The 72089-nt window shown below is 33.5% G+C and overlaps 1 protein-coding gene across 1 annotated transcript; it reads left to right on the forward strand.

The window, feature by feature from the left end:
• Nucleotides 1-18591: 18591 nt before the first annotated feature.
• Nucleotides 18592-31542, forward strand: LOC145089461 (uncharacterized). The gene is made up of 11 exons (XM_079027898.1): nucleotides 18592-19210; nucleotides 19294-19518; nucleotides 29099-29654; nucleotides 29708-29872; nucleotides 29919-30068; nucleotides 30280-30346; nucleotides 30428-30611; nucleotides 30714-31097; nucleotides 31142-31197; nucleotides 31325-31402; nucleotides 31504-31542. Exons 1-11 carry the CDS (start codon nucleotides 18592-18594, stop codon nucleotides 31540-31542), a joined length of 2523 nt encoding a protein of 840 aa, XP_078884024.1.
• Nucleotides 31543-72089: the final 40547 nt, after the last annotated feature.

The raw sequence follows: 72089 nt of genomic DNA on the forward strand, positions 1-72089 counted from the left end.
TTGACGTGGGATTTTCACCCAAACTCATATTTTGACATATGAAACACTATATATTCATAATTTAAACATATTTTAAGGGAAATCTTTTCCTAAGAATAAAATCTAGTGGGTAAGATATTGAGGTGGAGTGTTGACTTTACCTTTAAGTCATGACACAAGCAACCTACCACACCCACTCCAGGGCCATACTCAGTCACTATTCCTCCATACTTAGTCAACTAGTTGTCCTTTCACCCTTTTTCACCAGCCATAACCAGATCAAAGAACTTCAAATCTTTATATCTCTTCCCACATTATTCACTCTTTCTCAAGAAGAATCAAACCCATTTCTCTCTCTCTCTCTCATTTTCCCTCTCTAAAACTCAAAATTGAAGGCTATCCTTGAGCTTTTCCTCCAATTTTGGTAAGTAACTTCATACTACATTTGATTATCTTTCATCCTTTCACTCAAATCATGGATTCCTTACACAAATATCATCATATTTGTTACTAGATCTTAGAGTCCTCAAGTATCTCCCAAGTGTTCTTGACTTGGAAATTCCTTTTCTTCATCATCCATCTACTGAAATCATTCAAGGTGAGTTCATACCCCCCCCCCCCCCAATTTTCATGTTTTCTTCAAGTTTTAGGGGGGGGGGGGGGGGAATACAAGTAAAAAGACCAACAACATAACTAAACTCAAACATCAGCTTTCAACAGAAAAGTTAATGTTCATTCACAAACTGTTTTGGACATTTTAAACTTTTTTGTTTTCAAAACAATATTAGGTGCAAATAGTTCAGGTTCATACCTTTAAAATGACTACATGCACATGTCCATACGATTTTTCTAAAATTTATGGTGATTTTTACAAAACTGCCTATCACTGTAGCTACGAATTCGAACCTATCCGTGGATATGAACATTTTCACACTAGTTAGGGGCTCTTAAAAATCATAATAAAATTTGTGAACAAACTAGACACATTTTCTAAACTCTCAGATTTTGCAGTTCTGGTTTTCGACTTCGTATGATTTTTCTGTGATTTTTCTAACTCAGTGCAAAAATGGTAAAAACGAATTTACATATTACAACTTTAATAACACTTTGTAACATGTTGAGCAAAGTATAAATCTTTGATGGCTTCATATTTTGCATGTGTTTTCTGTTGGGATGTGATTATATTACAGAAAAATGTTCACTAAATTGTAAGAACACATCATTATTACAATTAATGCATGATGAGGCATAGTAAACATAGTTATGTTTTGCTACATATTCTACTTACATAGAAAAAGGAATACTAAACATTACAAACATTTTGATAAACTATAATAGGTATAGTTTATGTTACATATACATTATGAAAGAGTACATTTCTACAAAAAGGGGTTTTAGTCTCACACTACGTAAATCTGTTAATGAATAAATTTGTTAGACATTCGCTTCACGTTACTTCCAAAGTAACGCAACAAAGGTCCTGTTGTAGAGAGAACGTGATAGTTGTGTATAGATCTATAATGGGTCTGAAAAACCCATACCTTAGCTGCATGCAACAGCTAGACCGGCAGGTCTGGGGTGACAAATGTCGTTAACATTCCAATGTCTGAAGAACGTCGTATACAAGGCCGACTAAGTCATAGTATTGTTATAATAACTCACATGGAGTATTAACAAACATAAGATTTATGGGATTTCCATTTAAACTAAGAAGTTTATATTGATTTAAACTTGCATGATTTACAATTTATATGGAAGATACTAGTACATTATTAGTCTTGGCATTTAAGACCACAGTACCTTTTAAAAGGAAAATATTAGATTTTTCTGGAACAAACTTTACTTTTACAAGGAAGGATTTCATCATTTCATTCAAAAGCTCATGAACTCACCAACTTAAATGTTGACACTTTTTCAAAACTACTTGTATTCTCATGAATACGGGAAAACAAGTAATCGGCTGCTTTTGAGGATGGAACGCTAAGGCGTCAAACATTGTATTTTTGTCGACATAATGTAATTGATTTAGAAACATGTAAACTTATACTACGATGTGACTTTTCAATTATATTTATGTTGGTTGGTTGTACTTTGAGAACTATTATACTCGTTGTTGTGATACTATACATGAAGTCCTCTACCCCCGGACTTTTCCGCCATCCTTGGTTTGGGGGTGTGACATATTTTGAGCTATAGGTGAGCCGTGGTCTCTATCTATTGAATAAGTGACCTGTAGAGCTGGTATTTTGAGTAGTTTATTGTTTAGCTTATCATCAGGTTGTGAGGTGAGTTTTCCTCACTGTACTTACGAGTCGAAGACACCAAGGTCGGCCCATTGGATTGATATACAGGTTTACTGTATGTGTTATGTTGTAGTGATCTGTTATATCTGTGTACTGGTATATAGGATGTAGTATGCGGTAGTGGTATGTGAATATGCATGTTTGTTTGATAACCAGTTATATGCTTATCTGTTGCTAGATATATGTTATGTCGAAAAAATATGGTTGGGTTGAGGTGGTACTGCTTTGTGCGGAAGCCAACAAACCTTGAAGCAAGCCAGGCATAAGCTATAAGTCCCCAGGGAAAGCCATACTTATGTTGTAGGCTCGAGAGCAAGCCATACATAAGTTGTGGGCCCCGTAGGCAAGCTAGACTTATGTTGTGGGCTCATGAGCAAGCCATATATGAGTTGTAGGCCCGATATGCAAGCCAGACTCATATTGTCGGTTCAGGGGTAATCCAGTCTTTTAGCTGTGGACAGTACATGGTGTTTTTTGTTATGTTTATGTGGTGGTACTTTTAAGGAACTTACTAACCGTTGGCTTAAAATTTGTAGTTATGGTTTAGTTACTTCAGAGGACCGTGGCAAGTGGAGGCGTCACCGTACACATCCTGATTTGGTATTGTTGATCTTGGGAGACTCTGGTTTTTAATAACATTTTGGAAATAATGATTTTGTAAACACTTTTATTACTAAATTGGTTGTTTTAAAAGTTTAAATTGGTTGTGATTTTTGTGATTTTACATAACCTCTCTCTCTCTCTCTCTCTCTATATATATATATATATATATATATATATATATGAGAGAGAGAGAGAGAGAAACAATTTTATAGTCAAATGAGAATTCAAAAATTCTTAAAATTGAATACTTTTTACAACTTTTTTTTTCTAGCCTTATATGCAAAAAAAATCCCTTAATTTTTTGCAGCACTGCAATATGTTATGATTTATTGTCAAAAATGTCTTTTGAAAAAGTATGCATATTTAATATGCATATATGCACATCAAATGAGCATATAATGCAAAATTTTGAAGACTTTATTAAAAAATAAACGAATAAGGTTAGTTTTAATGGATTAATCGGTTTTTTCTTAAAGAGTAAAACAAAAAATAATTTCTCATGTTTCATTAATCTTTTAATTCTCAAACTGATTCTAACTATTTTTATTTATTTATTGTTTTTATAGTTTAGGTTAAAGAACTTGTTGGTAACACGTTAATTACATCAATTTATTTGGTTTTACGGGTTTACTTTTCTAATTTTATTATATTAAAAACATAATTTTTATATTTTTAATTTATTATCTATTAATTTTAAAGTCTAAATTTCTTTCAATTCAATTAAAAAACTCAAAACTAATATCTTTATAAAAAAACGCAAAAACATACACACACAATGTGATTGGGACCATAAAAACAAAAATCCTTAATATATAACTAACAAATAGTGTGATGGTGTGATTGTGTAATTTGATTTGGACTTGAATGAAAAGAATGAATGTTTATAGTGATGTGTATATTTTGAATGAAATATCATGCACCATATAATTACTATAAAACTATGTAAAAAGAATTTAAAATAATTTATGTTTGATTATTTGTAGAATGTGCAATAATTTAGGGTTATTTTATTTTTCATTATTTTTATAGTTATTTGATGAATCTTTTTTGACTTTTTAGGTATTGATTCTTTTATTATTATTATTATTATTATTATTATTATTATTATTATTTTGCAAAAAACCTAAACCATTTCAAAACACTCAATTCTTTAAGAATCATATATCCTTATAATAAAAATAAAAAATTTTAAATTTAAATTCCTGAATTATTCTTAATTACTAATACATTCTCATGAGATTTAACTCTGTAAAAATAAAAATTAAAATTTTACATTTTATAAGAATACATATAAACTACATGCAAAAATATAATATTTTTATGAGAATTAACATAAATTATAAGCGCCGTAGTAATATGCTTATTAGCATGATATAAATGAAAGAAAAAATAACATATTTTACAAGTGAAAATTAAACAATATCGTATGAATGAACATAAATTATGCATGGAAAACTAACATTTTCAAGAGAATATACATAAATTACAAAATTTGTTTCTCTTAATAGAATATATTATATATAGGTTTAGGTTCTATGGAATGCAAAAACCTTAAAAATACATAAAAAAATACTTAGAGATCACAAAAAAAAAAATTGAATTTCTTTTATAAAAAATCACAACTTTTTTTTTTTTAAATTCGTTGAAAAAAAATCACAATTTTTTTTTTATAAAAAAAATCCAAATTTTTTTTTTCTGCGAATTTATGTAGACAGCTTCAATTTTTTATAAAAAAATTCAAAAAAAGATTTGTGATCTCTAAGTATTTTTTTATGCATTTTTATGAATTTTATGGTTTTTTGTTTTTCGAATAACCCTTCCCTATATATATATATATATATATATATATATATATATATATATATATACACACACACACACACACACACAGAGGTTTAGGTGTTTAAAGTAATTATCGTGTTATTGTATGCTTAAATGTGAACCAATCATTTTAAAAACCTGGATATGGCTAAAATTGTAATCTTAACGTTTAATTAATTTTGGTAATTAATTATTCAATTGATAAACCCTTTAATTTAGGCAAAATCGTTTACATTTACCCCTTTAAATCTCTAGACAGAAACAAAGGAACAAGCCATGTCGACGGGATGGAGCTTCTGTGATAGTTGGGAAATCGCGAGGACGTGTAGAGGGAAGAAGCATCGGGATAACACCGATCCTGGGGGTGATCATGGCGGAAGAGGTCGATGTCTGCGACGGACATCACCGACGAGCAATGATGAAGTTCAAATTATTGGAGGAACCGCCGAAGTTCTTGGTCTTCAACGTTAGAATCGCGCCTCCACCAGTGACACTAATTGGCCGTCATCGTCTCTGCCGCCGGCTGTCTCTCCTCCATGTGACGATTCAGTTTTCCCCTTGAAAACGATCTAGGCTTGTTTAGGAAAAGATTCATCTGCAGTTGAAAAGATCCGATTATTGGGTCCGCTCATCGATCCGCTTTTTTTGGAGATAAAGATGATAACACCATGTTCAGCTAGTGACGAACATACGATGCCTTGATTAATGTTGATGTTGAGCAGGAATTGGTGCGTTTTCTATTTCTTATAATTACTTAAATCATCAGTGGATTATTGTCTAAGATGTGGTTGAATTTTTGTTGAAGTTTGTGTGATTTTGGTCAGTAAAGATGAAATGAATAGGAAATATTTTGTTGCCATCGTTATGAGATTTGATTGTAGCTCTTAGGATGCACACCAACTAGTCGATAAAATGCTTGAACCAACCTTTTCAATTTTTATTCAAGACCGTTATTCAGGGTATGCTTAATTTTCCTTTTGGGTATGAACTATGAACTATGAACTACGAACTACGAATTACGAAGCATGCATTTTAAAATTAAAATCCAATTTTATCTTTCTTTGGTATAAAATATATATTTTTTTGAACGAATGGGGGAAATGCCCTCTTTTTTTTTGTTGGTTTGTTGGGTACATAAGGGCAAGAACAAGATTGTTCTTGTATTTCTTGACTGGAATTCATGTAGAATGAAGGAAACATGGAGTTCATTAAGAGGAAACGTAGAAGAGAGGGGTGAGTGGAATCATGAACTCTAATTTTATTGGCATTTGTTCACGAATTGTATGAAATCACGAATCCAATTCTGTTGGAATTGAATCATGAATTATAATTCTGTTGGAATGGAATCATGAATCCATTTTTCTTTAATGGGTTTTGCGTGACTTTATTTTGGTTTTGCTTCTTTATGCATGAATTTTATCTTATATTGTTGGTTTATAATGATCAAGTGTTGAATACCATTATTTTTGTAGGTACAAAATGAGAGATATCAAAGCAAAACATGATACATATGAAACTTACAACATTCTACTGGAATGGAATCTTGAATTCTGATTCTGTGAGAATAGAATTTTGAAGATGAACATTGTATGGGATGAAGATGAACAATGACCACCAATCTTCCAAAAAGAATGGATAATTTTACCAGAATAATATACAATATAATGATATATATATATATATATATATATATATATATATATATATATATATATATATATATATATATGTATATGTAATAGTATATTCTGGTAGAATAATTGATATATTGTATTTTTTGTGTTATTAATAAGTGTAACATTCGCATAGAATAGTATATAAATTTTTTTTTTCTTTTCTAAAAATGTAATGAATTTTTTTTAACTTGTATCCAAAATTTTGTTATTCTTCAAGAAGTTCATTGAATCAAAATATATATTATGTCAGAATATGTAATTATTGTATGGTTCAATCATATTTGTTATTTTTCAATATATTGACAAACGTATTCCGTCAGAATTTTCAAATTAGGAGAATTATCATCCATACAATCAGATTTTTAAAATTAATAGAATCTATTTTCCTTAAAATATGTAATTTTCTTTTTTTAAATTTATGTTAATTGACTAAAATACTCTTAGAATGAAATTAGTTGATATTTTTTAATTATATTTAATTTAATAATATGTATTATTCACTTTCCAAAATTAAGTAAAATGATTGGTCCACGATATGACGGCGGCTATTAGTTTCATTTCGATGAATACGTATAACGATTAATTTTTTTTTTGGTAAATAGTTTCTTTATGGCAATTAGTTTCATTTAGAGATATGCAATATTGTAAAAAACGCACAAAATATATCGAGAAATATCATTCATCATTAAGATACATCTAGTTGGGTAGTCACGTAATATGATTGGATGAGAATGTGTAAGGGGTGTAATAGTTTAATTTCGATGATTAATTTTTTCCGAAGATAGTTTATTTCCGAAGTTTTATTACGAAGAACACAAATCCATTAGTAAAGAGTTTCATTTTCAAAACTTAAAAAGACAGTAATATTTTAAAAAATTAGATAGTTTATTTTAACGCATATAATGATAAATAATATTAATATTAAAATATAGGGAAGTCCCTGATAAAGTCTTAATATTTTGGGCCAGTCATCACTTAATCCAAACTTTTAATTCTTTAATTAAAAAGCTCTGATTATTTTATATTTTTAACTCAATTAATGAAATAGTCCTTATTTTTTTTTCAACAGACAGATTATCGTATATGTCACACCACCGAACCAGACGACGGAAACATCCGGGGGCTTGGCGTGATTTCATTATTGTAGTATCATCACATAGTATATAATTGAAACATAACATCATCATCATCATCATCATCCTCACATATGTGATATAACAACATTCATTGTCTACATTGAGTATTATATTTGAATTAATATTACATGCCAAAATAGTCAGATTATAATGAAACAAAATATAATAAAATATCTATTAGTTTGGTCCGCTCAACCTGCTTCAACGGCTTCCTGAGAATACAAGTTAATTTAAAAAGGTGAAAATAAAAATGTTGGTGAGTTCATAAACATACTTGCGAAAAACATTTGTATAACTTTGTAACCACCAGAAAATCCTATATTTTCTGAAAACAGTTTAGTATGTTTGTGTCAGATCTTGTAATAATGCGTTTGTGTTATTGTTTATTAGATTATATCAAGATGATGCAGAAAACGTGAAGAGAATGTAAATAGAATGCCCCCAGACAACCCTAAGTTGTCTGTAAAAGAGAATGCTGCCATACCAACCCACGAGTTTGAGTACCAGTGCGAGTACGTATCCGAGTAATCCAAAGAAGAAAAGAAAGGATGGTCTCGCGTAAATTTCATAATGTTAATTCCTCTAAGTGAGCCGTCATGACCATACTAATTATTGACAATTTCGCCTGTCTTGGCGTTTTTGAACGCCAACAGAAAATAGAATAAGGTTATAACTATAGGCTACGATCCTACACTCAATAGGTGTCAACCGAAACGTCTCACTAGATCCTTAATCAAATTTTACGCGAAGAGAAACGTATAAAACTCACTCCGGGCCCAATGAACCATGTAAGCGAACCACCGAGGCTCACTAAACATGTAAGTCGTTTTAAGGCCAGAAAGGAATCCTTATATAACATGCGCCCAAAATATATATAAACGGAAAACAAAGGCCCATTTCACATGTAAGGTATTTTCAGGCCCAAATAGCATGAAATTAGTATCCAAGGTCCATCGTGCATGTGAATGGGTCAATGAGACCCAATAAACATATAAATAGTATTCAGGACCTATCAAACATATTATTGGGCCACTAAGGCCCAATAACATAAGAATGGTAAAAATTAGCATGTTTGTTATTATTTTGCTAGAATAGCACAAATATTTACTAAAATGGCATAAAAGAGCACCTTTTGTATTCTTATATATATATATATATATATATATATATATATATAAAAGTTAACATGTCAAGATGTTTAAAAGTATGTATAAGTCATATAAACTTGCATCTAACAAAAGTATAAACACTTTTAGTAAGTTCAAACAATTTTCTGATTTTTGGCCTTTCTGTCCCTATTTTAGAAAAATTATAGAAAAATCATCGTAAATCAAAATTTGGATCCATAAACTCTGAGAGTTTGGAAAATGAGTCTACTTTATTCATAATTTTTATTATAGTTTTTAGTGATCACAAACTAGTGTGAAAATGTTCATTTTGATAGACTGGTCCGCAATCCTTCGTGAAATGATAGGCAATTTTGTAAAAATCACCAAACAATTTAGAAAAATCGTATGAATGCATGAGAGTAGTCATTTTAAAGGTATAAACCTGGAATTTTAGCATGTAAAACAATTTTGAAAAATATTACCATCAAGGTGGTCAAAACAGTCCGTAACTAGACCAAAACTTTTCTGTTAAAAGCTGATTTTTGAGTTAAGGTTATAGATTTTTGAACACAACACTTGTGTTTGCTATTTTGAGTGTATAAATCACAAATCTGCAAGTTTACATGACAACATATACTTTTCTCATAGTTTTCATGAAGATCTAAGTGATAGACTTCAAAATTTTAACATATTTTTAGATTTATGAAGTAAACAACACAAACACCAAATAAATCATGAAAAACACACATAATCATGCATATATATATAGATCTACACACGACAACTTGTATTCTCCCCGAAAATTTAGTAAAAACCGAAAATAGGGGGTATGAACTCACTTTGGGGTTTGGATCGGTTTTGATGAAGAGATATGAGAAGATGATGTTCTTTTCGGCCTAGCTTGCTTCTTTGATGGGATCTTCGAATTCACATCAATGAAGTTGGAAGTAATCTTGGATAAAAATATCTCTTGAACACACCTACGCCACATGCTTTTTGGAATGTTTGGAGGATTTTTTTCTTTAAAGATTTAGATGGAAATGAGAGGATTTGAAGATGAGTTTGAAGTGAAAATGGATGTGGTGGTGGTGGATCTTATGGTTGAGAGTATGAAGAAGAGAGAAGAAGGAGGGAAATGTTGAAGTGATGTTGCATGGGAACATGGGATTTCTTGTTACATGGAGGATAATGTGTCTAGGGAACCTATAGTCAATAAAGAGGTGTCATTGTATAGATTAGTTAGATTTTTCTCTTTTTTTTATATAGTTGGGCCGAGAATGAGGAAGAATAAAAGAATAGTTTGGGCTTTACTTGCTTAATTTCAATATCATCAGGTTGCTTAATTTCAACAGTTTGGTCCTTACATGCTTAATCCAAGTTGATGGATTTTCGGTGTGACAACCGTCAATTTTTGGTCAAGTCAAAGTCAACAAAAGTCAACAAGTCAAACCGGTCAACCCAATTTGCCGTGAGTACTAGAGTTTACGTTAAGTAACTTCTAAACAACTCTCTATTCTAATGAGAGATCATAAATCGAAAAGTGCGTTCACCTAAATCTCCTTAACCTGAAACGATGGTACGTAGAAAGCCAAACCGATACGACAATGTTACATACTCATCGGGAGTATGCAAGATCCCTAATCAAGGCTTAACTGGGTTTAAGGACCTTGCAGTGCGTGGCCGGACACTCAAAAAGGTCACCAGTGAAACCTCTCCCACATATCTCTAAGCATGTGAAACCTCTCCCACATGTCTCTAAGTATGTGAAACCTCTCTCACATATCTCTAAGTATGTGAAACCTCTCCCACATATCTCTAAGTATGTGAAATCTCTCCAAGTATGTCAAATCTCTCCCAAATCTCTCTAAGTATGTCAAATCTCTCCCAAATCTCTCTAAGTATGTGAAATCTCTCTCACATATCTCTTTGTATGCGAAATCTCTCCAAGTATGCCAAATCTCTCCCAAATCTCTCCAAGTATGTCAAATCTCTCCCAAATCTCTCTAAGTATGTGAAATCTCTCTCACGTATCTCTTCGTATGCAAAATCTCTCCAAGTACGTCGAATCTCTCCCAAATCTCTCTAAGTATGTGAAATCTCTCTCACATATCTCTTTGTATGCGAAATCTCTCCAAGTATGCCAAATCTCTCCCAAATCTCTCCAAGTATGTCAAATCTCTCCCAAATCTCTCTAAGTATGTGAAATCTCTCTCACGTATCTCTTCGTATGCAAAATCTCTCCAAGTACGTCGAATCTCTCCCAAATCTCTCTAAGTATGTGAAATCTCTCTCACGTATCTCTTCGTATGCGAAATCTCTCCAAGTACGTCGGATCTCTCCCAAATCTCTCTGAGAACGAGGAATCTCTCTCAAATCTCTCTCGAAATCTCTCCCAACTTTCTATAATCACTCGGGACATCCCGACCCTCGAATTTGGCGAAAATAGCCCAAGAACGGAAGTCTACGCGAAAAACGGACTTAAGGAAACGAACCCTCTGAACCGAAAGTACTATTCATGAACCGAACCGAAAGCACTATTCATGAGGGTCCGAACCGAAAGTACTGTTCATGAGCTGAACCGAAAGTACTGTTCATCCGAACCGAACCATGCAAGGAGGAAAGGTCCGAACCGAACCATGCAAGGAAGAAGGGTCCGAACCGAAAGTACTGTTCATTACTGTTCACAACAGTACCTTCGGTTCTAGCCAGCCTCGGACCGAACCTCTACCTTCGCGTCGGACAGCCTCCCTTCGGACCGAACCCGCCTTCCGTTTCTCGCCTTCGCTTCGGACTGCATCGCATCGGACCGAGCTTGTTCACCTTTCGCCTCCCCGCCTCAGCCACCCGCGTCCGAACCTTCGCCCAGAGAACCGAGCCTCGGCCGAGATCCGAAGGGTCTCGCTGGGCAGCTCGGATTTCGCCTATTTTTACATATTTTTGCATTTTAAACCCATTTTTGATTATTTTAACATGGGATTTTCACCCAAAACTTTATTTTTAATTATAAGACCCCTAAATTAATGATTTAATCACATTTTAAGGGTAAAATCTTATTTAAAAAGGAGTTGGTAAAGTACAAAAAGAAGAAGTGTTGACCTTACCTTAGTTATGACGCAAGCAACCCCCTCACCCACTCCATGACAACCCACACTCCTCTCCACCATACCTTGTACCTTTTACTCTCTTTCACAAGTAACCCCCACAATCTAAGGGCTAATCATACACCCTCTCTCCTCATTCTCTTCAATCACTCTCAAAATTCACCAAGAATGAACTCCAACTCTTTCTCTCCAACTTCTCTCTCTAACTCACGATTTCAAGGCTAATCATCAAGTGCTCTTCCACTCTTGGTAAGTGTAATCCACCCTCCTTGTGATTCTCACACTTCATTCTACTCAAATCAATGATAGCTCATACAAACTCCATAACTATCATGCTAGATTCTCGAAATCTTCAAGACATTCCAAGTGTCCTTGAGTTAAGCACCTCCATTCTTCATCAATCATCTACTGAAATCACACAAGGTGAGTTCATACCCCTACATTTTCACGTTTTCTCAAGTTTTTTTTTTTTTTGGGGGGGGGGGGGGGGGGGGGGGGGGGGGGAATACAAGTTAAAATGCTTAGAACATAACTACATTCTTCTAACAGCTTTCATCAGAAAAGTTTCACTCCATTCACGGACTGTTTTGGACATCTTAAATATTTTTGTTTTCAAAACTGTTTTAGGTGCATGTAGTTCCACTTCTTAGCTTTAAAATGACTACTTGCACATCTCCATACGATTTTTCTACAATTTATGGTGATTTTTACAAAACCGCCTATCATTTCAAACATCAATCCGGACCAGTCTGTGATTATGGACTTTTTCACCCAAGTTAGAGATCATTAAAAATTATAATAAAAATTATGAACAAACTAGACTCATTTTCCAAACTCTCAGAAGTTACAGAACCTGATTTGGACATTTTATGATTTTTCTACAATTTTTCCAATATCAGTTACAGAAAAGGTTATTAACAGAAAAACACAATAAATTTCATTTCACCTTGTAACATGTCGAGCAAGGTATACATCGTTAGTTGATTATGTGTAGTTGCAATATATGACAAATTTTGTATTCCTACATAGACATACATCAGAAAACACATGGATTTACATCTTCACAAGTATGACAAATATATATATATATATATATATATATATATATATATATATATATACGATACTATGAGGCTATATCCATTAAAATATAAATATTGATAAATTATGACAAGTAAGGCCTATGCTCATTTCCCACGAAATCAATCGATAAACTATAATAGGTATAGTTTAGGGTCATTCATATAACAAACACAATATTAAAGGTCTTACACTTACATAAGAGTTATTGCCGCTATGGACGATTAAGATAATCTATAATAAGTATAGTTAAGCCATTATACCCCCACAAACGAACTCGTTAGTTATAATTGGTATAGTTATGGTAAATACATATTACAAACAATGTAATAAACTATAATAGGTATAGTTTATGTTTCATCTACTCTAGGAACTTAATTACAAGAAAGGAATTCACCATCACTTTCGATAAGCTATTCATATGCATAGTTCAGGTTCACTAATCTCTATTATTCCCCGGTGAACTATGATATGTATAAGTTATATTCACATTAACACATCATATAGGTTATATTCACATCACTTTCGATAAGCTATTCATATGCATAGTTCAGGTTCACTAATCTCTATTATTCCCCGGTGAACTATGATATGTATAGGTTATATTCACATTAACACATCATATAGGTTATATTCACATCACTTTCGATAAGCTATTCATATGCATAGTTCAGGTTCACTAATCTCTATTATTCCCCGGTGAACTATGATATGTATAGGTTATATTCACATTAACACATTGTATAGGTTACACTCACCATCACCATCACTTTTGATAAGCTATTCATATGCATAGTTCAGGTTCCCTAATCCCTATTACTCCCCGGTGAACTATGATATGTATAGGTTATAATCGCAATAGATTTTCATATGGTTAGACTTCAACTATAATCGTTGAGTGTATATGCTTGAGTCATACAAGAATTTAGTCTGGATTGGCTTAGAATTGGTGGTGCCCGCCTCATCTCCTGTTCCTCGTTGGGTTGTGGACCTAGGGCAGACCCACTACATTCGACGTTTTATCTAACTTAAATCTTCTATAACTTATATACGCTGGACAATTATAGGGGAAATCTACAGGTCAATCTAGGATACATTAACACATCATATAGGTTATATTCACCATCATTTTTGATAAGCTATCATATGCATAGTTCAGGTTCACTAATCTCTATTACTCCCCGATGAACTATGGTATGTATAGGTTATATTCACATTAAAGGTTAGCATTGTTAGACTTCAACTATAATCATTGAGCGTATATGCTTGAGTCATACAAGAATTTAGTCTGGATTGGCTTAGAATTGGTGGTGCCCGCCTCATCTCCTGTTCCTCGTTGGGTTGTGGACCTAGGGCAGACCCACTACATTCGACGTTTTATCTGACTTAAATCTTCTATAACTTATATACGCTGGATGATTATAGAGGAAATCTACGGGTCAATCTAGGGTTCATCAACACATCATAAAGGAATATTTTGTTTACACCTAACTAAGAAAATATTGGATTTTCTGGATTCATATCCTATCGCGTTTAAAAAGGAAAACGGTTTCTACTCCAAACAAAACTCTTATGAACTCACCAACTTAATTGTTGACACTTTTCAAAACTACTTGTATTCTCAGGGAATCAGTGAAACAGGAAAACTTCAGCGCTTTGAGGATGGGACGTTAAACCGTCAACAATTTATTTTTGTCACCATATTGTAATTGATTTTGAAACATGTAAACAAATACTTTGGTGTAACTTTTTCAATTATATTTATGATGGTTGTATTTACTTTGAGCACTATTATACATATTGTTGTGATACTGAACATGAAGTCCTCCACCCCTGGACGTTTCCGCCATCCTTGGTTTGGGGGTGTGACATTCGGCCCATTGGGCGCTTATGAGGGTTTACGGCCCAATGAAGCTAAAAGAATGGTGTATGGACCATTAGGGTTTATGAAAATATCTGCGACCCATCATGGCCCATTAGAGACAAGATGAATCATTTTAGGCCCACATGTGCCAAAATAGTTTAGTTTCATGGATGTGGGTCCAATTATTGCACAAAATTTTGTACTGGCCCATTAGGCCGAATAAGAGGATCCTAGTCCATAATAAACTTGAACCGGGATTTTAGGGTTTCCAACCCGTAGTTGAATGTATGAGATGTATTGCATTTGGTTTTGAACTTCTATTAGGAGTTTGGATTCAAATGAATGATTTCATTTTGGTATATAGCGTGATATTCACTTAGAGTACAAGTTTTACAATAGCTGACGTTCACATGAAAATAGAATCTCTTAGCTAAAAGTGATAGTTGTGACAGTAAAAAATTAGATATTCAGGACTTTTATGTTCAAAAAATAAACGTTGTGATTAAGTCGTAAACTGAACCAAAATATTGTAACTTTATCGGAGATTTCCGTAAGATATATGCCTCTGAGTTATATATGTATATATAGTTTATATATGAGTTTTAATGAGAAAAAGTGATGGAGCTTTAGAGGATGTTTGTGATTGTTTTTCAAAAAGAGTCGTCTGTTAGATGGTTCCTACAGTGGCGGATGGATAAGTTTTAAAGAGAAAAAGTGATGGAGTTTAGGGGGTGTTTCAGATTGCTTTTCAAAAAGGGTCATCGGTAAGATGGTTCCGACAGTGGAGGAGGGATGTGTTTTAAAGAGAAAAAGTGAAAGAGCTTTAGGGGGTGTTTGAGATTACTTTTTAAAACAACTTGTCGACTTATTGACATTTTGAAAATCCAAGAAATCAAAAAAAGTGTTTGGCAAACTCAAAATCACTTTTCAGAATAACTTTTCTATTAGCTTCAAAAAGTTGTTTTTTGATAATCATATAAACTTGGTTTTTTGAAACTGCTTATGACTTTTTAGTCAAACTGACTTAAAAATGAGTTTTTAAACCAATCACTTTTTAATTTATTGACTTATTTAATTTTTCACCAAAAAAAACTATTTCAAAACACTTTTTAAAAAATTCATTTTATCAATGCTATAAGTCAATCAATACTTTTGTTTAAAAACAATTTTAGAGTGCAAAAAATACTCTCAAATGCACCTTAGAGAGAAAGAATGGTTCAAATATTATGGTGGGTGGAATGCGTTTGTGGTGGTAGATGGCTAGATGACCATTGGATTCTAGCAGCCAATCAATGGCTCTTAGACTTATGTCCAATCGATCCATGTGACTTTTAGTTCTAATACGTGTGACACTACATTTATGAAGCAATTGATAGCACATAAATTAATTTATACATTGTACATAGAGTTTAATGTGTTGTATTTAACACTTTATTATGTATCACTACAAGAATGTCATCCTATGCGGATGACAGCAATCCAGACGACACATGTCATAGGCAAAAGTCAACCTATACAGACAACATGTCGTCGGTACAGAGTTTTAAAACATTGACCGTTTGTCTTTGACTAGAAGGGCTATGCCGACGACAAGTCGTCGGTATAAACTCGGCGGGAAACGTTAAAATATTGGCGGTATATCCAAAATCTTTTCCGAAAACTTGTCGTCTGGAAAAAGAACTAATAAAATATTTTCAATATATTTTAATTCCTTGTAGCAGAAAATCAAGACGTCGTCGTTTTTGTCATCCTATGCCGACGACATGTCGTCGGTATAGATTGATTAAAAATTAATTTCGTTTTATTTTTTATCCGTGTTGCAGAAATTGAAAACGATGTCGTTTCGTCAGGCTATACCGACGACATGTTGTCGGGAAAAGGTGGGCCCCATCCGCGTGAAATCCCTTTTTTCGATTTTATTTTATTTTATTTTTTAATGAGGTGAAGTAAAACGACAACGTTTTTGTTGACCTATACAAGTCGTCGGTATAGGGTTTCCGTTGTAACAAAACACCCTTTCAGCTTTCTTTTTGCAGTCGGGCCAATACCATTTCTCTCTCACAGGTTCGTCGGCGATCACAAGGCCTTTCCAACAATCAGTTCATCGGCCACCAAGGTAAGAGTTTTGGTGCTTGATTGCTTCTTAATTTGTAATAGTTTGGTCCTTGATTTGTAATAATTTTTAGCCCTAAATCACAACCCCATTTCTCTATTGGCTGGCAAGAAGGTTCACCACCCCATAGAAAAGGATTTCCGGTGATTAACCACATTTTGATGTTAGTTTATTGAGTTTTTTTTACCTGCTTAAACTACCACAGTGACGATCCACGTTATGATTTTTTTTTGTTCCTTTCAATACACCATGATATGCATATGCATTCGTTTATGCACCATAATGTTGGATAAATCTTAAATGTCTAAATGTTAAATATGTGAAAACATGGTATAAGGCCACATTTTGCTTTCTAAGTGCATACAATGTTATATATTCTACTTATCTACAAGTAAAAGTGATGATAAAAGGCTATAAGATCTTGATAATCAGGTAAGAACCCAACTCCTAGAAGAGATAGTGACAAAAATCTTAAACTACATAGACATACAGTCTTGCCCTCATGAAGATCGAAGAGGCAGGTTATGATTTGTGAAAGCACTCACAAAGAGCATGCAACAATGTCAACCATATATAAATATAAAAATGAATAAGAAAAATAAAGGAAAAAGCTACAATGATATAACTGATACAACTAGACACTCTAAAAAAAACATAAGGGTAAGCTATATATGGACATTATATTTTGACTTAATACATAAAAAACAATACTTACCTACAGAAATTCAGGGAATCATCTTCGCAATTTGAGTTTATGTGCAACCTTATAGAACTAGCAAACAAACTTCATGTATACATTATGTTAAGTTAGAAACATTACCTTAAAAATATTATCTTGAGTTACTTGATGTATTTTGTTATTGTTTGTATTGTAAAGTGTTTAATATGGCTTCAAAGTGCTTAAATTTGTTAGTGACTTAATGTTGGTCATTACGACTTTAGCTTAATTCGGTTATTAATAGCAATGTACTTTTAGGAATTTTAAAATAGTTATAAAGTAAAGGTGAATTATTTTTTTTTAAAATCAGTAAAAATAAAATATTAAATTAATTGTAAAATCAAATTAAATTAGTTTTAAAGTCAAACTAATATTAATTTTAAAACAAAAATCAAATTAAATATAAAATCAAATTAAATTAATTTTAAAATCAAATTAATAATAATATTAAAATAAAATAAAATTAATTATAAAATCAAACTGATATGATTTTCTTATTAAAACACGTTGAATCGTTGAATTTTAGTTTAAGTTTCTTCTTCATAACCATTGTGAATAATCTATCCAATCCATTTGATTTTTACTTCTCGAGTATATATATTTTTATATATTTGTGAATACTCTATCCATTCTCGGGTATATATTTATTTTTATAGCTTAAATATAATCTAACTTTCGATAACTATATATATATATATATATATATATATATATATATATAAAATAATATTAAATAATTAAACTACAATGCCAATCGATAAGAGTTGGATTAGAGAGAACCGAATGTCTTGAAAATACTCGGAAGGTCTTAAAAAATTTATTAAGATTGCTGAGAAACATGTCAACTCTAAAGGCAAAGTGCGTTGCCCATGCAAAACGTGTGTGAATTCGTATCGACATGTTTTGCCAACAGTTTATGCCCACTTACATGGCATTGGGTTTCTAGAAACATATACTATGTGGATTCATCAGGATGAGAAATATGTCGGTTCTTCGGATTTAAGCTACAATTCGACTACAAGAACATACATTCCCAGTAAATATGTCCACAAGTAATGAGATGTTTGATGTAATTAATTGATGATGTTATGGCAGAACAAAATACAAATCAAGAAAATATAGGCGAGGAGGGGCGAGGTATAGACCCAGAATTTGATGATTTGTTTGAGGAGCTCAATACCAAGTTATACGCTGAATATAGCTATATATCTGCCTTAAACGTTTTGGCAAAGTTGCTGCATATTAAAGTGATTAATAGATGGAAAAATAGTTCGTTTGACCAACTTGTAGAGTTGCTAAGAGCTGCTTTGCCGAAGAGCAAATTTCCAGCTTTACACTATGAAGCTAAAAAGAGGTTGAGAAAGATATGGTTAGGATATCAATCGATCCATACTTACACAAATGATTGTGCTTTGTTTTGGAAGGAGAACGGTTCCATACAGAATTTCCTGATTTGTAAGGAGAGTAAATGGATGGACATAACTACAAAGGGGAAGAAAGTACCACAAAAAGTGTTGCAGTACTTTTCTTTGACTCCAAGACTTCGACGAATGTATAGCTCTAGATTCACAGCTAAAAATATGAGTTGGCATAATACTGGAAGCTCAATAAATGGTATGATGTATCATCCAGTTGATGGGAAGTCATGGAAAGATTTTGATCAAAGATATCTAGAGTTTGCTAAAGAACCTATAAATGTTCGTCTAGGTTTGGCTGCTTTAATAATACTTATAGTACTTGGCCGGTTATATTAACTAACTACAATACACCACCATGGATATGCATGAAAGAGTCATCTTTCATGCTAACTTTGTTGATTCCTGGCCCTAAATCACCCTCAAAGGAAATTGATGTTTTCTTGAGGCCTTTGGTGGATGAGTTGAAAATCTTGTGGGCCGAAGGAGTCCAAATGAGAGATGTATCAACCAACACTGTATTCAACATGCGTGCGATGTTGTTACGAACTATCAATGACTTTCCAGCACATGGAAGTTTGTCTGGATGGAGTGGTCAAGGTTATTTAGCAAGTCCTACTTGTAACGCATACACATCTTCCATTCATGTCACAAACAAGATGTCTTATGTTGGTCATAGACGATTCTTGCATATGAACCATAAGTGGAGGCAAATTTTATTGTTTAATGGTCAGGCCACATCCAAGACGATTCAACAATACAACTATATTAAAGCAATTTGCTTGTCTCCCTGATCGTATTCCAGGGAAACATTGTAACATCCCAAAATTCAAGACCGAAAACTTCATTTTTGAATTAATAAATTAATAAACATTTTACCAAAATATTGTCGAATAACAACCCGTTACAAAATCATAATGTTGTGTCCTAAACCATGACATCAAAAGTAATGAAAATCAGAGTACAATCCCATAAACTCAATGCGGAAACCATGTGTGTGTGTATGTCCACCGCCGGCTCCTTCCCCTTCAACGAAGAGGTACATGAAACCAAAACCAAAACTGTAAGCACAAAGCTTAGTGACTTCCCCCATCATACCACATACCATACAATATCATCAGTATCTTTCAACTGGTAACCTTCATCGGTATCTTTCAACCGGTAACCTTCATCGATATCTTTCAACCGGTAACCGGGGACTATTTCACCCCCTACCACTAGCATACAACAACAAATATAAGCATACAGTCAGGCATATCCGGGTACTGACCTAACCTACGGTCCTAAGGACCGCTGTCAGGGAAACTAATCCCTACTATACACATAGCATATCATACAGATAAAGATCATAACCAAAGCACATAACCAGACCAAGATAATTATCACAAATACAATTATCTTCTAAATACCCCTTTTTGGTGGGCTGGCATTGTGGCCTTAGACCCATCCCTACTAGAAGGTAACTCACCTCAACGTCGTGCAGTGTTTGAATTATCCTCGGCATACGAGTCGACTCCCTTCAACTCCTCGATCCCTACACGACAACCTTCAAGTCAACACAGCACGTGCAACCCTAAAAAGGGTTATTCCAAGTCCAGTCAAATTCAAATTCAAGTTGACCTGACTCGCCGAGTTGGGCCGTCAACTCGTTGAGTCCTTAACCCTTTACCCGTCCTTATCCACGACTCGACGCCTTCCTCTCTTATATGAACATCGTATGAACCTCATCCGACTCGCCGAGTTGTATGAACACTCGTCGAGTCCACCTTCATCTGATGAACAAATCCTGTCCTCGAATCGCCGAGTTGTATGAACAACTCGTCAAGTTCATCTTCAATCTTAAGGAGATTCCCTTGGACTTGCCGAGTCTGTTCTAGCACTCGTCGAGTCCCATGAACTCCAGGTCTAAATCTAAGTCCAATGCTTTGGGTAACTCTTTCTGTCCGGTTACAACCCTTCTAATACCGAATTGATTACTTTTGACCCTCAACAGATATGGGACTCAAAGCCTTGGACTCGTCGAGTCCCAAGAATGGACTCGCCGAGTCGATAACGTCCACACACTAAATCATCGATTTGTGATGTACAACACTTGTCCAAATGATAGATCGAAGCCCCTAAACTCGATCTAGCATGTAAAGTTACGAACTTTACGTGCATGCATGGGACTTTTGAACCAAAAGGCTCTAAAATGGCTCTTTTGTTTCATGGGGCCTTCCGTGGGTGCAAAAGCCACCCAAATCTACCTTGTGACTCTTCCCAAGTGCTAGATCCAAAGTCATGACCCCAACCATGTTTGCAAATCATGGTTGGTCACCTCATATGGCTTAAAAGCCCTAAATCTTCCCCAAAAAGGGATCTAACAAACAAGTAAGCAAGGTACAAGCATTATACCTTTCAAAGATTGCAAGTGATGAACCAAACTCGAATCTTTCAGCTTCCTCTTGATCCTTCTATGCTTTTCTTTCTTCCTTGTGAACAAAACCACCAAAATCACCACAAATGCCTTTAGATATACACACACTCAGCTAGAGTTCACTATGGAGGGTCTTTGGAAGCAACCGGGTCGAGTGGTGGCTGAAAGAGGTGATTAAATACGGTGAAAACCCTCAGATTAGGGTTTTGTCCAGTCAGAGCCTACTCGCCGAGTCTGGTCATCGACTCGACAAGTCCATCATTTAAGTCCCGTGTCTAATCTCACTCCTACTCGACGAGTTGGGCCTTCAACTCGCCGAGTCCCAGGCCAAAAATGCAAAATAAATAAAATAAATTACATACCAGGAACCAAGTGCTACAAATCTCCCCCACTTATTTCAGACTTCGTCCTCAAAGTCTACTGCTCGTTCCTGGAAATTTCTAGGTAATGCTCCATCATCTCATCCACCGGCTCCCAAGTCCACTCTGAGCCTTTCCGGTGCTGTCATTGAACCTTCACTAGTTCCACCTTCTTGTTCCTCCGATCTTTCGACTTACGGTCAAGGATCACCATAGGTCGCTCAATGTAATTCAGGCTGACATCAACCTGAATGTCTTCCAAGGGCACCTCTGCCGAGTCGTCCACCAGGCACTTTCGCAGCTGGGAGATGTGGAAAGTGATGTGGATCTGACTAATTTCGGCTGGCAGATCTAGCCTATACGCCACCTTGCCCACTCGGGCTATAACCATGAACGATCCAATGTACCTGGGACCCAACTTGCCTCATTTCCTGAATTGGATGACGCCCTTCCATGGTGACACCTTCAGGAGAACCATATCCTCGACCTGGAACTCCAGGTCTGATCGGCACTTATCGACATAACTTTTCTGCCGATTCTGAGCAGTTTGAAGCATGCTCCAGACCTACTGAATCCTCTCTGTTGTCTTGAGCACTACTTCGGTGCTCCCCGTTACCCTCTGGCCAACCTCGCCCCAACATATCGGGGTCCTGCACTTCCTCCCGTACAACATCTCAAAGGGAGGATGATTGATACTCGTGTGATAACTATTGTTGTATGAGAATTCAGCCAATGGAAGGTAAGTATCCCAACTACCTCCGAAGTCTAAGACACAAGCCCGCAAGATGTCCTCCAAAGTTTAGATGGTTCGCTCAATCTGACCATCGGTCTGTGGGTGGAAGGCGGTGCTAAAATGTAGACAAGTACCCAGCTCGTCATGAAACTTCTTCCAAAACCTGGAAGTGAACCAAACATCCCTGTCTGAAATCACCGACACTGGCACCCCGTGCCGCGCCACCACCTCCCTGATATAGATGTCGACCAGCTTCTCGGCCGAGATGCTCTCCTGAATCAGAATAAAATGAGCACTCTTGGTCAATCGATCGATGATGACCCAAATCGAATCCACCCCTCGCACGGTCCTGAGAAGCTTTCTAATAAAATCCATCGTAATGTCCTCCCATTTCCACAACGGGATATGCAACGACTACATCTTGTCGTGTGGCCTCTGGTGCTCGATCTTGACCTTCCTGCAGGTTAAGCACTACTCCACGTACCATGCTACATCCCGCTTCATGCAGGGCCACCAGTAGTCCAGGCGAAGTTCCTTATACATCTTCGTCGCCACGGGATGAATGGAGAATCGATATTTGTGCGCCTCTTCCATCAGAACCTGGCGCACACCCCCGTGGTACGGCACCCACACCCTACGGTGTAGTGTCAGTAATCCTCTACTGTCATAGTCGAAGGAGGAAATCTATCCCACTATCCGCTCGCTCTTCCGATGTTCCTACTTTATGGCCTCCTGCTGGGCCTCTCGAATCCGCTCCAACAACGGAGTCACCACTGTTATCCTCAGACACATATCCCTAATCGGCGCTACCTTGCGGCTAAGTGCGTCGGCCACCACATTGGCCTTCCCCGGATGGTAAAGGATCTCACAGTCATAATCCTTTACCACATCAAGCCACCGACGCTGCCTCATATTCAGAGGTAATGACGCCAAATCTTGAGGGAGAACACAACAGCCCCCAGCTCCAAATCATGTGTCGTGTAGTTCGCCTCGTGAGGCTTTATCTGTCTCGAAGCGTAAGCAATGACATGCCCTATCTGTATCAATATTATGCCCAAACCCGAGATGGACTAGTCACAGTACACGACGAAATACTCCATGGCCTCTGGCAGGGCTAAGATTGGCGCCTCGCACAATCTCTGCCTCAGTGTCTCGAATGCAGCCTGCTGCTCAGGCCCCCAATGAAAGACTACGACCTTCCTCGTTAGCCTGGTCAGGGGTACGGCTATCTTGGAAAAATCCTGGATGAATCTCCAATAGTAGCCGGCTAATCCTAGGAAACTCCGAATCTCAGATGGAGACCTCAGAACCTCCTATCTCATCACGGACTCCACTTTGGCCGGATCTACCAAAATCCCGTTCTGGTTGACAAGGTGCCCAAGAAGCTGCACCTCGTACAACCAGAACTCACACTTGGAGAACTTAGCATACAAGTTCTCCCTACTCAAAGTCTCCAGAACCTCTCGCAGATGCTCTTCGTGCTCTCCCTGCGTCTTGGAATAAACTAAGATATCATCAATAAACACTATCACCGACCGGTCTAACATTGGTCTACACATGCGGTTCATGAGGTCCATGAACACGACAGGAGCATTGGTGAGCCCGCAGGGCATCACCACAAACTCGTAATAGCCATAGCGCGTCCGGAATGCAGTCTTTTGTACATCCTCCGCTCTAACCCTGATCGGAATGTATCTTGAATGCAAATCAATCTTGGAGAACCAAGATGCTCCCTGTAGCTGGTCAAAGAGGTCGTCAATCCTCGGGAGTGGGTAACGGTTCTTCACCGTTACCTTCTTCAGATCCCGATAATCTATACACATCCGATGCGACCCGTCCTTCTTCTTCACAAACAGAATCGAGGCTCCCCAGGGAGAACTACTTGGTGTAATGAATCCCTTGTCTAACAACTCCTGCAGCTGTGTAGACAACTCTGGCATCTCAGGAGGACCCAACCGATACGGTGCCTTGGCTATCGGAGCCGCACCATGGACTAGGTCGATCCTGAACTCCACCTGCCTCTTCGGAGGTATCCCAGGCAACTACTCGGGGAATACGTCTGTAAACTCTCGTACCACGGACACATCGCCCACCGTCACCTTACCTGCCTCCCGGGTGTCCATAACATAGGCAACATAACCTGCGCAACCCTGCTGGAGGTAGCGCCTAGCCCTCGCTACCGAACATAAGGCTAGTCCTCGTTGTGGCCTTTCTCCCTGAACCACCAGCTCTCCCCCACTAGGGGTCCTAATCCGCACTGACTGTTGCGTGCAGTTGATCATTGCCCCTTTGCGGCTCAGCCAATCCATACCAATAATAACCTTTTTCCCCCGCAAAGGTATGGGAACCAATTCCACCAGGTAAAGTTCCTCGAACAACCTCAAAACACAATCCCGGTAGACCTCTAACGCTCGTACCAACCAGTCGTCCGCAATCTCAGCCTCTAGAGGGCAATCCAACATGCCCGAAGACTCCGGAAACTTCTTGCTAAACGCAACAGAGACAAATGATCGGGTGGCACCCGAATCAAACAACACCTGAACTGGGATACCGACCGTTCACGTGGAACGATCCTAAGCAAAGCACATAATATATCAAAATCATAGCGACATAACATAAAAGCATACAGATAACAAATCATACCCGTCACCACATCAGGTGCAGCGCGTGCCTCCTTAGATGTCAGTTGAAATGATCGGCTCCGAACCACTGGAGCCTCCAACTTGGCCTTCTAGCCATCCACAACCTGTGCTGTCGCTAGAGTCGATGCCACTGCCGGCGCCGCTGCTGCTGTCAATCTAGGGAAATTGGCCTTTTTATGGCCCTTCTGATTGCAATGAAAAAAAATCAGGTCTGATATCTGAATCGCAGGAGTAGGGGCAATACAATCTCTGCCAAAATGCCCAACCTTGCCACACTTATAGCAGCCTGAACCTGGCCCAGTGCGACAAGCTCTCTCATGTGACTGACCACATTTCCCATAGTGGTCCCGTCCTGACCGACCTTTTGGCCTACCATTGGATCCCTTGGGCTTCTTCCCTGAAGCCCCCATCGTCAGCCCCGCTGCTGCCTTCCTTTTCCGTATGTGCTCCAGATCAATCTTCTTCTCCCTAGCCCTGGCAATCATGGAATCCAGGGTAGGGCAAGCTGAGAAATTGACATGCTCCTGGATGTCAGCTCATAGGATGTCATGGTAGCGGGTACTTTTCTTGTCCTCATCACCCGTATATTGAGGCACCAACAATGCCCTCTCTCGGAACTTGGCGTTGATCTCCGCCACAGTCTCTGTAGTCTGCCTCATATCCAAGAATTCCCTGGCCAGCTGCTGAAGCTCCATAGCTGGCACAAACTCCGCCCTGAATTTGGTCACAAAGTTCGACAGGTCATAGCTTTAACAGCTGAGGCTCCTAGAGAGTCACCAACCGACTCCCACCAATCTCTGGCCCTGACTCTCAAACACCCTGCAGCAAAACGAACCTTCAACCCTTCCGGGCAGAAACTCATCAGCTGCGCAGACTCGATGTCTGCGATCCATCTCCTAGCAGCAATGGGGTCTTTCACCCCATGGAAATCGGGTGCACCACTTCCTCTAAAGTCCTTAAAGGATAGTGTGTGTGATCCTCACTGGCTGGTCACTATGTCACTCCTGAACGCCCTGAGGCGATCCTCCATCAGCTCAATGATCCCCTCCTTGATCGATCCGAGGATAACCGGCATCGCATCAAGGATACCTCTCATGATCTCGGACGCGATGAGCTCGCACAACCCATCATCCACATTCTCGGATCCTACACCCGAGCCCGACCCTTACCCATATTTTGAACCTCCTGCTCCATGTCGCGTGACCACAATTCTTAAATATAAACATACAAATGTCAGGGTTACATATACTTTTTAGAGGTCTCACATACTTTCCAAATTTCCCGGTTCTGTCTAAGCCATCCTTGATTCAAGTACGGATCCTCTGCTTTCAGTAGTACGAGCTCATACTACCTTCCACATCTATCCCGTACTTTTCTGAAGGATTGCTTCAACTTCACCAAGTCCCTTTTACCAATACCCTTTCCATTGACCCCTCCTAGGCTTTCCTAGGGCACTCTCTGACCTACTCTCCGCCATCAGCTGCACTAGGAGTCCCCACCACCTCCCCCTAACTAGCTTGCGGATACTGTTACATATTTGTTCCTTAGTTAGTTGAAGTTGGCCAGAACCCCCATAGCATGAAGCAAGTCGCATTCATGCATTGAGTAACCAAACCAGGCATAACCTACACAGGCCATCCTACTGCTGACTAAACAGTCCTAGCATACAGCTCATAAATAGGCATATAAGGCATCCTTCCTAGACCCTTAGCCCTAACTAGCATGCAATTTTCAGAATCATATATCAGGCACATAAGGCATCCTCCTAGATCCTTAGTCCTATTCTAGCATGCAGTTCTCTGAATCAAAACCATATAACACAACATAGCAAGTATGGGTATCTTGGGGAAAACTTACTTGAGCCCGTTCGGTCGCACGCATCACACACTTCGTCTTTATTAAAATTTATCAATTTAGATTTTAGAAAACCATTTTTCTTGTAAAAATCTTTTAGTCCCTCGGTTTGAGTCCAGACACCCCCGAGGGTGTGTCCGAATCCCTCAAACCAGGGCTCTAATACCAACTTGTAACATCCCAAAATTCATGCCCGAAAATTTCATTTTTGAATTAATAATTTAACAAACATTTTACCAAAATATTGTCGAATAACAACCCGTTACAAAATCATAATGTTGTGTCCCAAACCATGACATCAAAAGTAATGAAAATTAGAGTACAATCCCAGAAACTCAATGCGGAAACCATGTGTGTGTGTGTGATGCGCTGCTACACCGCCGACTCCTTCCCCTTCGACGAAGAGGTACCTGAAACCAAAACCAAAACTGTAAGCACAAAGCTTAGTGACTTCCCCCATCATACCACATACCATATAATATCATCGGTATCTTTCAACCGGTAACCTTCATCGGTATCTTTCAACCGGTAACCTTCATCGGTATCTTTCAACCGGTAACTGGGGACTATTTCACCCCTACCACTAGCATACAACAACAGATATAAGCATACAATCAGGCATATCTGGGTACTGACCTACCCTTCAGTCCCAAGGACCGCTGTCAGGGAAACTAATCCTTACTATACACATAACATATCATACACATAAAGCTCATGACCAAAGCACATAACCAGACCAAGATAATTATCACAAAGACAACCATATTCTAAATACCCCTTTTCGGTGGGCCGGCATTGTGGCCTTAGACCCACTCCTACTGGAAGGTAACTCATCTTAATGTCGTGCAGTTTTTGAATTATCCTCGGAGTACAAGTTGAGTCCCTTCAACTCCTCGATCCCTACACGAAAACCTTCAAGTATAAAATAAGAAATATGCAACCCTAAACAGGGTTAGTCCAAGTCCAGTCAAAGTCAACTTCAAGTTGACCTGACTCTCCGAGTTGGGCCATCAACTCGTCGAGTCGTTAACCCTTTACTCGTCCTTATCCACGACTCGACTCGTCGAGTTTGGCAACGACTCGACGAGTTCCTCTCTTACATGAACATCGTATGAACCTTATCCGACTCACCGGGTTGTATGAACACTCGTCGAGTCCACCTTCATCTGATGAACAAGTCCTGTCCTCGACTCGTCGAGTTGTATGAACAACTCGTCGAGTTCATCTTCAATCTTAAGGAGATTACCTTGGACTCGCCGAGTATGTTCTAGCACTCGCCGTGTCCCATGAACTCCATGTCTAAAACTATGTGCAATGCGTTGGGTCACTCTTTTTGTCCGTCTACAACCCTTATAATACCCAATTGAGTACTTTTGACCCTCAACAGATATGGGACTCAAAGCCTTGGACTCGTCGAGTCCCAAGAACGGACTCGCCGAGTCGATAACGTCCACACACTAAATCATCGATTTGTGATGTACAACACTTGTCCAAATGATAGATCGAAGCCCCTAAACTCGATCTAGCACGTAAAGTTACGAACTTTACATGCATGCATGGGACTTTTGAAGCAAAAGGCTCTAAAATGGCTCTTTTGTTTCATGGGGCCTTCCGTGGGTGCAAAAGCCACCCAAATCTACCTTGTGACTCTTCCCAAGTGCTAGATCTGAAGTCATGACCCGAACCATGTTTGCAAATCATGGTTGGTCACCTCAAATGGCTTAAAAGCCGTAAATCTTCCCCAAAAAGGGATCTAACAAACAAGTAAGCAAGGTACAAGCATTATACCTTTCAAAGATTGCAAATGATGAACCAAACTCGAATCTTTCAGCTTCCTCTTGATCCTTCTATGCTTTTCCTTCTTCCTTGTGAACAAAACCACCAAAATCACCACAAATGCCTTTAGATATACACACACTCAGCTAGAGTTCGCTATGGAGGGTCTTTGGAAGCAACCGGGGCGAGTGGTGGCTGAAAGAGGTGATTAAATAGGGTGAAAACCCTCAGATTAGGGTTTTGTCCAGTCAGAGCCTACTCGCCGAGTCTGGTCATCGACTCGACAAGTCCATCATTTAAGTCCCGTGTCTAATCTCACTCCTACTCGACGAGTTGGGCCTTCAACTCGCCGAGTCCCAGGCCAAAAATGCAAAATACAATAAAATAAATTACATACCAGGAACCGAGTGCTACAAACATTCTGAGCACGGGGGTGCAACAAGAAAGCGCAATGATGAAACAAGAAAAAAAGAGTTGAATGGGATGAAACTTAGTATCTTTTTTGAGCTTGAGTATTGGTCTTCCCGCGAGCTAAAACAGAATATAGATTTGATGTATGTGGAGAAAAATGTGGAAGAGAATTTTGTAAATACTGCATTGATGAATGAGAAAACCAAAGACAAAAAAGTAGCAAGAGAAGACTTGAAAAATATGGGCATTTGGCCAGATCAATGGCCAAAAGAGAAAGTCAACAAAAGGAAGAAAGTCAACAATAAGAAGGAAGACAACAAGAAGAAAATAATACTACCAGATGTTGATTACTCCTTTAAACCAATTGATCGACAACGATTCTGTCAATTCATTAAAGGAGTGAGGCTACCTAATGGTTTTGGATCAGAATTAAATAAGAAGATGAATGATACTGCATCAAATTTGGTTGGGCTAAAGTCTCACGATCATCACATCCTCATGCAACGATTGCTGCCTATAGGGGTTCAAGCATTTCTCCCAAAAATGTTTCAACAACAATCATTGACTTGTGTATATTCTACAAAAAAAATTGTGCAAGGTCATTAGATGTTAATGACATGAGAAATGCCAGAAAAGATGTGGTGAAGATTTTATGCAATCTTGAGTTGATATATCCTCCAACATTTTTTGACATCATGATTCATCTAATTCTTCATTTACCCGAAGAATCCATTCTTAGAGGGACTGTACACATGAGATGGATGTATCCTTTTGAAAGATACATGAACAAAACTTAAAAATTATGTTAGAAACAAAGCCAAACCAGAAGGCTCAATATCAGAAGGTTATGTTGCAGACGAAGCTTTGACATTCTACTCTATGTATCTTGAGGGTATGCAAACCAAATTCAACCGGGTTGATAGAAATGAGGATCCTGGCCTCCAAAAAGGAAGCTTAATGTATTCTCATCACAATGTCGATCGATGTCCGCTAAGAAGCTCGCCGAACTTTGTAAAGATGCCAAAAAATCATTGAATTGGTTTGTACTAAACAACTGTGATGCGGATGAGTTGAAAGGCTACATGTCGAAAGTTTTGTGATCTATTAACAACTTTTTCGATAGTTTTATCATATCTTCAAATTCTTCTAATTGTTTTGTCTCACATCTAGCAAATTCAAATCAGAATCGCTTGAAAGTGATTTGAAAACAGAATTTCCTCCATGGTTCAAAAGAAAGGTAAATACATTATATTCTAATTTATAATATAAAACTAATTTATATTATTACTTAAATGTTCTATATTATATTTCCTTATAGATTTATCGCCTCGAAAGAGAATCACCTTCGGACTATACTAACGAATTAAAGGCGTTGGCACATGGTCCGTTAGATGCAACTTCTTACACCGCCTGCATAGTAAATGGTGTTCGATTTGTTGTGCTTAGCCGTGATCTCCAACGTACTACTCAAAATACTGGCATTCTTACATTAGGAGTAGACGGTACACCATTCTATGGTCAACTGGAGGACATCATAGAGTTGCACTATTTACATGGTTATTGAGTTGTACTCTTTCGTGGTAAATGGTTCAATGTGTCATTAGGTAATGGACGTTTAAATAGTAAAAAGAATACGGTTGTTATCGATACCAGTCATGAATGGTATGTCGGTAAAACATGGTATGACGATCAACAATACATCTTAGCCACTCAAGCTAAACAAGTGTTTTATCTCCAAGATCCTACTCGAAAAAATAACTGGAGAGTTATGGAAGATGTTCATCATCGAAATCTTTGGGATCATCCTAGTATCAGTGTTAATGAGATAGATGTAGTGAATAACACTCCGTCAAATGATTTTCCCTTAGCTGTCAATTTAGGTGATGATGATGATGATGATACATACTTCGTTGACGATGATGATATGAACTTTTTAGATAATGATGATGATGGTGAATCAAGTGTTGCTCCTACTATAAACAATGACAGTTCTTTAATGATTACGATGATGGTGGTGATACGTACTCTTCAGATAATGATGACGATTTCATAAATGATGACGAATTTATTAATGATGATGTTGTACATGTATATTGTTCTAGTGATGATTCTGATTGATGGTATGTTACGGTTGTTATACATTTTGATTGCTTAAAATTGTTTATTAGTTTTTTTAAAAGTATTTTTAGTATATTTTCTAATATTTGGTAAACAGATGGCTACACATGTTGCGAGGGGGCATGGAGGAGACGGCAGGGAACGACCTCCACATAAGCGTGCATGCAAGATACTGGTGGGTTGTCAATTTTGTAAGTTACATGAAATTCATAAATATATTGGATATATTTTTAAAGTTTTAAGTTTCTAAATTTTTAGTTCTATGTGTCAATGTAGCAAACCCGGCGCGTCGACGTGGAAAAGGAAGATGCTTAAATATGCAAAAATAGTTGAAGCACATCGGTCAACCTTTACCTGTTGATATTGATATCAGAGGGGGGACCTATAGATTCATAAATACAAATGGCAAAATGTTGACAAGGTTTATCTCAAACTTTGTGGTAGATCATGTACCACTCCATTACAGGACTTGGAGACGTGTTCGTTTCCATTACTATGAAGCTATGTATCCTGAGATTGAAGTATAAAATACTTTTTATATGTGAAAATTTTATACTTTTTAAATATTTTTTTTACTAATTAAATTTGTTTTTTTATTGCAAACATATTTTAATCTTGATATGTATCGGGGTACAGATTTGTGGGAAGTCGTTCGAGCGACTGTCAAAGAGCTTATAAAGAGCACAAACATGAAGTGAAAAATTATTTTGATAGTGTTGGTGGGTATAATGATGTTGAAGGTGCAAGACAATGTCCACCGGATGATATGGACAACGAAGCTTGAGATAATATGATTGATCTTCTTTTTTTGGATGAGGGTTATAGGAAGCAGTGCAAAGAAAATAAAGAAAGCAGGTCCAAACTTCAAGTTACGAGTTCTCATGGAAGTAGAACATATGCACACAGATGACGTGAGGAGGTAATTAAATTTATTTGTATTTTATAAAATTTTTATTAACACTTATATAAATATATTAATTGTTTTTGGCTTATTATAGATAGAAAAAGGAGAAGACCCGCAACATATCGATGGTTGGAGACAGATGCAATTTAAAGAAAGTCGGGGTTGGTGTACGCCACAAGCAGAAGTAGTTTGGGTAAGTAATAAACAAAGTTAATAAGTTGTTTGATAAATATGTTATTATTATTATTATTATAGTTAGTTTAAGGTATATTATTATTATTATTTTAGTGTATAAATTTAGTTATTTTTTAATTAATGTATTTTTATTGTTTTCTTTATTTTAGGAAAACATTCAACGAGAAAAGATGTTAATGCAGTTAGAGCTTCGGGAGAACGAAAAGTTAAATGAAGAACAATGTCTCGCTCGTGCCCTCGATGAGAGACGTGGGCATATTCATGGAATTGGAAGGAAACCAAGCATCAACAATAATTTATTTCCAAATGAACATACCAATTGTTCCCAAGCTTCCACATCCCAGTCTTCAGATAATCCCCAAGTTGCTGTATTATCCCAACAAATTCAAATCATGCAACAACAAATGCTACAAATGAACCAAATGTTTAATAACACGTTCGTGTCTTTCATTCCAAACTTCCAACCACAACCAATGTCACAATTCCAGTTTAATCCCAATATGTTTCCACAAAATAACTCCAACACATCCAATGAACGCGAGGAGGATGATGATGATGTTGTTGATGATGGTGGTGATGATGATGATGTGGAGGAGGAGGAGAACTAGAACAATAGTGACAACAATGTTTGTTAAAAACTTGCTTTATTTGTTATGTAGTAGAATATGAATGATATGTTAGGTTTATTAAATGTTTTTGGATTTTAATGGTATGTTATGTTATGTTATATTTATATTATTTGAATGGTATGTTAGGTTTATTAAGTGTTTTTGGCTTAACATGATATGTTATGTTATGTTATATTTATATTATTGTACAAATATGTTTTTTGGATTTGTTTTACGAAACATATTTGGTATATAAAAAAAACTGTGAAAAAAAAAAGATGTTATATCGACGACATGTCGTCGGTACAGGTTTTCAACTATAAAAACGGTTTTCCTCTTTCCAGATGACATGTCATCGGTATTGCTCATACTTTTCCCGATGACAAGTCGTCAGTATACGGTCTCACTTTTCCCGACGACAAGTCGTCGATATAGGGTTTGAATAATTTTTTTTCTTATTTCCTCGAAAATCAATCCAACGATCCTTTGCCAACGACTTGTTGTCTGGAGTTGTTATTCTATACCGACGACTCATGTCCCAACGACATTTTCGACTTTTACCGACAGATCTATGCCGACGACTTTTTATAGACGATATGTCGTCGGTACAAGCTTTGTATATATATGAGAGAGAGTTTTATAATCAAATGAGAATTCAAAAATTCTTGAAATTGAATACTTTTTACAACTTTTTTTTTCTAGCCATATAAGCAAAAAGACCACTTAATTTTTTAAAACACTGCAATATGTTATGATTTGTCGAATATGTCAAAAACGTCTTTTGAAAAAGTATGCATATATGTATATTTTATAATATGCTTATATGCACATCAAATGAGCATATATGCAAAATTTTGAAGACTTTATTAAAAAAATAAACGAATAAGGTTAGTTTTAATGGATTAATTGGTTTTTTTTAAAGAGTTAAACAAAAAATAATTTCTCATATTTTCATTAATCTAAAGCATGGAAACTTTCTGAATAAAAAATGATTCAAAAACTTTTTGAAACAAGGTGAAAATCAGATCGCAGATTGTAATTCCTGCTCTGATACTGGTGGTTGTCGAGGCCAACAAAATTAATAACCCTAAATATTACACACTAAAATAGTGTATAGTGGTAAAGGGATCGTATCCACGGAGATTGGTCCAATTTTATAACTCTATGAGACATCTCTTTGTAAAAATACTTGTAAAATGAGAATAAATTAAAATGGGGGGGGGGGGGGGGGGGTTTGGTCTTTTGAAATACTTGAAATAAGCTATAATTAAACTAAGATTTAAATAAACAATTTCAACAAAAATAGGAGTTTGATGTAAAATCAATAAGAGAAGTATGGTTGACTTAAAGTTTCCTCACTTTGACTTTTGATGAACATATCATTAGAATCTAATGGTGCAATACTTTGATTTAAATCTTTAATTTGGCTATAGCAATCCAAGGAGCTTGAGATTACCTAGACTTTTCTTAATTGTTGAAATGGCTAAAGAAGCTCATAACAATTTCTTTAGTTAAAGTCACAACTTCCATTAAGCATGTAATTAGTGAAAGTCAACCAGCATTAAGAACCAAAAAGTCACCAAATCCAAGAGGGGTCAAATGCTTTCACCACCATGTTGGAGGAAATGTTTTTATGATTGTGTGAAGCAAAAAAACAACACAAAAATCATTTGTTAAAACACAAAACATTCCCATAAAGATTCAAGAACATGTTCATGGATTCTTCAACATCCAACAAAAGTTCAAAGGATTCAACAAAAGGTCAACCAATATTAGTTTAGCCAAGCATGGCTAAACTCAAAGAAACAAAGTTAGAGGAGATTGTACCAAACATTAAACAAGAATCAAGAGGTAAAAAGATGATGTTCTTCAAGTGTTCTTGGCCTTCAAAAGTCTTCAAAACTCCAGAGAGAATCTCCAAAAATCGGATGTCCAAGAGTTTGCAAAAGATGGGCACCAACCTTCCTCAAATAGCTCAAAAGAAGAATTTCCGGAATTGCCCCTGCAGGAGGTTGCGCGACCCGCGTGCTGTTGCGTAGGTGGTCCCTAGATGTAGCATCTTTGAGGTTTTGGGCCTCCATAGCTTATCCCACTTGGCCCAGTTCGAGTCCAATCAGCTCCTAGCTCATTTTTCTTCAAGTTTTCTTCAATTTAAGCCCAATTTGGCTTCTCCAAATGATTCATAGCTCGTAAACTCGCCCGATTAATAATCTATGCACGCTTGAATATACTCCCGCATCTTGCAAATTTAAAGTTTATTTCTCTCCAAGCCTTCAAATAATCATCAAGCTCGCTCCATGCATCATCTCCATTACCCATCAAGCCTAACATCCTTTTTGTCTACCAATTCCCATCTCTTTCCATACGTCCCGAACACTCCCACTCCGCTAGACCCGAAAACCTGCAATTATGCTCACAAGATTCGAAAGTACCTGAAATAGTCATAAAATAACAAAAAGGAAAATATGCATGGAAATTATCTAAATTCTGAATGAAATATACTAAAATAAACTATAAAAAGAAGTAAATAAAACAAACTATCAGATACCAATTGACGAATTAATGAATCGAGTAAGTAACAAATCAGAGTAACTAAGAATATGAGATTGAACAACGGATGTAAATAAGATCTTGTTTCAGCTCAATTATGCTCTCAAAGATTACTAAGTACAAAAAAGGTTCTGTTAAGAAGACTCTTCTCACTCTAGTAAACATCCCTATTTATAGGAAACAAAGAAAGCGTACAAAAAATACTAAGGCATAGACACTAAGTTTCGAACTAAAGTGCCTTAGTAAATACATTACAAAATATGCGAAGGGTACATTATACTTTGACTAATTACAACATATATGACCCTTACATATTTGTATAACTTTGTAACCACCATAAAATCCAACATTTTCTGAAAACAGTTTAGTATGTTTGTGTCAGATCTTGTAATAATGCGTGTGTGTTACTGTTTATTAGATTATATCAAGATGATGCAGAAAACGTAAAGAGAATGTAAATAGAATGCCCCCTCACAACCCTATGTTGTCTTTAAAAGAGAATGCTGCCATACCAACTCCCGAGGTTGAGTACTAGTGTGTGTACATATCCGAGTAATCCAAAGAAGAAAAGAACGGATGGTCTCCCATAAATTTCATAATGTTATTTCCTCTAAGTGAGCCGTCATAACCATACTAATTATTCACAATTTCTCCTGTCTTGGCGTTTATGAACGCCGACGGAAAATATAATAAGGTTATAACTACAGGTTACGATCGTACACTCAATAGGTGTCAACCGACACGTCTCACTAGATCCCTAATCGAATTTTACACGAAGAGAAACATATAAAACTCACTCCAATCCAAAGAACCATGTAAGCGAACCACTGAGGCTCACTAAACACGTAAGTCATTTTCAAGCCCGAAAGGATTGAGGTTATATAACAAGGGCCCAAAATATATGTAAACAGACAACAAATGCCCATTTCACATGTAAGGTATTACAGGTCCAAATAGCACGAAATTAGTATCCAAGGTCCGTCGTGCATGTTAATCGGTCAATGAGACCCAATAAACATATAAATAGTATTCAGGACCTATCAAGCATATTATTGGGCCACTAAGGCCCAATAACATAAGAATCGTAAAAATTAGTCTGTTTGTTATTATTTTGCTAGAATAGCTCAAATAATTACTAAAATGGCATAAAAGAGCACTTTTTGTAATCTTATATATATATATATATATATATATATATATATATATATATATATATATATATATATATATAAACTTGCATCTAACAAAATTATAAACACTTTTAGTAAGTTAAAACGATTTTTTTATTTTTGGCCTTTCTGTCCCTATTTTAGAAAAATTATAGAAAAATCATCGTAAGTCAAAATTTGGATCCGTAAAATCTGAGAGTTTGGAAAATGAGTCTACTTTCTTCATAATTTGTATTAGAACTTTTAGTGATCTCAAACCAGTGTGAAAATGTTCATTTTCACAGACTGGTCCTCAATCCTTCTTGAAGTGATAGGCAGTTTTGTTAAAATCGCCAAAAAATGTAGAAAAATCGTATGAATGCATGGGAGTAGTCATTTTAAAGGTATAAACCTAAAATTTTAGCATGTAAAACAGTTTTGAAAAATATTAGCATTAAGGTGGTCAAAATAGTCCGTAACTAAACTAAAACGTTTATGTTAAAAGCTGATTTTTGAGTTAAGGTTATAGATTTTTGAACACAACACTTGTTTTTGCTATTTTGAATGTATAAATCACAGATCTGCAAGTTTACATGACAACATATACTTTTCTCATAGTTTTTATGAAGATCTAAGTGATAAACTTCATATTTTTAACATATTTTTAGATTTATGAAGTAAACAACACATAAACACCAAATAAATCATGAAAAACACACATAATCATGCATATATACATAGATCTACACAAGACAACTTGTATTCTCCCCGAAAATTTAGTAAAAACCGAAAATAGGGGGTATGAACTCACTTTGGGGTTTGGATCGGTTTTAATGAAGAGATATGAGAAGATGATGTTCTTTTCGGCCTAGCTTGCTTCTTTGATGGGATCTTCGAATTCACATCAATGAAGTTGGAAGTAATCTTGGATAAAAATATCTCTTGAACACACCTACGCCACATGATTTTTGGAATGTTTGGAGGATTTTTATCTTTAAAGATTTAGATGGAAATGAGAGGATTTGAAGATGAGTTAGAAGTGAAAATGGATGTGGTGGTGGTGGGTCTTATGGCCGAGAGTATGAAGATGAGAGAAGAAGGAGGGAAATGTTGAAGTGATGTTGCATGGGAACATGAGATTTCTTGTTACATGGAGGGTAATGTGTCTAAGGAACATATAGTCCATAATAAGGTGTCATTGTATAGACGAGTTAGATTTTTCTCTCTTTTTTTATATAGTTGGGCCAAGAATGAGGAAGAAGAAAAGAATAGTTTGGGCCTTACTTTCTTAATTTCAATATCATCAGGTTGCTTAATTTCAATAGTTTGGGCCTTACATACTTAATCCAAGTTGATGGATTTTCGGCGCATTGAGCCCTTATGAGGGTTCATGGCCCAATATTGATAAGGAAAATGGTTTATGGCCCAATGAAGCCCAAAAGAATGGTATACGACCCATTAGGGTTTATGAAAACATCTACGGCCCATAATGGCCCATTAGAGATAAGATGAATCATTCTAGGCCCACATGACCCAAAACACTTTAGTTTCAAGGATGTGGGTCTAATTGGAGCCCAAATAAGCTTCCTTGGCCCAAAATAGCCAAATTGAAAGTTTACTGACCCATTAGGCCCAATAAGAGGATCCTAGTCCATAATAAACTTAAACCGGGATTTTAGGGTTTCCAACCCATAGTTGAATGTATGAGATGTGTTGTATTAGGTTTTGAACTACAATCAGGAGTTCAGTTTCAAATGAATAATTCATTTTGGAATATAACATGATATTCACTTAGAGTACAAGTTTTCCAATAGCTGGCGTTCACATGAAAATAGAATCTCCTAGCTAAAAGTGCTAGTCGTGAGAGTATAAAATTAGATATTCATGACTTTTATGTTCAAAAAATTAATGTTGTGATTAAGCCGTAAACTGAACCAAAATATTGTAACTTTATCGGAGATTTCCGTAAGATATATACCTCTGAGTTATATATGTATTTATAGTTTATATATGAGTTTTATTGACAAAAAGTGATGGAGCTTTAGGGGGTGTTTGTGATTGTTTTTCAAAAAGAGTCGTCTTTTAGATGGTTCCGACAGTGGTGGATGGATAAGTTTTAAAGAGAAACAGTGATGGAGCTTTAGGGGGTGTTTCAGATTGCTTTTCAAAAAGAGTCATCGGTAATATGGTTCCAACAGTGGAGGATGGATGAGTTTTGAAGAGAAAAAGTGAAAGAGCTTTAGGGGGTGTTTGAGATTACTTTCTAAAACAACTTATTGACTTATTGACATTTTGAAAATCCAATAAATCAAAAAAAGTGTTTGACAAACTCAAAATCACTTTTCAGAATAACTTTTCTATTAGCTTCAAAAAGTTGTTTTTCGAAAATCATATAAACTTGGCTTTTTGAACTGCTTATGACTTTTTAGTCAAACTGACTTAAAAATGAGTTTTTTAAACCAATCATTTTTGAATTTATTAACTTATTGACTTTTTCAACAAAAACTATTTCAAAGCACTTTTTAAAAAAACTCATTTTACCACCGCTATAAGTCAATGCTGTAACTTTTATTTGTTACATGAGTGTTCGGCAAAAGTAGCTGGAAGCTTTTCAAATATATAAAATTACATTAAAGGACAACTGATTAAAAATAAATAAATCTATAAATATATTTTTAAGGGTAATTATGGAAATTAATTTCAAAAGCTCAGTAGCGTTTTGTTAAACGCTACATGAAGTAGCTTTTAGATTTTGAAGCGTTTTGTTTAAACTAAAAGCTAAACGCTCGTATTGCTAAACGAAGCATTTTGTTTAAACTAGAGCGTTTTGTCAAAAGCTAAAAGCTAGAAGCTCCCAAACGTTTCTAAAAGCTCCGTACCAAACACGCCCTACATTTATGAAGCAATTGATAGCACACAAATTAATTTATACATTATACATACAGTTTAATGTGTTGTATTTAACATTTTATTATATATATATATATATATATATATATATATATATATATAACTTCAAATTAATAATATATTTGTGGTTTTAAACTTTATTGTTAAAGATTTTTATTTCAAAGTTTGGCTATAAAATGTTCAATAGTGTTTTTACTAATAATCAGTAAACTATATTCTCCATAAATACTCCGTACATATAATAAACTAGGTGTGAGACCCTTGTATTACATGAGTTTATTTACAAAAAAATATGAAATTTTAACAATTTGAGAAGTTTGAATTTATACGAAAAATAAGAAAAAATTTAAATTATTGAAATTAACGAGACTTTAATACATTGAATACATTGCATATATAAATCATTTCTAATAAATACCTTACATATATATTACTTTACATATTAAATGTGGAATTTTAATTTAATAAAATGAAAATTACAATAAAATGACAAGTGTAAAATAAAAAAATTCAAAAATTCTAAAAAATACCATGTGTTCAAATGAAGAAAAAATGACATATGACAAAAAAAACCTTCATTTATTAAGGAGGATAAGAGAATGTTAAGGATACATGCTATACAAATTGAATTTGTCAATTCTAAAGACCACATTAATCGAAAAATTAGAAATATGTGAACCCGTATTGTATTTAAACAAATTGACTAATTTTTCAAAGGGAAAACTACAATAAAGTCCCTACAATTGGCATCATAATCGATTTAGTCTCTATATTTATTTTTTATTCAATTAAGTCCCAAATACTGGTAATCGTATTCAATTTAACCCTTTGACCCGGTCAACAGGTCATCCAACTTTCAAAAATTACATTTTTGACCCAGATTTCAAAATTTATTACAAATTTGCTCCAAAATTTACACTTTTGGCCTAGATTTTAAATTTTGTTACAAATTTGGTCCAAACTTTACCCTTTTTTCCAAAATTTTAGAATTTTATTATGAATTCATCCTAACTTTAGTTTTTTTTTACAACGTTTTTTCTCAAAAAATTGTTGCTAATATGTTTTTTCTTTATAAAAACATATTTATCCAAAAAAATGTATTTTCACATAAATATCTTATATTTTCTACATAAAAACTTTTTTGTATATTAAGTATCTAGTTATAAAAATATATAATAATTAAGTATATAAATATATACAAATCCGTTTTTATAAAAAAAATGTATACAAACACCTATCACCTTTATATATATATATATATATATATATATATATATATATATATATATATATATATATATATAGGGAAGAGTTATATGGAAAACGAAAAAAACATAAAAACCATAAAAATGCATAAAAAAATACCTAGACATCACAAAACTTTTTTTTGACTTTACACATCAAAAAATCGCAGCTTTTTTTGAAAATTTCGTTGAAAAAAAAAAATAAAAAATCATTTTTTTTTCTAAGAAAAAAAAACTTTTTTCAACAACATTTCAGCGATTTTGTGTTAAAAGGTGCGATTTTTTAAAAAAAAATTCAAATTTTTTTTTTGTGATCTCTAAGTATTTTTTTATGCATTTTTATGATTTTTAGGGTTTTTTGTTTTCCATAGAACCTAATTATATATATAAACACGTATTCTAAAAAAATACGTGTTTGTATATATTTTATAAAATCGTGTTTGTATATATTTCATAAAATGTATACAAACACGTATTATATCAAAAATTATTCAAACAAATTTTATAAAAAAATGTAAACAAAGAAGATTTTATAAAAAAAAATATAGATAAAATAGGTGTTTGTATACATTTTTTTTGTAAAATACATTTTTGTATACATTTTTTTATAACAAACGTATTTGTATATATTTATATACTTAATAAATATTTATTTTTATAACTAGATATTTCATATAAAAAAGTTTTTAAAAAAAGTTTTTATATAGAAAATATAAGATTTTTAAGTGAAAATACGTTTTTTTGTATAAGTATGATTTTATAAAGAAAAAACATATTAGAAACAATTCTTTGAGAAAAAAAGTTGTAAAAAAAACTAATGTTAGGATGAATTCATAATAAAATTCTCAAATTTGGGCAAAAAGGATAAAGTTTGGACCAAATTTGTAAGAAAATTTAAAATCTAGGCCAAAAGTATAAATTTTTGACCAAATTTGTAATAAATTTTGAAATCTGGGCCAAAAATGTAATTTTTGAAAGTTGGATGACCTGTTGACCGGGTCAAAAGGTTAAATTGAATACGATTGCCGGTATTTGGGACTTATTTTAATAAAAAAAATATATAGGGACTAAATCAATTAAAAGGTCAATATATAGGGACTTTATTGCAGTTTATCCTTTTCCAAATATTGAATATCTATATTGAATGTTAAGAGTGTTAAATGTTGATATGACACAGTAAAAATAAATTACACGAAACAAAATTGAATTTTAAATTTTTATTCATATCTAGTGTAAAAAACACGATGTGGTCGTTTTGTTCATGACGTTGGCCATGTGGTGTTCTTATCATGGTAAATAAAAATTTTGCAAATGGTTTTATTTCTGAATTCTCTATCTTGATGCCCTTAATTTCTCCGCCGCTACCTGTTGACTCTTGGCGGTTGTTGGGTAAGGAGTCCGGAAGTTTTTCGGTTAAATCACTAAGGTGTTTAAGTGTCATTCCTGACTAAGTGGTGCTGAAATGTAACTCGCGGGTCCCATTAAATTATACATTTTTTCTTGGAAACTTCGTGTTGGTCGGTCATCTCCAAATCTGTTCCGTAAGGGCATCAGAGTTATAAGCAATTATGTTTCGAGAATTTTCTATGGCACTGGCTCTATTTGTTGTTCCCTCAAGACTATTAAGCTATTGGCAATTCTAGTTTCTTGCTGACTTTTGGTTTATAAGACCTTCGGTCGTTTAAAAAAAAAAAAAAAAAAAACTAAAATAGATGTGTAATCTTCCATGTAACAGCAGATAAAAAACTATAAATATATGATCATTGTCAATACATTTATGAGCTCTATAAGTAAATACCGTTACTTTGTTTTTAAGTGATAATATGTCAAACGAATGGAGGACAATATTATATTGATCAGTTAGTTATTGTCCTTATGCAATTTATTTTTTAAGACAAACAAATATTATTAATATATAAGAAGACAAATGATATTAACTAGATAAATTTATGGACATTGAGGAATATGCAATTAAGAAGTATAGATCATTAATGACCAAGCTGGGCTGCATCGAGTTGCAATGACCAACCAAATGCTTCTTTAGAGCACAGCTTTAAAGGAGAAAATCAAACGATAGAAAAATACTAATGATGTGTTGTGGAAAATAAGTGAATCTTAAAGGAGAAAATCAAACTATAGAAAAATACTAACGATGTGTTGTGGAAAATAAGTGAATCTTCAGAACTTCGTGTTCTTGTTTAGCATTTCGAATTCCAAGGCATGTAACAATATCCTATAAGTAAAAAAAAAAAAAAAAAAAAAAACAATACTGTAAATGAATAAATGAAATCTCAACCCAATGTGAAACATTGATATTAAGTTTGTTATATTTATAAACCAAGCTTCAATACATAGATTTATTAGAAACACAAATAGTCAACACACTTCAAGGCCATGATTTCTTTTTCTCCCAACCATACGGAAATGGTTTATTAGAGGCAGAGACATAAAATCCATCAGGCCTAACTAACCAGTAACAATCATCATCGCCAAAAATCTTTTGACGACACTTGAAAATAAGTTCTCTATCAATCAAAGCTAAAGATTGATGTTTTGAACCCCAATAGAAGTCACCAGTAAAATGTGTTCCGATAATTTTTTGACAGAAGGTCCAACTATAAACATCATTAAAATGAATTATATGATTTCCAAGATCATGATCTGTTGATTTAATATGAACCACTATATCACTCTCGACATTGTTTGTAATATAGAGAGTCCATCCTGTTAATAAGCCACACCTGGAGGGAAAAATAGAGTTAGCCGATGTAGAAGAGGAAACAATAACATTAAAAGCTAAAATGAGGAGATGGAAAATTATGAAATAATTTCCTCTGGTAAAACTCATCATTTGATATTCTGTGATTTTAAAATGGGTTTCGGAGTCATTTTATATTAGGATCTTCCATAAAGGTTATGAGTTAATGAATGCAAATAACGTATTAAATCATTTTATATTAGGATCTTCCATAAAGGTTATGAGTTAATGAATGCAAATAACGTATTAAATTCAAGTTAATGCATATCAATTCTATGTTTTAGACGAGACGTTATGGGCACTTCTGTGCTCGTTGTGCGGACGTGGCAAGCCTTAACGGCGTCGTGATGGGGGGAACACCGCCCCCCTTATCGTTTTTTCCCCCTAAGCGCAAAGCTCGTTGGCGTCACAACCGGAAGGAACGACACAATTTTCAAACGTTTCATTGACTAACCATTTGACAACGATTCTTTTATAAAAAAAATAACTATTAAAAAAATTCTTTTACCCTATAAATACCTAACATTTTATAAAATTTTCACACAATTTCTCTTCTTCTCTCTACATACTTTCAATTATCTTCAAAAAAAATACGGACCATTTCGACTCGTTCGATGATTCAGATGACGACATTTTCTTCAAGATAATGTATCATTATTACACTACCGACCTGCTACAACCAGACCCAGCCCCGCTACTAACAAGACGTGCGATGTTAAACAAAAATCGCGAGGAATGACACGAACATCTATATCGCGATTACTTTGCGAATAATTGTGTATACGGGTCAAAGGACTTCAAAACAAGATTTCGTTTGAGTAGAAGTGTGTTCCTACGGATCGCCAACGCCTTGGGAAGCCAGTATTGCTTCTTTACTATACTTTTATACAAAATAAATAAAAATCTAGTACATGTTTCTTTAATTTTACAACATATGTAATATATTTTTAAACTGTAGTTAATTTATGTTTAGGTATGAATTTTTTCAATTGAGATATGATGCTAGAGGTAGACGACGGTTTACAACGTTGCAAAAATGTGTTGCAGCCATTCGTTTGATGGCTATGCGGGAGTCACCCGACACCATGGACGATTATATGAGAATGTCCGAAAGAACCACAAGGAAGAGTTTGTATACATTGTTAAGGGGTGTTGTTGAAACATTTGGAGACATGTATTTGCGGAAACCTTCGTTACATGATTTACAAGAATTGTATGTGACGCATGAAGAACGCCATGGGTTTCTCGAAATGATCGGAAGCATTGATTGCACACACTGGAAATGGAAAAATTGTCTAGTAGCATGGAAAGGGCAATACGCAAGTGGTCATCACGGATCACCTTCGTTGGTTTTAGAGGTTGTTGCTTCTCAATATTTATGATATTTGGCATGCATTTTTGGGGTTGCGGGTTCCAACAACGAAGTCAACGTTCTTGATCAGTCGCCAATATTCGATGATCTTCTGAATGGAAAGCCCCGGATGCTCCTTTCACGGTGAACGGAAACGAATACAAATATGGGTATTACCTTACAGATGGAATATATCATCAGTATTCCACATTCGTGAAGGCATTCCGCCACCTGGTTGAAGAACGAGACAAATTTTTTAAGAGAAGACAAGAAGGAATATGTAAGGATGTGGAACATGCTCTTGGAGTGCTGAAGGTGAAGTGGTATATAGTTAAACATGCAGTACGACCATTAGATTTAGAAACTCTACGATATATCTTGTATGCATGTATCATAATGCATAACATGGTAGTAGAAGATAAACGATGAAATATTGCACACTATATCCCAAAGGAGCCCAGACACGTTCAATTTCAATCGGGAACAACAAAGTTTTTGCAACAAGTCGTTGACATTCAAGACGCAAATAAACACAAACAACTTTGAGGGGGCTTGGCGGATTATATCTTCTATGGTAACAATAACGATAACGAATAACGTTTAGTTTTTAAAAAAAAATATTTTTTTTAACGAATAGCGTTGTATTTTTTTTTGAATTTGGATGTTGTGTGTAATTTAATTTCTATGTTATTTTTAATTTTTAAAAATTATTTTTATTATGTGTTATTTATAATTTTTATACGTGTTTTATTTATTATGTTACATTTAAAAAATATTTGTTTAAATTAAAAAAAATTTGAAAAAAAATTATAAAGTGGAAAAAAGTTGGTGTTATAATAAGATGCAACATGGTAACCATTTCCCCACTTGGTATTATAACATCATTGCTGATGTGGCACCAAAATGATGTTATGACTAATTGCCCACACCTTATACTCTTAATGTAGACTTGCGTATGCTAAAATAAAATTTGGCAAAAATATAGAGAAAAATAAATAAATACATTTCACAACAAATTAGAGTATTATATTTATAAGACTTTTGACTTAATTTAATTTCTAAGTTACTGGAAAATTAGCACCAACATGGATGAGAGGAGAGAGGAGAGACCTAAAGTTGTGAAAGGAGGGTAGGGTTTACTCCCAAGTAGTTCTTTGATGAGACGGAGGTTTAAAAATGACCTAAAATACGGAACAATGCCTCTAAATATGGTGAACCCCCTAGTTATATGGGCTTGGGCTGCAACGCCACCGCGTCCTGCTGACTTTCTCATATGTCGTGGTGACAGATTTCACATAATCCATCCCAGCTTCAAACAAACATATTTTTTTTCGTTCCAAACCCATTTTTAGTGATCTTTATATGCACTCGAAAGTGTTAACAAACCCCACAATTGTATCTAATTAGTGTTGAGTTAAGGAATACTGAACTTAATACATTAGTACATGCCAAGATTCCAAGAAATCAATTTTCCTATTCTACCATTTTGGCTTTAAAACACAATCCAAGGGCTTAAATAACTTAACCAATATTATCAGTATCTAATAAGGTATAAACTTCATCCTCTAAAGCTTGAGACCTTTACTTGATCAAATTACGGTTCGCTATCCCGAAATAAGAAATATCGTGAAACTGGTGTTACAATTCTTCCCCACTTAACTAGATTTCATCCTCACATTTCATCTGGGCTAAAATGTAAAAAACAAATCCTTTGAGCAAAATCCTCAATGCCTTCCCAAAGCTGTTAGCTGAAAAGACACATCACCAAAAGAGTTCGTGAGACCACTCGGAACTTAATAACATTGCCAAAAAAATCCAACTATTTGAATTGTTACATCCTACAACAATCACCTTACCAAAAACTGATGGTTCATTGGATCACCATGCGAACCACTTAAATTGAAAACTTCAAAACTATAACCCCAAAAACAAACTAAACAATAACCATTACAAGAACCAAAATACATCGGGTTGACACTTTGACAATCATACTCTAATACCGACGAACACTTTCCAAATATACCTATGGTAACCTCTCTCAACAAGGAACACTCCTATCATAATCGAAACGACTACACAAAACCAACTCGACCTAACAAGTCAGTGAACTCCCAAATCTAAAAAATCATGCTCATAAAGGCTTATAATGCGTACTTGACCACCTGAAAAGTTACCACAACGCCACCGATCTCTTAACATAGTAATCTATGAAAGCTTAATCTCTTAACGTATGTAAACGAATATCCTAGATTAGTTGTTCTTTCTTACCAATATATCATTAACAGGTACTATCGTGAACCTTATGGCTCATAATTTCATGTACTAGTATCTCATTACTGATATTTGAACTAAATAGGAGACTTTTGACGTAAAACTATAACCTCTCAACTAGTTAGCATCCACTAACGCATTACATTCCTAAGGCATATCAACTCAATACCAGCATATTGATTCCCTCGAAGGGTCTATCTCAGACACTGGCATACTGAGGATTGATCACTTCTTATCACAACCCCAAACCGGAACGACATAAACGTTCGGGGGAGGAGGACGTCATGTTTAGTATCACAACACATGTACCATAACAATCATAGTAACAACAACCATTGTATTAATATTAAAGTGTTTACAAGTAGCGACTCACAAAAGATTGAATCCAAAAGTAAATAACAAAATAAGACATGAAGCTACTATACTTCATCTTCTTAATCCCAATGCGCGTACCTGTCTGCTAGTTTCATAAGAATACAAGTTATTTTGAAAGAGTAGATCAGCATTTAAGCTGGTGAGTTCATAATTATTTTAGTGATGTAAAGTAAGTTGAATGTTCTTTTAGAAAAGTTCTCCTGTTCATCTAGAAGATCCTATATCTTCTGATATCATGAAAGTTAAGTAAAAAATGCTCTACAATCCTCTCTATGAGTGCTAAATGGATACAAATTATATAAAACCCAGAGTAAACAATTAATCGGTTGTGTTAATCTGCCCTAAGCCCACAACCAAACAAGGAACAAGAAATGAGGCGGAAGTCACATATCCCATTAATTGTTAGATCTTCGTGGTATATAACCCTGGCATATTCATTTGCCACTCATGGAGTTAACTGTAATAGTTCCATTATATTTGAAGAAAACATTCTTTAAGAATAACCCTTATTTCCTTTAGTAAAAATGGTAACCACAATGGTTCCTTCTATAATCACATAGTTTACACTAGCCATATATAATCTAATATCGAACGAATAGTTAATTGTGTGAATCTGCCTTAAGCCCACAACCAAACAAGGAACAGGAAGTAAGGCGGAAATCACACATCCAACTACCTATCAGATATTAATGATATATTACCTTTGTGTATAAACTACGCCATTATAGAACTAACCACTTAAGGTCCTTTAAGTTATACTGGTTTAATAAAATGGATTAAACCCTTCCCTGATGAGTTTCTAGTTTAGTTTACTCAATGTTCTATTGTTTTGACGACTACTAGAAGTAATGAAATTTTGTACTCTTAAAGCCTCAGACGATACTCTTGTGAGTTTTTGTATATATTTGCATGTTTTATTTACTATTGTTCGGTACTATGAAGATGTACCCTTTATAAATAATTTCAGTTTGATATATTACTATCACCTCGTGCTTGCTAACCTTGGCACATGGTATTTGTACCTTTGTTAGTGCAAACCCGGTAAGATATGTTATTATGTGATATCACCTCATGCTTGCTAACCCTGGTACGTTGTATTTGTACCTTTGTTAGTGAAAACCCGGTAAGATATGGTATTATGTGTTATCACCTTGTGCTTGCTAACCCTGGTATGTTGTATTTATACCTTTGTTAGTGCAAACCCGGTAAGATATGTTATTATGTGATATCACCTCATGCTTGCTAACCCTGGTACGGTGTATTTGTACCTTTGTTGGTGCAAACCCAGTAAGATATATTATTATGTGTTATCACCTAGTGCTTGCTAACCCTGGTACGTTGTATTTGTACCTTTGTTAGTGTAAACCCGGTAAGATATATTAACACTAATTTGTTACAAAAATGAGTTAAGGATACGATGTCTTCCTAGAATACTAGGAATATCGTATAAGTGTGTGATTCATGATTTGTTCTTCTGTTATTGTTATAGTATGCTCCTCCCTATACTAGTTATAGTATGTTCCTCCCTGTACTAGTTATAGTATATGTTCCTCCCCGTACTAGTTATAGTATGAACTTAACTCCTAAACTATACATATTATAGTTTACTAGCATGTTTACTTGAATTGTTACTGATTTAAAGGAAAGACTCTTTTATCTACTGAGTTATGATCGTATTTCAAAAACAAAGTTTTATAAACAACAAGATAACATAACCTTAAAAGAGTTTTTTAAAATGAATTGATAACTTATAAAAGCATAAGAAAATCTTTTAATGTGATGGTTATCACAAATAACATTTAGACAATTAACATTGTGTTCAACTTGTATTCCCCTTTTTAAAAGCATTTAAAATAGTTAAAAGATTGATTATAGGGGTATGAACTCACCTTATGTGGGTCATTCAACTGTAGATTCATGTAAGGATGAGAAATTCCACGAATGAATTCCCGAGACACAAACGAGTCCTAAATGACATATAATGGCATGTATAGGTATGAAATTAATGTTTTAAACAACTACCATGTAAGGAAACACTCTTAGGGACTAGGAACCGCTTGGACTAAGTGTTACAATCACATGTGATTGATCAAAGGGGGTTTTAAGGCCACAATATGGAGTCTACGGCCAAGGGTGTACGGTTATGGAGTGTACGGCCGTACACTCATGGAAAACATGCAACAAGAAGGGTGTTTGATCCATGGGGAAGCTAGGATGACCATTACACAACAAAAATAAATGAAGGGATTTTTTAGTATTGAAAAAAAAGTGTATTTTAATCAACAAAAACAAAGAAAATGGATGCTTTGATATACACTATAACTTAGAGGGGCTATTTTTTTTTTATCAAGTATTACAAATGAAGGAGTTGTTTATCGGAAGTTGTTTTTCATCTCTTTCAACTTCCTTTTCACCCGAAACTTCTCTAGTTTCTTCTTCTAGTTAAAGTATATGTGGGCCTTCATAACTCTTCCCACTTATCAAGGAAATCATACTCACATTATGCTTTGGATTATGTTCAGTATGAGTAGGTAGTTTTCCTTGAGGCTCTAGTCGCCCATAGAATTGCCAAGTTGAGATATGCTGCTCCAATTTCTGATACTAGATCTGGTTTCATTCTAGAATGCATGAGTGTTGGTGGCTAATTTTGCTGATTTTGACATTGTTGTTGCTGATAATTTTGTTGGTTCATATTATCATAAGTTAGTTACTAAAGCTGATTATGCTTAAAATTTGACCGTTGAAACCTCGACGACTGAAAATTTCACTGTTGTTGGAATCCGGGTGGATTCTGATATTGTTGTCATTGTTGAAAATTTTTCTGGAAATTTTGTTGATAGCCACTTTCAGGTTTTACTACAGTTGTATCCTCTTAAAATAAGGGACACATATCAATGGGATGGCCAAACTTCAGGCAAATTCTACACTATTTTTTCGCAACTCTTTTTTTTTCGCCAGCAGCAGAATTGCTTTTGTCAGTTTAAAAATCTAAGCTTCTAAATGATGTGAGCAAACATATTTGACTCCTCTTTGTTGATTTGGATACTACTCTTCTTTGTTACTGGAATGTTTTAACACAATACCCAACTTTTCTATCATCTCTTGGATTTCAGTTGGTGTCATGTCACCTAAAGATCCTCCGCTTGAAGCATTTATCAATCACCTCTCCATAGGTGTCATACCTTCGCAGAAACAATTATAAAGTTTGTACTCGCTAATTCCGTGTTGTGTGCATCAAAAAATTAGCTTTTTGAAGCGCTCCCAATACATATGAAAAGCTTCTTTTCTTATTGGTTTGATACCAAGGATCTCGTGCTCGAAGGCTCGAAACTCGTGCTGATGGAAAATATTTTTATAAGAATAATTTCACGAGTTCAGTCCACATGGTTATCAATCCGGATGGGAGCTCATACAACCATTCTCTCACTAAGTCTTGAAGTGAAAAGGGGAATGCCCTTAGCTTTATCTGATCTTATATTATGGCATGTGGCTTCATTATGGAACAACCCACATGGAAATCCTTGAGAAATTTATATGGGTCTTTGTTTTCTAGGCCTCTAAACATGGGAAGGAGGTGCATCAGCCCAGATTAGAGTTCCAAATTTTAGGCTTCATGGAAGGTGATGCAGAGAGGTTACTGGATAACCTCTTGGGTAGCCCATTGTTTGAGGTTTTTCTTTTCAACCTCTCCATCACTCATGGTTGATTTTTCAGATTCGGATTTAGAAGAGTCTATGATTTTAGATTTTTAGACGATGCTCGAGAATATTGTTTTACATGGGCTTTGAGAAGGTGAAGATAGGGGTGCTTCAGGAAGGATGAGACGGTAGTTTCTGGATCATTCCACAAGGGACTACCTTGTGGTGTGGTGATTTATGTTTGTAATGAAGAGCATGTAACTAAGGAACCCACTTGTTGTTCTGAACTTTTGCTATCTTCTTCAGCTTCCTTGCGGTTTTCTCAATTTCTAGATCGAATACTAGAGGTGAACTGTACGAAAAGTTCTAAGACAAAGCTGTAACAACCCAAATTTTGTAAAGATTTGATTTAGTTAAATATTGATAAAAAGGGAAATTCTGTTATTTATGATAAAAAGATAACATTATGAAGTTGTGACCTCATGAAAATGTCCAATAAGAGTTTAGTCACTAAGAAGAGGTTAGTTGGGTAAGTTAAAGAAAAACAAATGCATGAGAAGATGCATGTTTGGTCAAAAGGGTAAAGGGGGAATTTTATGTTTTTGGGCCTACTTTGTAACTTAATAGATTAAGACCTGTATTAATTCAGTGACAAGTGACTTAATAGAGTTATAGAATATGTTCCTAGCTTCGCATGGATATACTGCAAACGGATAAGAAATGAAGAAGTTATGTGTGTTTGAAGTAGGAAGAGAAACTGTCTCGAGCTGGAATGGAATCAACAATGTACTTTACTGATATGCAGCCACCACGACCTGGTAATAAGTTGTCACGACGTGACTACACACAAAAAACAAATTATAATTAGTTTTAAGAGCTCATTTCATTCATTCTTCTTGGGGAATCAATTGGGAGTTCTGATGGGGTGACTATGATGCAAATATGGTGCCAATATGAGTTAGAGATGGTGGATTGCAACGGTTAACATCTTTTCCCTCTTGAGTAATGCTTTCTTCCTTTTATGAAGCTTTCAGATTCAATGGTGGAATCGTTAATTTGGTTAGATTGCTTGAGTTAATCAGTTTATAGCTCAACTATGATGTTATTGAGAGTGTATAGAAGCTTTTAACAATATTTGGAAGTGATTTCTATGGTGAAAGCAACCTATTGAGAATTAGGGCTTTACACCCTAACTAATGATTTTGAGTAATTGATTGTTTAGAGTTAGATTATAATGAATTAGTTATTTTGGAGAGCTTAATTTGTTAAGGATTTTGAGATAAAGAATGGAAAGATAGAGTTTAACCAGTTAAGTGGTTACTTAGATCGATAGAGTCATTAAGCTCTTAATAGGTTATGACAAGTATTAAGATGCTTGTTAATGTGTATGAATAGGCCTAAGAACGAAAGATGGCTCAAGAAGCATCAATTGACAAAAGGAGCCAAAGTGGGACAGTTGGACAGTTAGTGTTCACTAACTGATATGGTGATTTATTACTCTCCCATTTTCTTTAATATTATTATTATTATATGTTTAATTATCTATTAATATATGTATGTATGAGAACCGTGAGACAGTAAGTGAATGCCATCAAGTTATGAGACGAAAACAGAACATGAATATACATGTAAATCGTGTATGAGTAGGTACCCAAATTTGACACGAATGTAATGAAAAGTTAACCCTAAGAATGAAATCTATTTTGCTTTGGAAAAGATGGTAACTTGTAACATGGAAAGTAACCCATTTAGGTAGATTATTTTCGAATTAAAAAAATAATAAGTTGTGTGATTATAATTTTTTTAACTGAAGATGCATATTTTCATTTGTGATGGCTGCTTATTAATCAATCACCATACGTTCTCAATTGTTAATGCAATGATTTAATATGGTAACTAATGCTCCTTGCAATAGCAAGATTGGCTTATGCCAAAATTATGAACAAGGAAATTAAATTTGTTATGAAAATCACAACGATTTCCAATTTAAAAAAGTAACCGAAAAAATGGCACCAGGTGGTACAATTTCCGGTTCGTGTAAATTCTTATATCTGGTTTTGGTTCAAAACCGGTTCGGTTCCGATCAGGTTTCAAAGTTCATCCTTTTTTTTTTTTTTGGAAAAAAGTTTCATTTATAGTTTAGTATTTGAGGTTTAGGGTTTATGTTTGAGGGTTTGAGTTTAGGATGTGAATACTTGTACTCGGATAATAAGTTTTTTCCGCAATTAATTTCTCTTTGCTCGATGTTAGAAAATATGCTCCTAATATACATTAAAAAAATAAAAGTACATATATATTTATGTAAAAAAAAAACTCAGTTACACATTATTTAGGTTTTTTTTGTCAAACTACAATTTTTAAGAAATAGTTTTTAAAAGAGATCCTTTTAGGCTTCTATCATTTCGGACTCAAAGATTTATTATTGCATTATATTTTTTTGATTTCTCGTTTTATCTTATTATTAGACTATAACCCACGTTAAACGCAGGAAACGTACAAAAACATACAAATGTCTACATATATTACATAATAATTATATAAAAAAATTATGGATATTGGTTTTATCGAAATGTGTAGAAGATACATTAAAATCGATAAATATCTATAATCGTTGAAAAACCTTTTTGTATATACCATTTTTTGTTTTATTAGTTGAATGATCTTTCTCGTCACATATGGTTATGATATTGTTATATATGCATAAGTATTTTAATTAGACGTTCCTTGCATAATAAGGTTACTTAATTTAAGCCTATATTAACAACTAACATACCATTTTGTTCACTCCATTAAATATTTACAACTATTTCATTTGTTCAAATAAAGTCATAAAGTATAATTTATAGAATGTTAAATGTTATATGAATTTAATTTTAATATATCATCAATGAAAATTCTTTTCTAAATCATGATTGGTTTATTTTAAATTAATTATGAATATAAGTGCTAGCTTTTATATTTGTTCTTATTTTTTTGGTGTTCGCAAAAACTTTGCATTAGTCTTGGCGCAACGTTGAATAATTTTAGTATATCATCAATGTAATTTGGTATATCTTTCAATTATATGAAATATCAAATAATGACATTTCATTACTATTGTAACAATTTAGTTTATATATTGCATTTTTACTGATCTTAACGATCTTATTTTTTTTTTCTAATAACCGTAACGCTTTTACGAATTGTACTTGCAACTCTCCTAATATCTTATAATTTTATCTTATTTCAAAATTGACTCTCTTAATAGTTTTTTTTTTCAGTCTATTTAATTTTATATTTCATTTTACAACATCATCGTTTGTATGTATTATGAAATTTCATTTTAAAAATGCATAATGTTTACATCTTGATATTGTTTTTAGTAAACTCGTGTAATAATTATGGAATATATACCTTGTTTGAATTAACATTTACTTCCTTCACTAAATTAAATTCCTCGTTAAAACGAATATATATTGGAAAATAATAATTATAATGGGGCAACATTATTTAAGACATAAATGTTTGATATACTTTTGGAGGGAAAAAATTGGGATCATTAAAAAAAATTATATAAAGAAAATACAAATTTAAATTAGGTGAAATTATAGATGAAATTACTGACGAAAATAATTTTGGAGGGAAATGTATTTTGTAAAGTATGATACTATGACAAAATTCGAAATATATATATATTGTTGTGTAAATTTATAAATTTTATTGTTAAAATATAAAGATAAAACAAAGTAGGTTGGTATGTTAATCAAAAAAAAATCAATGAACATATGTAACTAAAAAATGGCATTTGAAGATGAACATTTAAAACTTAAAAGTATGAAGACATGTGATAAAAAAAATGTGTGAAAGAGTTCTAACGACATTTGACCAATTTGTTAGTGAGAAGATCATAAATGAACCATTTGGTAATTATCAACGAATTATTTCGTGTATGACAAAAGGTAAATTCTATAATTAGCAGATTCGAAATGTTTTAAGTAATACTAAAATAAACATGTATATTGAAGTGTAGATGAACATGTCATTTTCATGCAAACGACATGTTTTATGGTATCATGTAGAAAAATATTTTAGAAAATAAAATGTTTTAAACACATATACTTAACTTAGATCCTGATCAACCAGGTTCATCAACCGTTTTGCCCTTGAATTTTCGATAATCACTTTTATGGAATTCGTCCACACAACCTGACCAAGAAAATCTGGAACAAAAAAATAAACGATTTTTGTATTATAGATGTGTAATACAATAAATACTAACGTGTAGATAAGGTAGAATGTTAAAATTAAATCTTACCCAATGCAACATGAGTGTCGAGATTCCTCGCTATAAAATCCTACAAAGTCAGAAAATTATAAGGATCCACCATAACAGTAAAATCATTTGATACATGAACTTTGGTTGTTTTGTAGAAATTATTCTTATGCTTATGATCAACCAGCATGTAATCTCCTTCATTTCTGGCCATACCAAAACTACTAATTTCTCTTATAGATCCTTCAACAAAGAGGCCTTCAAACGAACTAATGAGATTTTTTTATTGTTGCTTGTATTTTAGTAGCATGTAAGTGAAAAAATTTGGTTAAGTTTAAACTTTTATAAATTAAAAGCAACATGATAATAAAAAGAAAAAAATTTGTACATATTCGTCAATTAAAATCGTGTCCAAACTGTTGATAAGTTTTGGGTTGTTTTTTAAGTTTGCTTCCAAAGCAAGAGTACTTGAGCACGAATGTTTCAGGTTTCCTTGGATGCATCGATGTCAACAACCTTATCAAAGACGATCTCATCGCGATTGGTTTGTACCATGGGTGTAAAATGAAAGAAAAAACAATTAGAATTAGAAATAAATTTTATATGAAATAGAATTACAATGTGTTTATCTATAAAGATGTATAATTTATAAAGAAGTATGAAAACTATTATAGTTGTAAACAAAATTGTTTCCATACTTAATTTCGAAGGGTGCATAAATAGATTGTATATTATTTCCTACTAAATCAATCTAAAAGTGTAATAGGATCATATCATAATATTTTAAAATCATATCAAAATTAACCGGATTCTTATGATATAATAATTAAAAATATAATAATCATATCTGATATATAAAAATAACATTTTCCTAATTAGTGTCAATTCCAAATATAGTTAATTTCTGTTTTGTTAAAGGTACATAATATATTTTCTTGTTTATTTGAAAAGTTTCAGAAAAATAGTTAATCGATTTCATGTAATTTATGACAAAGAAAATTGAAATATATGAATACATATATTTGATATAGGAACAAAAAAATAATCGAAAAAAAATATAAAAAGCGAAAGAATGTACTGACCTTCTACTGCACAACAACAAATGTTTGAAGCATTGAATGATGATGAATGTTATAAACAATAAGAATGATGTTGTAGGAGAAGGTTTGAAGAAAAACAGCGATTCGAAATAAGTGTGAGTTGTAGATTCCTAATAAAAATGGATTTTATATTAATTTAAATCTGATTTTTTTTGGTATCAATGGTTTCCAAATAAAAATGGATTTTTCATTAATGATTTGTTAATATAAACATCTTTATATTAATGGTTGTTATTAATGCATTAATTGAAATGGTATGTTATTAATATGTTTTTAAAGTTGACCACATTAAAACCTTTATAACCGGAAATTCAGATTTAAAATATGGGAAGATTTTATTGGAATTATATACATTCCATTTCAAACGGATTTAAGTTAATCTTGTTTGACAATTGGAAAACTTTTATTGAAATTAAATACATTCCATTTCAAACGGATTTAAGTTAATTTTGTTATAAAGTTTCTCTTTTAAAAATATTTAGAGATTATTATATTAATTATAATTTTGACTAATTATTAAATATTAAGTATATTTTTAGTTATTAAATCAATATCAACACCTTATAATATTTGTTTTTTAATATATAAAATCTTAAGATTTTGCTATTAACTAAAAAAATAAAGAGTAAAGTTTTCATGTAATAGACAACTTTGTTAAATGATGCATATTGGTGATAAGTAGTGGAGTAATAGTATTTAACATACATTCGTCTGAATGTTGCACAACTATGATTGAACAACAATAAAGAAATACATAGGATAATACTGGTAAGTGGTAACATCTTATATACACTGGTAGTAACATCTTATAAATGAACCAGCAAATCCTACTTGTATGTCCATTACCCAAACTAACGATGGCTTTCTGATTTATTTCCATAAAAAATCAGATATAAATAAAAATAAGTTAGAAGGGAGCTATCATAATACAAAGTGTGTACAAAATAACAGAAAACGCATATAGGAAAAAGCAACAAACAAAAAGAGTAAACCAAACCTAACAAAGCAATGTATTTATGCAACAATCACCAGATGGGAAACAAACTTTTCTAGATGCACCAATGAAAAGCAGCAAAACCAAGCATACCAAAGAAGCAAAACCATCATAAAAAAATTATATAACAGGAGAGCGAACCACCATAGGGACAAAGAACAGCAGGGGTAAAAATGTCCACAACAGCAAAAAGGAGAAGAGGCCACCATATGATCAAAACAGTAGGAACCAATAGGGGCAAACATGCCCATGCTAATTAATAATAAAAAAAAATGAACTTCTGATGCAATAACTCAGCCAAAAAAAAGCTCCATCCATGTAAACTTTGAACCATAGAACAGAACCGCGAGCACTTGAAAGAGCAGACCAATCAGGCGAGCATCATCAACAATCAGGCAAAACGAAAACATAAGAAACCAGAAGACAACCAACGCCAAAGCAAGGGACAAATGGACCTTAATGCTTAGAGTAACAAAAGCATGTAAAATCCTGGAAATCAATTGATGTTTAATCAAGTTTAAAGAATTTTAAGAAAATCTGTTACTCTCTTTAAAGTGCTTAATAAGAGATACATATAAGCACATGTACCATTGTCCATAAATTATATGGAAATTTTGAGCCTAAGAATGCATTCCTTCAAAACAACCATAGTTGAAGCCTTGAACTCAGAGTCAAACCTATTAAGCCAAAACATGTAACAATATCGCACATTAATAGAAAATCAGCAAAAAACATCAAATACTTGGAAGAAATAAATGGCAAGATGGTTTATTTTTAGTGGTAATAATGGTATAGGAGTAGATGTATTCTTCTATAAGTGTTGATTCTCATAACCCTGGAAAGCGACGATCCTTCTTATGATAAACCTAACACCAGATCAAACAAAAAATAATTTTAGTGTGTCTAATGCCAAAAAAAGAGTAAAATGGATGAGCTTGAGTAAGTATTGTCTCATAAAAAAAGGAAACAGACATGACTGTGGTGAATCACACATGGGGAATTGTAGGCAAGCAATAAGCATTTGAAAGTATGCGGCGACATTTAGCCTATGTAATTCATGAAGGAAGCTGGAAAATATCAAGACACAACAAAAAGTTACAGATCGGACATTGTGGAATCCGACCTTTGTAAAAATAGACTAATAAAATGTATATATAAAAGAATACATCCATAGAAAAATTACCTCAAAACTAGTAGGATGTATTTAAATAGGTCATTTTGATCGAATCTCAGCTTAGCTCTAATAGTGCATACCACACATCTTAAGAAAACTGAATGTTGGTGATTTTACTGTCACCATGCCATTTTATGTAACTGGAATTCGCATGTGAGCTAAGGGGCTTCTTAATTTGTTTTCTAATATGTGTACGGGTTGGTGCGGAATGCATACATGTATAAGATCAAATTATTATCCGGTTCGACTACTAGTCGGGGGTTCGGGGGTAGCGCCCCTAGGTCCAGGTTTCTAGAGGGGCAGCACCCCATTGGCGGGGTCTAGGGGCAGCACCCCTAGTGGGGTCCAAGGGGCAGAGCCCCTGGCTGGGGTCCCGTTGTTTCCAAAGTAGGTTATTCCGATTCTTGAGGGTGATTATGGTAAAACTAACGAAACTCGTTAGTTTTGGTAATCCTAAATCCTCATTAAGATCCGGATTACCCTGACTTGTTTCCAAAGGAACCCATAGCGGCCCAACCCTAATGAAACCCTAATATCGTTTATTATATAAATGACTCTTCTTTTCATAAGAGAGGCACGATCTTAAGCTCTCATTTTTCATCATACTTTTATAGAATCCTCTAACATATCAGCTTACGATTTCTGTGCTTAGAATCGTAAGTGTCCACTTGGATTATCGTAGGCTGAATTTTTTGTAACCTAGGCATAGGGTAGAAATATCAGTTCGGAAAGTGATATCATGATCCAAGTTGGTATCCAGATCTCCACCACAAACCCTAAATTTTGAATATAAACAAAATAAAAAATGTAAGGCAGCTTAGCATTCATCAATAAAATGAGCCACCTATACATCTTTAGATTTTGTTAATAAAATGTGATTTTAAAATTTTCATCCAAGGGACCATGGTGTAAATGGAAATTTTAGGGTTCCATATCTTAGAGAAAGAGACGCTTGGGAGAGAGAATGCTTAGGAGTTTTTTTGGGTTCCTCTTGATTCGTAGGAATAGATTCCAAGGAAGATCAGTGATAGTGGATGGTGGTGAGTGGAGAGAGAGAGAGAGAGAGAGAGAGAGAGAGATAAAGAGAGAGAACCATACCGACTTCATATCTATTTTGAATATTTTCAGTGGGTAAATACTAAAAATCAAATAGACGCTGAACAAACATTGGAAATCAAAATACAAAATCCCTTGCAACAAAATGAACAGAAAAATGATTCAGGGAAATCAAAATACAAAATACTTTACAACACCACAGCATCTCATTCCATTTGGTTGATATTCACTAAATTGATTTATAACCAAAACAAGTTGACGCCCACCATGGGGTTGTGGTGTTTATAATCCTCAAAAATCATGTCTACACAACCAACCTTATCTTCTTCCTTTATTCCTTCTATTCCTTCAAAAAAATCTTCCACCTCCTCCAAGAGGACTCCTTGGTCAGAGGAAAACTTCTGATGTACCAAGCAAGAGCACTCCTCCGGTTGCTCCAGGATCCCATCCCTGGTGTAACATCCCAAAATCATGACCAATTTTTTTTTTCATTTTAAAACAATTCCAAAATCTATAATTTATATAAAACCAAATTTTCTCAAAACCATAAACATAAATTAGAGCATCTCAAAATCATAAGTCATACAAAAATCCAGGATAATGTGCACATTCACACATTTTCCTTGCCTCTATCCTCTAATGTACCTAAAACCATAAAATCAAACAGCAAGCCAAAGCTTAGTGAGTTCCCTTAATGAATCCTACACCACCAAATAGATATCATCATGTATACATGATCCTTCAGCATGGCTGGAGCACCGCATAGAGCCTACAACCTATCTAGACTGCTCTGCTGGCCGTTGGCATGACTGAACCAAAACACATGGGCCTACAGCCTATCCGGACCGCGCCGGGTATCTTGGTCGTCAGCATAAAAAGCAGGACCGCCTCAACTCAATCACAATATGTCGATATATGCAACACATAAACATAAACATATAAACAACGAATATTGTTAATCATACAGATCTACCAATCTAACAGATTGCTACTGCATAGCAACATACTATACATAATTATACATAACACAATCTAGTGTGATGACATTGGTGTCATAGACCCACAAGTACAGTGACGAAAACTAACCTGAACCACTCGACAGAAGCCCAACAACTACCTCAGCGTCAAAACAGCAAAACCAAACTTCTTGAAACCCAACCGAGACCAATCAGTAGTCAAATACTCAATTCTAACCAAGTTTGACCAAATGCCAAACTGGTCAAAAAGTCGACGATCAAATTCCACAAGGTCAATGGTCAGCTTAGTCAAAGTCAATGTCACATCGTGATCATTCCTTAGTCATGTCTTTAGTATGAAACGATAAAACAATCATGATTTTAGGGACCGTCATTTCATCACACGTCTACGTTAGGGCATGACTTTTAGTCAGAGGGCCAAAATCTTCATTAACTGTTTAATCTCGACAGACCAAGGCCCATAACCTCAGATCTATTTCCTAAATAGCTTCATAATGCATCCACGGCTGCCGATCAATCAGCAGGGTCTGGAAAATGAAAGGGAACAATGCCTCACACTCGTTATGGTTAATGTTTTCTCTTCCTGAATAGTTTTTTTTACATGTGTTGTAGACATTTTCCTGAATATAAAAAAAGTTATTCAAATTACAACATTATGAAGGGAGATTCTTATATAATTTAGGAAACTATCCTAAAACTCATGTCAGACCTCCCCTCACACCCACCCCCTCCCACCCACACCCTAAGAGTCTAAAGCACCTAATTGAGCCATTTTACACTGTGGCTCTGAATACAAGCCTCTATATTTAGTTCACTCACAACATGGCTCCAACACCAACTCGTAAAATCATCATTTTCCACCTTAAATTTTTTTAGTTTTTATAATACAGTTAACGGAAAACATCAGTGGAAGTCTTAATTAATAAATATTTTGAAAGCATCACCAATGTCACTATATTATCAAAAACAACCTACATCAAAATTAAAGTTCACAAAAATCAACGATAAATGAAAAAATTAATGACATGTCCAAAATGGTATGAGTCCCTACAGGAATATCAAAACATGAATAGGTCAAGACAAAAGCAACAAGCAAAGAAACAAGTTTCAACATAAGCTAAGTGAGTCAAGCATAGTACAATGTTAATGAACATGCATACCCCATAATAGGTCAAATAATCATTACATAGTATGCATTCAATCACATCACATATATCATAAAACCATTATTGTTATATGTTTATAGTAATAATTACCCATCTCTATTCACCTTTGTAATTATTATTTACTATTCTTCACAAAAATATTTTATAAATATTGATCTTCACTAGGATGGTCTCTATGTCCATGGCTAACCCAAATGGTAAAGGCCCCATTCATAACTAACGTGATCGACGTAACCCCCTCCAGATCCATCATTAACCCAAGAGGTGAAATCACATTCACTACTAACGTGACTGGCTCGACCTAATACAATAAGTGATGCGCGACTCTCACCGTAACATTGCTCCCGACATGATGTGCTCACTACTCTCACGCTGCATATAGAAGTACTTGCATTGTCATTTGAAAGTGTTTACTTTATCGTTGTTCCCCATCACTAGAAACTTCCCAACCAAACCTCATATTTGATCTAGCGCCATCACCATGCCCACATCATTCATGTCCTCACAACCATGGACCATGTCCCGCATGGTGGTCTAGAAAAACCACTCGGCATTAGTTTTTTGTTTCGACTATCCATGTTTTTTTTGTTTCCGCTATCCTTATGTTATTTTTAATTCAGACTATCTATGTGCTCTTTTGTTGTTCAAACTATCTTTGTGTTAGTTTTTTGTTCTGACTATCCATGTGTTATTTTTTATTCATTTGGACTATCCATTGGTTATTTTTTCATTCGAACTATCCATATGTTATTTTTTTCATTCGAGCTATCCATATATTTTTGTTTAGACTATCCATATGTTATTTTTATTCCTTCAACTATCATTGTGTTATTTTTTTCTATTCGGATAATCCATGTGCTATTTTTTTTTGTTTGGAGTGTCATTGTGATATTTTTTTCGCTCCGACTATCAATATACTATTGTTTATTCGGAATATCCATGTGTTATTTTTTTTTCATTCGGACAATCATTATATTATTTTTTGTTTAAACCATGTGATGTTACTAGTTTGTTGTATTTTTCGTAGCCATTAACTAAAACTCACACATAAACATATATGTAATTGTGTGAAAAAATTTATCAAAAAAGAATTGTTATTCTGAATGAAAAATAGTACATGGTTAGTCAGGACAAAAAAAATAACACAAGATAGTCGGAACGAAAAAAAATAATAGAGTGATAGTCAAGACCAGAAATAATACAAAGATGGTCCGAAAGAAAAAAATAAGGTACATATATTCCGAACGAAAAAGATAACATAAGGATAATCCTATCGAAAAAAAAAACACAGAATTAGTCCGAACAAAAAAACAAACCAATAATAGTATGAAAGAAAGAACGAAAAAATAAACATGTATAGTACGAACGAAAAAAAAACAGAGATAATCAGAACTCAGAACGATACACATGGATAGCCGTAATTCTTTTTATTGAAAAATACATAGGTAACCATTCTTCGCAAAAATACAATATAACTATGTATAGAATGTATTTCTAAAACCAAAATAATTAAAATAATTAATTAAAAGTATAATAATAAGTATAACAATGACGACGACGAAAATAATAATAATAATAATAATAATAATAATAATAATAATATCGAAACACAAAAGCCAAAAAAAATTAAAAAACAAAAAATAGCAAACAAAAATCAAATCAATTTGGGTTAATTTTGTATTTAAGTCAAATCAAATGGATATACAAAAACGTCACTCTTTTTAAAATATTTTTGCTTGATCCAAAAGCGATGCTACAAAAGTCTTTTGTTTAGTGGAATCTTAAGGGTAGATTTGATCATGTGTTTTAAATGTAGACTAGGTCGTTTTTGGACCTTTTTACCACTGTTTTGTCGTCAATTTTGCATTCAATACATGAATGTTTTGTATTAAAATAAATGAAATCTTTAGTCATTCAAGCATAACAAATCATATCATCATATCATATCATATTATATTATAAAGGAAATATTTTTCCTTTCATCACATTTATTTGAAACTTCTATGTATTTTTTTTTTCACCACATTCATTTGAAATTCCCATGACTTTTCAATTTCTTTCTAATAATGATTATAAGTTGGTTAATAAGACTAAATAAATATCAAATTTAAAGTGTAATCATATATAAACTAAATTTCAATATTAAAATAATATATCTACTTCTACTTATAAAGTTATGTTTTTTTTTTCTTTTTTTTTTTTTTTTTTTTTTTTTTTTAACTTTTAACATATTATACTTAATTTATTAGTTTTGAAATATTGTTGGATATAAAACATTATCATTTTAAAGATACAATTTTGGAACAATTTGTATAAAATATTTAAATTATTAATTTGAATATAAAATTACAAGGTCAACTTAAATATAAATTTTAGTTTAACTTAAACAACCCAAAGACTATTTTGTAAATATTTAAAAGTGATTAATTATAGTGTCTTTTTAATAATGATTATAAGTTGGTTAATAAGGTTAAATAAATATCAAACGTAAAGTGTAATCGTAAATATATTAAATTTTAATTTTAAAATAACATTTTTACTACTACTTATAAAGCTACTTCTTTAACTTTTAACATATTATACTTAATTTATTAGATTTAATATGTTATAAAGTTATGTTTTCTAAATTTTAACATATTATACTTAATTTATTAGTTTTAATATATTGTTGGATGTAAAACATTATCATTTTAAAGATACAATTTTGGAACAATTTGTATAAAATATTTAAATTATTAATTTGAATATAACATTACAGGGTCAACTTAAATATAAATTTTAGTTTAACTTAAACAATCCAAAGAATATTTTGTAAATAATTAAAAATTATTAATTGTAATGTCTTTTTAATAATGATTATAAGTTAGTTAATAATGTTAAATAAATATCAAACCTAAAGTATAATCATAAATATACTAAATTTCAATTTTAAAATAATATCTTTACTTCTACTTATGAAGTTATGTCTTTAACTTTTAACATATTATACTTAATTTATTAGATTTAATATGTTGTTGTACGTAAACTATTATCAGTTTAAAGCTACAACTATTGAACAGTTTGGACAAAATACTTAATTGTTAAGTTAAATATAACATTACAATGTCAACTTAAATATAAATTTCAGTTCCACTTAAAAAATCAAAGAATAATTTGTAAATAGCTAAAAGTAATAAATCGTAGTGATAAATGCCAAACTAAATTGTATTCTCAATTTAACTGAAATATTTCCTAAACATATTTTTATAATCGTTAAAAGGATTCAAATAAGTAACTTAAAATAACTTACAGTAACTATAGTTAAAAATAACTCTATATAAATGATTATATTATTACCTTTAAAATATAAAAACAATGTTTGATGTTTTTAATAATTATAATGATAGAAATTAAAATATTAAGCAAAATTTTTTTTAAAAATAATTAATAATAACAACTATAAATAACATTAAACCATATATTATACTCCCTCCGTCCAAAATTATTGTCCACGTTTGACTTTTTAAGTCTTTTTTGTTCAATTTTGACCTTAAATAATTTATTTTTTGTTATATAATTTTTTATGTAAGATATATGAATAGATGGTTTTTTAAATGTATTTTCATTGTTATAAGTTTCATCAAGAAAATATATAACACACATAAAATTATTTATGGTCAAAGTTGACATGGAAAGACTTCAAAAGTCAAACATGGACAATAAATTTGGGACGGATGGAGTATTTAATTTTATTCATGTGTAACTCGCGGATAGAAGTCATCCACACGATTAAGATTATGCAGTTACAATAGATGTATATATTATAATATAATTGAAAATAATAAATATATATTCTATCAATTTAGTATACGAATTATTATATCAAATTTAACAGAAACGTTATTGCTATATTTAAAAAAACATATATTTGTAAAGACTTCAACTATATTGGTGTTTCTGTGCAATGTGTGAGCTTTCGCCTAGTAGGTCATATATGGATGTATCAAGAGAAACTTCCAAGTGGAAGTATTAAAATTCAAAAACCCTAAAATAAGCCCCTAAAACTTTGGATTAGCAAACTTTGTACGAAAATTATATGAATTCGTACTATGTATACATGAAACTTCCAAGGTTAGACGGAATTCATATGATCTTCTCCATGTTTATTTATTAGACCAACATACAAAATATTAAAAAAAATAGTAAAATTATCAAGTGTCATTCGCAATTTAAAACTGCCACTATGACAAACCAATTTTTATAGGTATATATGGGTAGAGTTTTCAACTATAATTTTACAATAAAATAATGTTTCTGTCACAAACATGCTCCTAATGATATAAGGATCTACCCCTCAATGTTTTCTTTCTTCCTGTCTCTAATTTTCACTTTATATGCATGAATGTAATAGGTATGACTCTCCCTGGAGAATAGACGAGCCCCTTTGATCTCATATGTATAATCTTCTTTGCTTATAATTGATCTAACAACCAAGTATATATGCCCAAAGGAAATCATCAAGTGTAATTTCCAAACAAAAAGTTTTTTGTTTGGAAAAATCACTTGTTCTTGGAGTTGTAGAAACTCATCTTCACATTTTCATTGCTTGTTGGCAAGAATCATATTTCCCAAATAAAAATAAATGATACTATTTGTTTCAAAATAAAGGCATTATCTTTAGTTAAGTAGTAAGAAGCAATTCTAAAATATATAGAGAGCTGGATAAAGCTATAACATAATTTCACCAACCTTCAATCTCACTGACCTCCTCTTCTGAAAAAGCAACAAAAATCAGCCATTCCAATATATCATCAGAAGTTATTTGTTTTAAGAAAATGATGGTCTTTTTAGTCCGGTATGAAACAATTGACTGTGTATTTGTCTGTTTGCAATGAAAAGGTAAAACTGATAGTTTAAAACACTAAACAATTGAAGAATAAGTAATTTCAATCTGCTAAAACCACATTAATGTGAAGTTACTTGGTAATTGGGAAAAACAAAAACAATTTCTTTTTTTAATGATCTGATTGATCAGAATTGATGCGTCTTATACAAGCAACAGCTTTTTGCAACAAAACTGGACAATTTTTTAGTTTATAAACTTACTGAAAACTTTCAATTTAATCAAAAACAAATTGTTTAAAATCCTCGGGTATCTATTAGTACTTTTCCTTTCAAATGGCATATTTTGATCAAGCTGTGTTATGCTTCGATATCGCATATGACACTCAGATAATCCTCTAAAAGTCATTTCTCATGGATTGTCAAAGAAGATTTTCAAACTTTCCAAATTGTTTTCAAGCTATAAGATGATTAGACTTTGATTATTTCTTGTATGATGAGAGAGGGTTTCGTTTATTTTTTCACAACAATTTAACTTGTATATTACTTAATTAGCATTGCGTAAATAGGTAAAACCAATGCATGCAGACAATGTTAGAAATAGAAACTTAACTTTCACATACTATTAAGATTAATTAACTAATACCATGGCCAGATTTACGGAAAACAGGGCATAACCAATCAAATGTGATTGATGTGTGGTCTAAGGAAAGGAACTCAGAAACTACATATTCAAGAGCATTGAAAACGCTTAAGCTAAAGGTTGCAGAAGAAAGCATTGAAGTATTGGACATCATGATCACATACAAATTACATTCAAACAATATATTAAAGGTTCCTGTCAAAACCCCTTTACATGATATTAAGGTTCAACAACATTGCAATTTAATGGAAGTTTACTGTTATTAGAAAAAAGAATAAAAAGAAAAACCATGGAGTTCAAACTGCATCTTGCTAATAACTTAGTCAAAATAATATATATCTTCTTTTAAGCATCACACCTCAGAATGGTTAAAACTGGAATGAGAAGAACATAATATAAGTGGTGTACATTCAAACGTATTTGAGCATCTGGGTGAAACATAAACCGAGCTTCTAGTTCAAAAAAAATCTTTGTCATTTGTTCCCCGATTCAATCACAAAACAAAAGAAAGCAATCCCTCTAAGTAAAGTTGCTATGGTGGATCCGAAAACACTTGAGTTTTTCACATTCATCTCGTCAGGGGCGGAGCTTGAACAATTAATTTGGGGGGGCCAAAAGTATAATTTTTTTTTCTGCAAATAAACCCCAAAAATATGTAGAAGAAGAATTACAAACTTCAAATCAATGTTTTTAGTAATTTCTCTTATCTATTTATATTACAAATGAATGATGTGACCAATCAATATGAAGCCAATAGTATGTTTCATACTGCAACGCATGAACACCATAACATGTCAAAAACTATCATATCTCACCGGTTGTACTCTTAGTGATTTGAACTGCAGATCATCATCAGGTAGCAACTGTTCATTATAGAAGTTCATAGTAAGAGCTAAAACAGTTAGATTGTGGCAGTGTTGGAGAACTTTAAGAGCCGTTGAGAAGTCACTGAGGCTACAATTGGAAAGTGAAAGGTAAGAAAGAGAAGGGAAATTCTTGAGAGTTTGTGGGACTTAGCCTTTGAATTTGGGATTCCTGGCAAGATTTAAAGCTTTTAACTTTTGGCAAGATGCAAGAGTATCATGTATTATCAGATATATCTAATACTTGAAGTGCAGGCAGATTTATGTTAAGTGGTAAAACCCTATTTAAATTAGAAAATGAATCGGAGCTACTGTCCGTTAATATGTGATTCAGGAGTTCTAATCTAACAATCCTACCAGAAGAGGAATTCTAATTGATGCCGGCCTAGTTGTAGCAACCGAAAAATGAAAAAGTTGATGAATTTGAAGGCCACCAACCATTAATTGGCAATTCCAATCCATTCATGAAACCCCTTAATCCTCTCATGTCATCATAATTACATGTCAGATTTTGTAAACTCAAGTTCTGGGTTTGGTGTTTCAACTTGAAGTAAGTAATTTAGTATAACATGTAAATTCAAACATTCATTATGAAGAACTGAATATAAAACTCAATTAAACTTAATCATGGGGCTGATGGAATGGGGATGGTGATCACTACAAGAAACCTTGGCGTTACCGGCGATGCCTTTAGCGGTGACACATAGCAATAGCGGCGACATGTAGTTGACGCGTTACATGTCGCTGCTATTGCTAGGTGTCGTCGCTAAAGGCGTTGCCGCTAATGATTAGTTATAGCAATCCGCGTCAATTTAACCCCAACCGTCCGATTTTATTTCAATCCAACGGCTGTAGAGGAAAGCGAAAAGACGCGCTGACTTTTCCCTCCACTTGTTGCCGCTATTACCCTAGTGTCGCCGCTAATGCCCTAGCGTCGCCGCTATTGCCCGTCGCTGCTAATGCTTTACGCAGATATCCCTTTCCAGACCCCCTTTCTGCCATTTTTTTTCTGCATTCTGCATTCTTTCTCTCGTTTTTCTCTCGGGCATTCTTCAATTTCGCGAGTAATTTCCAACTTGGTGGACTAGGAATTGCTTGTTGGATCGGTGCTAGCCCATCCTTCCCCCAAGACTGCCACAAGACCGCCACAGCCCCAAAATCCGGTGATATTTCGCTACATTCCGAAATTGCCTCCAATCAAAGGTCGAATTCCTCCTCTTTTTTTTTATGATTTTTCTGTTTTGGTGTTCATTTAGATGATAACTTGTGAGTAATTTTCAATTTTGTTGAGTGATGATGTTATTATTTTGAGATATGAAGTGGTTGTGCATTTTGTTGGATTATTTTGTTGGATTGTACGTATTTTGTTGGATTGTGTGTTTTTTTAAGATTTGTGGGAATTTTATTATGCATTTTGTGTATGTTTTCTAATTTATGTTTAGATTACATTGGTTTAAAAATGAAATTTGGCATGAATATATACATTTGTTGGATTGTAATTTATGTTTATACCACATTGCTTTAAAATGAAATTTAAATGTATAAATTTGTATGAAATTGGAATATGCAAATTGGATGTATACATTTGGCTTAATTGTATGAAATTGGATGAAATTGGAATATGTAAAGTGGATGAAATTGGAATATGCAAATTGTATGAAATTAGATGTATACATTTGGCTTAATTGGATGAAATTGGAATATGCAAATTGGATGTATACATTTGGCTTAATTAGGTTATTAATAGCAACTTACTTCTAGTAATGTATTGTATATAGTTTCAAAGTGCTTAATTTTGTTAGTGACTTAATGTTTGGCTTTAATTGGATGAAATTGGCTTAATTGTAAAATCAACTTAAAGTACTTTTAAAATCAAGTTAATGTTAATATTAAAATAAAATAAAATTACTTTAAAAAAATAAACTAATAACAAAAAATAAAATATTAAATTAATTAGAAAATAAAATTAATTTACCTTTAGAATCAAATTAATGATAATATTAAAATAAAATAAAATTAGTTTTTTAATTAATTGTAAAATCAACTTAAAGTACTTTTAAAATCAAGTTATTGTTAATATTAAAATAAAATAAAATTACTTTAAAAAAATAAACTAATAACAAAAAAAAAATATTAAATTAATTAGAAAATAAAATTAATTTATCTTTAGAATCAAATTAATGTTAATATTAAAATAAAATAAAATTACTTTTTTAATTAATTGTAAAATCAACTTAAAGTAGTTTTAAAATCAAGTTAATGTTAATATTAAAATAAAATAAAATTACTTTAAAAAAATAAACTAATAAAAAAACAAAATATTAAATTAATTAGAAAATAAACTTAATTTACCTTTAGAATCAAATTAATGTTAATATTAAAATAAAATAAAATTACTTTTTTAATTAAATGTAAAATCAACTTAAAGTAGTTTTAAAATCAAATTAATGTTAATATTAAAATAAAATAAAATTACTTTAAAAAAATAAACTAATAACAAAAAATAAAATATTAAATTAATTAGAAAATAAACTTAATTTACCTTTATAATCAAATTAATGTTAATATTAAAATAAAATAAAATTACTTTTTTAATTAATTGTAAAATCAACTTAAAGTAGTTTTAAAATCAAATTAATGTTAATATTAAAATAAAATAAAATTACTTTAAAAAAATAAACTAATAACAAAAAATAAAATATTAAATTAATTAGAAAATAAACTTAATTTACCTTTAGAATCAAATTAATGTTAATATTAAAATAAAATAAAATTACTATTTTAATTAATTATAAAATCAACTTAAAGTAGTTTTAAAATCAAGTTAATGTTAATATTAAAATAAAATAAAATTACTTTAAAAAATTAAACTAATAACAAAAAATAAAATATTAAATTAATTAGAAATTAAAATTAATTTACCTTTAGAATCAAATTAATGTTAATATTAAAATAAAATAAAATTACTTTTTTAATTAATTGTAAAATCAATTTAAAGTAGTTTTAAAATCAAGTTAATGTTAATATTAAAATAAAATAAAATAACTTTAAAAATTTAAACTAATAACAAAAACTAAAATATTAAATTAATTAGAAAATAATATACTTTTAGTGACTTAATGTTGGTCGTTACTACTTTAGCTTTAATTATGTTTTAGTTGCATCATGTCTATTGATAAAAGTTGGACTACTAATCCACATTGTCAATCTCCCGAGTTCCAGCTAGGACTCGACACTTTTGTCGAGAGATCCATGTTACACTTAGATTGTAAAGGTGAAACCAGATGTCCGTGTGAAAATGTGATAATCGTTACTTCATGAATCCGAAAGCAATGAGACGTCATGTTCGTATATATAGTTTCAGTCAATCATACAAAACATGGATATGTCACGGTGAATCTTTAATCCCTCCAGTTGTAGATGTCGTATCGCCAAGCAACGAGATGGCTGATGTTATTGATGATGTTATGTGGGAGTCAAGAGAAAACGATATAAAGCTCGATGAAGGAACCTCGAATATAAGGGGGTAGTGGTGTTGATGATGATTTTGAAGAGTTGTTAGAGGCAGTCGAAACCAAGTTATATCCTGGTTGTACGTTTTCATTCCTTGATTTTTTAGCAAAGCTGATGCATATGAAGGTCAACAACAAATGGACTGATAGTTCATTTGATCAACTCCATGAGTTGTTTCATTCGGCATTTCCACCAGACAACAAGGTTCCCCGTTCATATTATTTAGCAAAAAAGAAATTGAAGAAGTTAGGTTTGGGGTACGATTCAATTCATGTGTGCAAAAACAATTGTTTTCTCTTCTGGAAGGAACACAAGTCATTGCAAGTTTGTCCCATTTGTAAAGAGAGTCGG

The sequence above is a fragment of the Lactuca serriola genome, chromosome 2 (assembly GCF_051521515.1).
Source record: "Lactuca serriola cultivar US96UC23 chromosome 2, Lser_US96UC23_V15, whole genome shotgun sequence".
Lineage (NCBI taxonomy): Eukaryota > Viridiplantae > Streptophyta > Magnoliopsida > Asterales > Asteraceae > Lactuca > Lactuca serriola.

Bases quoted from the DNA above. Each gene is read 5' to 3' on its own strand.
- LOC145089461 (XM_079027898.1), top strand. From the start codon at position 18,592: ATGGCAGAACAAAATACAAATCAAGAAAATATAGGCGAGGAGGGGCGA. The intron at 29,873-29,918 runs GTATCCTTTTGA...AAATTATGTTAG, and splicing joins ACTGTACACATGAGATGGAT to AAACAAAGCCAAACCAGAAG. The intron at 31,098-31,141 runs GTTCTTTAATGA...CGTACTCTTCAG, and splicing joins TCCTACTATAAACAATGACA to ATAATGATGACGATTTCATA.